The sequence below is a fragment of the Microtus pennsylvanicus genome, chromosome 8, assembly GCF_037038515.1.
Source record: "Microtus pennsylvanicus isolate mMicPen1 chromosome 8, mMicPen1.hap1, whole genome shotgun sequence".
Lineage (NCBI taxonomy): Eukaryota > Metazoa > Chordata > Mammalia > Rodentia > Cricetidae > Microtus > Microtus pennsylvanicus.
The window spans coordinates 79492425-79564513 of record NC_134586.1 but is presented as its reverse complement, the minus strand read 5'-3'; the positions used below and the strand labels follow the sequence as shown (position 1 = coordinate 79564513).

At 40.6% G+C, this 72089-nt stretch overlaps 1 protein-coding gene across 1 annotated transcript; it reads left to right on the top strand.

The window, feature by feature from the left end:
- Positions 1 to 12872: 12872 nt before the first annotated feature.
- Qrfpr (pyroglutamylated RFamide peptide receptor) lies at positions 12873 to 69985 on the top strand. Its single transcript, XM_075982069.1, has 6 exons — positions 12873 to 13358; positions 48152 to 48310; positions 52603 to 52664; positions 65418 to 65653; positions 66960 to 67057; positions 67759 to 69985. The coding sequence occupies exons 1-6, from the start codon at positions 13022 to 13024 to the stop codon at positions 68112 to 68114; spliced, it is 1248 nt and encodes a 415-aa protein (XP_075838184.1). The 5' UTR covers positions 12873 to 13021; the 3' UTR covers positions 68115 to 69985.
- Positions 69986 to 72089: the final 2104 nt, after the last annotated feature.

Below are 72089 nucleotides of genomic sequence, written 5' to 3'. Positions count from 1 at the left end.
GGAGAGAATGTGGAGTAAGGGGAACACTCATCCATTGTTGGTGGGAATGCAAACATGTACAACCATTTTGGAAATCAGTGTGATGGTTTCTCATGAAATTGGGAGTCAGCCTACCTCAGGATACAGCAATTCCACTCTTGGGAATATACCCAAGAGATGCTCAATCATACTACAAAAGTATTTGTTCAACTATGTTCATAGCAGCACTATTTGTAATAGCCAGGACCTGGAAATAATCTAGGTGCCCCTCAATAGAAGAATGGATAATAAGGTGTGGCATATATCCACTTTATATTTGTACTCAGTGGTAAAAAAACAATGACATCTTGAATTTTGCATGCAAATGGATGGAAATAGAAAACACTTTCCTGAGTGAGATAACCCAGAACCAAAAAGAGGAATATGGTATATACTCACTCATAAGTGAATTCTAGCCATAAACAAAGGACATTGAGCCTATAGTTCATGATCCTAGAGAAGCTACATAAGAATGTGAACCCAAAGAAAAACATATATTTATACTCCTGGATATTAGAAGTAGACAAGATTGCTAGGCAAAAGTTGGGAGCATGGGGTGGGGGTTTAGGGGAAAGGGTAGATTGGGAGAGAGAATGGAGAAGGGAGAATTGGGGAGAACTTGGGGGAATGGGATGGTTGAGATGGAGAAAGTGTCAATATGGGAACAGGAAAGAAGATATCTTAACTAATGGAGCCATTTTAGGGTTGCCAAGAGACTTGGCTCTAGAGAGTTTCCCAGGTGTCCAAGGGGATTTCCCTACCTAGGTCCTTAGGCAGCAGAGGAGATGGTACTTGAACTGGCCTTCTCCCATAGCCACACTGATGAATATCTTGCATATCACGATTGAACCTTCATCTGGTGATGGATGGAGATAGAGACAGAGGCCCACATTGGAGCACTGGACTGAGTCCCAAGCACCAGATGAAGAGCAGAAAGAGGGAGAACATGAACAAGGAAGTCAGGATCACAAGGGGTGCATCCACCCACGGAGACGGTGGGACTGATCTATTGGGAGCTCACCAAGGCCAGGTGAACTGGGCTGAACGAGCTTGTGATGAAACTGGACTATCTGAATGTAGGTGATAATGAGGGCAGACTGAGAAGCCAATGATAATGACACCAGGTTTTGATCCTATTACATGTATTGGCTTTTTGGGAGCCTAGTTTGCTTGGATCCTCACCTTCCTAGACCTGGATGGAGGGGGGAGGGCCTTGGACTTCCACAAGGCAGGGCACCCTGACTGCTCTTAGGACTGGAGAGGGAGAAGGAGCAGGAGTGGAGGAGTGGGGGGAGTGAAAGAGAAGTGGGGGGATGGGAGGAGGCAGCAATTTTTAATAAATAAAAAAAGAGAGAAACCGTCTGACACAAGCCAGCTCTGATTACAAACTGCTTGATCTGATGCCACTTGTAAATTGTTCCTCCCTGTGTATAAAACCTCTTTATATCTCACCTACAGCCTAGGGGTCACAGACATTTGATGTAGGAGTTTCCTCTGTGTATTGCTTATATCATTTAATGAATAAAGAAACAGCCTTGGCCTGGTAGGGCAGAACTTAAGTAGGAAGAGAAGATAGAATTGAATTCTGGAAAGAAGAAAACAGAGTGTGGAGAGATGCAATGGCTCTGCCACCAGAGTCAGACATGCTGAATCTTTGCTGGTAAGCCACTGTGGAGATATATAGATTAATAGAAATGGGTTAAATCAAGATGTAAGAGTTAACCAATAAGAGGCTAGAGCTAATGGGTCAAACAATTATTTAATTAATACAATTTCTGTGTGGTTATTTCTGGGCTAAGCTATTCAGGTGGCTGGGATGAACAAGCAGGTCTCTCTCCCCCCATGCAACAATTGGCTCTCCAAAGTGTGCTTGTAAATCCACGTAAAACCTGAAAAAGCTTTAAAAAAAATTCTAAAATAATTGCAGAGTTTAAAACAGCCTTTGCTGTTTGCTGGCAGCATGCCTCAGCTCTTTTAGGAGAGATTTTCCTGATCAGCAGCAGTAGCAGGAAAAACAGCTGTGCCATTTTGAGATGCAGGCTTTCTAGGCTATGCTGCCAGTGTGATCTCTGGCTCCCTCTGGGGGAGAGCATTTGAGTGGGGTTTGTGAGCAAATTGCTGCAGCTTGCTTGATGGCAACTTGGGCAGGTTGTTTGCTTGAAACTTGGTCATTATACATGGCTCAAAGATGCAAGTGGCTCCACTATGCATTACTCGGCAGAGCAAGCAGGCAGTACCATATTTGACCTTTAGTAATGTCACAGCTTAGATTATTAAGCACTTAGAATTTTAAAAGTGCTAAGCAAAATGTTCCTGGACAGTAAAGAATTACAGATTTTACAATAGTAAAAATTCAGATATAAATGACCTCTAAATGGGTCACAGTGTTGGACAAATGTATGTAGGCTGGAGACAGAAGAAATAGAGTAATGGAATATTCACAGATAGTCTGGATTGTGTATATTATTTTGTTTTCTTTAAATTTTTGACTGTGAAGGAGCTAAGTACAAAGAGATATTTCATTGTATGGGCTGCTAAGCTAAACAGCATTTATATTGTAAAGGTATCTTTTAAAAAATATGTATTTATTTATTATGGATACAATATTCTGTTTTGCATATATGCCTGCAGGATAGAAGAGGACACCAGACCTCATTACAGATGGTTGTGAGCCTCCATGTGGTTGCTGGGAACCGAACTCGGGTCCTTTGGAAGAGCATGCAATGCTCTTAACCACTGAGCCATCTCTCCAGCCCCCTGTAAGGGTATCTTGACTTCAGAATTTGGGTTTAAGGACATGTTACTTGGGATAAGAGGTTCTTCTTTTGTTTTCACAGAAGATGAGAACCTATGTATTGCTTCCAGAAAATATGGTTTCATACAGCAAGACCCCCTGAAAGGTTGCCCAGAACACCCCCCAAAAATTACTTTGCCCCACTGCTGACTGAAAGAAACCTAGAACACAGGATACACCATGAAAGACCTGATTAACAGTGCCTCCAAACAGCAGAAAGTAGTATGGACAAAACTACTCCATATTCCCAAATATTGTTTATAAATGTTCTTTTACATTTAAAGGGGGATATGCTATAAAGATTTGCATTGATATGGATCTTGGTTTATTGATACAAACTTAAGGTCCATTTTGTTATATGTATATGTAGTTCTGATCTTGATTAGGGTATTGTGATTGTGAAGCTCATTTAAAAATGTAATGTATAGTTAATAAATACAGGTTAATAGATAATCGTCTTTAATAGTTAAGTTTATAGTCATGTTAGATTTTCTAGATGTATAGAGATGTATTTCAGATAGATAGGCATTCTTCATACCTTTCAAAGACTACAGAATATGGCTATTAAAATTTTAAGAATTTAGGACTTTTCATGACAAAATGCTGCTCCTGGCAACACAAATATACTTCAAGAGGAAGATGGGTATTGAAGAGGCTCCTTAGCCATTTGGACAAGAAACTGCTCTTGCCTGAACTGCTGAACTAGACATGCAGTACCCACAGAAAAATGACTGTTGAACTTGTCTAAAGGTGAGATGACCCTTTGGTTTCTGCTTCATGAAAGAGTCTTGGAGGCATTCTGCAGGATACAAAAGAAATTGACTGAACTGTCTTTGAAATTTCCCGCTTCATGGAAAAGTCTGCTGGATACTATGGGTCTGTAGGCTGAAAATGGATGGCCAGCAGTACAGAAGAACTTTGAATGACTGTCCAGGCAGCGAGATGTCTCTGTCAATTCTAGAGTTCTGGAAGTTGCTTACAATGTACTTCCTATTTATTTAGGTAATATTATATCCTCTGGAGTCTTTGATGGAATTGAAGAATAGATAGATAGTTATAGTTTTTCTTAGTTATGATAAAAGATAAATAGAAATATTGTAACTGTAATTCTTGCTTGATACCTATTATATGTAATTTTACTATGTTAAAGTTAAAACCTTCCTTTTTATTTAAACAGAAAAGGGGACATGATGTGGGAGTCCCCTCTGTGTGTTGCTTATATTGGTTAATGAATAAAGAAACTGTCTTGGCCTGATAGGGCAGAACTTAGGTAGGCAGAGAAGAAAGAATTGAATTCTGGGAGGAAGAAAAGAAGAGTGAGGAGAGATGTTATGGATCTGCCGCCACAGTCAGACATGCTGAATCTTTGCTGGTAAGCAACTGCTACATGGTAATATACAGATTAATAGAAATGGGTTAAATCAAGATGTGAGAGATAGCCAATAAGAGACTAGAGCTAGTGGGCCAAGCAGTGATTTAATTAATACAATTTCTGTGTGGTTATTTCAGGGCTAAGCTGGCTTGGCAGTAGGGACAAACAAGTGGGCCTCTCTTCCTCCCGTACAACAGGTGTTGAAAGTCACTTCCTAGAAAACTCTTCTACACTACTAGCTTCTTTATCATACACTAATTAAAAATTACCTCTCCAACATTCTTCACGGGCCTCCCATTTGTTTCTTTGACCACAGGGCCTTTAAACACTGAGAAGAGAACTGTCTTTTTAAAACCTGATGGGTGGAATGGAGAAGAAAAGGGCTTTCCTAGCTGCAGATATCAGAAGTGAGGGCTCTGGCTGCCCTTTCTGTTTGGCATCTACAGAATTCTTCATTGCACGAAGATGCTATTAGGTTCCTCTAAGCCCATTGTAAGTTCACAACATTGCATTTAGCTTCCCTGCTAGATGTTAATGGTTAGCAGAGCAGGAGACTGCAGAGACGCAGCTGTTAACCTTTTAGATGATGAAATTGCTGAGCCTTGCTTGCTGTACTGCCTGAGGTTCTGGGAAGACAGCACCATATGCAGCCAGCCTGGGAGCTCAAAGTGCTGCCTCATTGAAACAGTCTTGCTTTCTCACCCATGTAAAGTCAAAACATCAGGGCAACCCTGCACAAGGACCGGCATAGTTATACCCACCTCTGGCATATATATCCACAGCACCTTGTAAGTGACTGGCTGGCTTCCTGATGTGAGATCCCCTGTGAAGTCCCTCAGCTGATGCTATTGACCTGAAGCTAAGTGGATATCCAGCAGAGCCCAGATGTGATGCCTGGAGTCAGCTTTCTGTGAGGTGCACAGAACAGTTCTCACTGTAGCTGAATGTGCACTATGTCATTATTGATCATTGGTATCCTTTGGCCTACTCTAAACTGGCATTTTAACTTGTTCCTTGCTATACTTTGTATCTCATATTTAGGAACTGGGCTTCTCTTTCCGTTTTCTTTAAGTTTACCTTCATAGCTAAGAGTCTCCTGTAGCCCTAACCCAAGTCCTTCCCTAGTCTCTTAAGTCTCTGAGGAGTCACAATACAGGCTCATTACTAACTTTACCCTGTGACTCTCCTCTTTGTGGCCTTGTCAAAGTCATCTCTTAACCAATATTCAAGACCATGGACAAGAACTAGAGTTTCACCTTGTTCATTCTAAATTAAGTCCAAATGTAGCAGGAGACATCGGACACTGACAGAATGATTCTAATGCGCCTTTAAGCTTGGCAACCTTGAACTGAGGATATTCAGGCTTCCTTATTTCATAAGAAAGTGAAAAGGGCTCTGCCACACAGAATTATCACTCTGTCCTCTTATTTCTAATATATAATATTCTGTGTGCCATATTTTGAGAATACCCATAGAGTACAAGAAATTACTAATGGTCCATGGGGAGTGGCTTAACAGGACCAGAGATTGAATGCACTAACACACAGTGAACATTGCCTGAACAAATTGTACACATCAGGGACTTCTACCTTACCTGGGAACATTTGTTCAGTAACTTAAAAAAGAGATAAAAAATATCAACCTTTCAGATCAGTTAACCAATTTTTCTTTTAAAATTGGCAATTAAAATTAGAAATCAAAATAAATCCTCACTATGGAGGATGGTTAAGAATGGTAAATCAATGGGCATCAAAGGGAATGTTGTGATCTAGGAGAGAAAGAAACAATGCAACATGCTCATGGAGACGGCTTCCACCTGATTCTTATAAAAAATACAAATGGGGCCTGGAGAGATAACTCAGATATAAAAAAATGAAATAGTCCTCTGTATCAGATCACTAAGGCTTAAAAATAGAATTCAACACAACACTAATTTAAGAAAGTCCATTAACTCATGGAAATTGAGCAATGCTCAACTGAATCATCACTTGGTCAAGGAAGAAATAAGGAAAGAAATTAAAGACTTCCTAGAATTCAAGGAAAATTACAGCACAGCATACCCAGACCTATGGGACTCAACAAAAGCAGTGATGAAGAAAGTTCATAGTACTAAATGCCTACATGAAGGAGCCTGAAAAATACCACACCAGTGGATTAGCAGAACAACTGGAAGCTCTAGAACAAAAAGAAGAAAACTCCCCCAGGAGGAGTACAGGGCAGGAAATACTGACAGTTGAAATTAGTAAAATAGATACAAAGATAGAAATACAAAGAATCAATGAGACAAAGAGTTGGTTCTTTGATAAAAATCAACAAGATAGACGAATGTTTATCCAAACCAATCAAAAGGCAGAGATAGAATATCCACGTTAACAAAATTAGAAATTAAAAGGGGACTATAACAACAGACATAGAGGAAATCCACAAGATCATACTTTAAAAAATGCACTCAGCAAAATTGGAAGATATAAAGAAAATGGACAATTTTCTGGATGACTACAACATTCCAAAATTAAATCAAGCCCAGATAAACAATCTAAATAGACCTATAACCTCTATGGAAATAGAAACAGTCATCAAAAGTCTCCCAACAACAACAAAAAAAGGCCCAGGGCCAGATGATTTCAGCACAGAAGTATTCTATCAGAACTTCAAAGAAGAGCTAATACCAATATTCCTCAAATTGTTTTACACAATAGAAACAAAAGGAACATTGGCAAATTGTTTTTTTTTAATGCTATAATTATTCTGATACCCAAACCACACAGAGACACAACTAATATAGAAAATTACAGACTAATCTCCATCATATTCATTTATGTAAAAATACTTAATAACATTAGCAAATGAATGCAAGAACATATCAGAAAAAAAATCATTCCAGAGATGCATGGATAGTTCAAAATACAAAAACCCATTAGTATAATCCACCATATAAACAAACTGAAAAAAAAAACCCACATGGTCATGCCGTTAGATACTGAAAACGTCTTTGACAAAATTCAGCACCCTTTCATGATAAAGGTCTTGGAGAGATCAGAAATACAACAAACATACCTAAACATAATAAAGGCAATATACAGCAAGCTGACAGTCAATATCAAATTAAATGGAGATAAACTCAAAGTGATCCCACAGAAATCAGGAACAAGACAAGGTTGTTCACTCCCTTCATATTTATTCAATATAGTACTTGAAGTCCTATCTAGAGCAATAAGAAAACAAGAGGAGATCAAGGGAATTCAAATTGGAAAAGTAGAAGAGAAACTTTTGCTCTTTGCTGATGATATGATAGTGTACATAAGTGACCCCAAATATTCTACCAAGGAACTACTACAACTGATAAACACCTTCAATAATGTAGTAGGATACAAGATTAACTCAAAAAATTCAGTAGCCTTCTATACACAGATGATAAATGGGCTGATAATGAAACGAGAGAAACATCACTCTTTAGGGATAACTATAACCAAAGAAGAGAAAGACCTGTATAACAAGAACTTTAAGTCTTTGAAGAAAGAAATTGAAGTAGACATCAGAAAATGGAAAGATCTCCCATGCTCTTGGACAGGTAGGATTAATGTAGTAAAAATGACAGTCCTACCAAAAGCAATCTACAGATTCAATCAATACCCATCAAAATCCCAGCAAAATTCTTCACAGACTTCAAAAGAATAATAGTCAACTTCATATGGAAAAACAATCCCAGAATAGCCAAAACAATTCTGTACAATAAAGGAACTTCTGGATGTGTCACCATACCTAACTTTGAACTATATTATAGAGCTATGATAATGAAAACAGCTTGGTAGTGGCATAAAAGCAGACAGATAGACAAATGGAATTAAATTGAAGACCCTTATATTAATCCATACACCTATGAACACCTGATTTTTTACAAAGAAGCTAAAACTATGAAATAAAAAAAGAAAGCATCTTCAACAAATGGTCTTGCGTAACTGGATATTGGCATGTAGAGGAATGCAAATAAATCCATACCTATTGCCATGTACAAAACTCAAGTTCAAATGGATCAAAGACCTCAAAATAAACCAAACCACACTGAATCTTATAGAAGAAAAAGCAGGAAATAACCTTGACTGCATTGGCACAGGAGAATACTTCCTAAACATAACACCAGTAGCATAGACACAGTAGCCTACAGAATGGGGAAAATCCAAAATCTACCAACCACACATTTGACAGAGAACTCATCTCCAAATTACACAAAGAATTAAAAAAAATAGACATCAAAAGACCTAATAATCCCATAAAAATGGGGTACAGAACTAAAGAGATAACTCTCAATAGAGTAATCTTAAATGGTAAAAAGAGACTTAAAGAAATGCTCAACATCCTCAGTCATCAGGGAAATGCAAATCAAAACAATTTACATATTACCATCTTACACCTGTCAGAATTGCCAAGATCAAAAACTCTGATAACAGCTTATGCTGGAGAGAATGTGGGGAAGGAGAACACTCCTTCATTGCTGGTAGGAGTGCAAACTGGCACAGCCAGTTTGGAAATCAATATGGCAGCTTTTCAGAAAATTACCAATTTACCTCAAGACCCAGCAAACTACTTTTGAGCATATACCCAAAGGATGCACACTCACACAACAATGATATTTGCTCAGTTATGTGCATAGCAGCACTATTGTTAATAGCCAGAACCTGGAAAGAATCTAGATGCCCTTTAGTCAAAGAATGGATAAGGATAGTATAATACATTTACACAGTGGAGTACTACTCAGCTGTATAAAACAAAGACGTCTTGAAATTTGCAGGTAAATGGACAGAACTAGAAAAAGTCATCTTGAGTGAGGTAACCCAAACTCAGAAATACAATTATAATATGTACCCACTCATAAGTCGATATTAGACATAAAGCAAAGGATAACCAGCCTACAAGCCACAACCCCAGAGAACCTATACAACAATGAGAACCCTAAGAGTGTAACATGAAGGGCCAGTTTGTTGGGGTTTCTGTCCTGCCCAATACCCCACAGCCGGCAAGCCCCAAGAAAATCACACAGAGATCTCCATAAGTTATAAAACTGATTGGCCCATTAGTTCAGGCTACTTATTAGCTCTGATAGCTTATATTAACCCATTATTCTGATCTATGTTAGCCATGTGGCTCAGTACCTTTCACAGCGGGGCAGATCACATGTTGCTTCTTCAAAGTCTGGGCAGGAGTGCGAACGGAGCTTCCTGCTTCCCAGAATACTCCTGTTCTCATGGCCCCACCTCTACTTTCTGTCTGGTTGACCCACCTATACTTCCTGCCTGGCCAATCAGCGTTTATTTAAAACATGATTGACAGAATACAGACAATTCTCCCGCACCATAAGAGAGACACACATGGATCTGCCTTAAGAAGGGGAGAAAAGACATAATCTCCTGAGTAAATTGGGAACATTGGGGAAAGGGGAAGGGTGGGAAAGGAGAGGGGAGGAGGGAAGGGGAGTGGGAAAAATGTATAGCACATAAAAACCTTTAAAAGTAATACAGAGAAAAAAAAGTAATACAGAGGACTGGAGCGATGGTCCACAATTAAGAAAACTCATTGCTTTTGCAGAGGACCAGGGTTTGGCTGACAGCACTCACATGGTAGCTCACAACCATCTATAACTCCAATGTCAAGGAATCCTACTCCTTCTCACCTCCATAGGCACCAGACACTCACATGGCTCAAATACACACATGCAGGCAAAACGTTGTAACATTTAATGTAAAGTCAAGAAATTAAAAAAAATTAAAGAATACAAAGAAATAAAGGCTAAAATTCCCAATATATAGGACCTTCCAAATTCAAGAGGCTCAGAAAATCCCAAATAAGATAAGCCAAAGAAGCAAGCATGAAGATACATGTCCTGTAACTAACTGACATGGCAGGGATGGAGGTATTTTGGAGAGATATTTGTCTCTAACTCTGGTTATCAGACTGCTGAGACAATGGAGACCTCTTGCTGGGCGAGGAATGCCAAAATCCTGCCTAGCCAGAGTTTGACAACTGGATGACGACAAAAGGGTGAGTGGTGGGCAGGATCATGCGTGGACTAGGGGGTCACTTATTGTATGTACTACTCTGTCTTTAACACCATGCGAGGACCTCGGGCACAGGCTTGGATCTCATTTCCTTCTTTCTAATTGGATCCCATTAAATAAATATCCTTTTTCTTCTTTTCACTATTATTTGCCTCACTTACTTGTTTTACTTAGGACTGGTGGTTGAACCTGGCTTGTTGGGACACAGCCTATGACCCGAAATCTGATAATACCAGCAAAACTTCTAGAAATCAAAAGCAGTAAAGTCTTAAAATAATAGTAAGAGATATCAAACCTGCAGGAAGAAACAACCCAGGTGGTAATAAGTTTGACTTTAGAGATAACAGGAACCAGAAAGAATTAAGAAAGTTTTTCAAAGGCTGGGGAGAAAAAATTAAATACCTTCTAATCCAGACATATTCCACAGAAAATGTCCTTCAGAAACAGGGGAAACTGGGGCATACCTTAGTAAAGAGAAATGGAGTGACTTTGCATCCAGCATTCTTAAAATAGACCGCAAAAGAATGTCTTGTAAAGACAAACAAAATAATAAGAAAGGAAATTAATTATCCAGGGCCAAGGGCATGGCTCATTCAATAGAAGCAAAGGTCTAATGACCTGAGTCTGATTCTCAGCCTGATCCCACAGGAGAGAACTGACTCTTGAAAGTTGTCCTTCCTGTGAGTATTTCTGTGCATGTGTGTCTGTGTGTGTATGTATGATGTGTGTTTGCATGTGTGGTTGTGCATGTGTACATTGTGTGTGCATTGTGTGTGTGTGCATGTGTGTGTGTGTTTAAAAGGAAAGGAATTATCCAGAAGGAAATCCTGGCATAACAAGAAGGAACAGTAGAAATTATGAGTGGGGATAAAGTCAATACATTTTTTCATTTTCTCTTAAAGGTCTTGATTTTTTTTTAACATGTGAAGATTCAATTTCTACAACAGGTCATTCATTCTAAATGGCTTTAGAAGAATAGTTCAGACAGTTATATTTGGAGAAGGTTAAAGCTAAGGTTTTTACGCTTGGCTCGAATTGGTACACCGGCACTAGCATACTGTGGGAAGTAGTGAATAACTAATGTAATAGATACAACTACCGTTGTGCTTTTGGGTCCTCTATGTAGTCATACTGCAGTGGACCTCGGCTTCAACACCCAGCTACCCAACTCAGCTTTGGAAAGCTAGATAAATCAACACTTAAATTTTTTTCGATGGCAGTTAAGTTCAGAGTGGAGAGGGATGAGAATAGGACGTGCGAGCCAGACAGGCAGGTTAGTAGAGGGACCCACAAGTAGCATGGTCACAAATGTTCTTGGTTTTCTAGTCAGCAATGCCCTCTGGGAGATCCCAGCAGGAGCATCAAGTCAGGAGACTTTGTATAAGGGTAGGGATTAGAACACCAGACCAGACACCAAGTCTTCTACTGAAAAGCTTTAGAACTAGATCTCTAGGTTTTCACAGCCAAAATAATTTTCATCTTCTTTGGATCATGACTTAAATGATTTTAGGGGTGATTGAGGGGTGTGTGTTACAGTAGCATTAAAGTTTCTCTTATAAACTACAGGAGTAACTGAGGCTCCTTTAGAGACTCTTTTTAAATTCCTTTCATAAGGCTAAGAACTCCCACCTCAACATAAATTACCACCATGACCAGAAGCAGCTTGGGAAGGGGTTTGTTTTAGCTTACAGCTCTCGGGTCTCACTCGATCACGGAGGGAAGCCAGGACAGGAATCCCAGGGCAGGAACTGATGCAAAGATATGGAGAAGTACGGCTTACTGGCTCGCTCTCTAATGGCTTGCTCTGCTTGCTTTCATTTACCATCCAGAATCATCTGCCCATGATGGCACTGCCCACAGAGAGCGTCCTCCCACATCCATCATTAATCAAGACAATACTCCCCAGACAAACCGATAGCCACCTGACAGAAGCATTTTCTTAACCTCTCCTCTGATAACGCTACCTAGTGTTAAGATGATAAAAAACAAAACAAAACAAAAAAAACCCCAGCAACAACAACAAACAGCTCAGGACAACATGACAGACCCATCAAACTTCTCGGTGCTTCCCATAATAGAAGAGCAAACTAGATTCCTACAAAAACTTGTTTTTTTGTTTTTTTGTTTTTTTCAAAGCAGTTTCATCAGTAAACCAATGCTGGAGACAACCCAACTGTTTTACAATATGTTTCTGAGTTTTTACCATAAACGCAAAATTTCTTGCTTTGTACTATATTATATATAATTAAGACACAACAGAGAAAACTGAGTGTATGCATAAAACCCTTTTGTATGACTGCAACCTCTCTTCCGTAACTATTATTTCAAGGCAGAAAATACTTAACCCTGTTTTGCCATGGGTAGTTATGTCCCATCCATGATTGCACAAAAGGAGAACCAAGAGACTTTTGAAAACCTCAACAACAGGACGCTGTTTGGCTCTTGACAAGGAAAGATGCTTGATGCTAGGTGCTTTGTGCAGGAGACAGCCCACTAGGAGATGGGGAGTATGCGGAGAGGCGGGGTTCAACTCCACTAGGGTCCAGAAAACTGGTGGCGGGAGGCAAGAGGCACTTAGCCTCACGTGCCTCTGTGAGGTTTCTGAGAACCTCAGCGCCTGGCTAGGAACTTTCTTAGAACTGCAAACAGTTTGACCGGCAGCGCTGACTTTACCTTGGTCACCGCCAGCTTCTCTCGCGGGGCTCGCACCGCGGCGCCACTTCTCTCCCACCTCCCCGGCCTCGGTCAGCCCCACGGACGATCGTCCAGGCTTTGGAGCCCATCATGCCCTGGAACCTGACAGCGGAGCAGCTCTCGGCGTTGCTGCGACTGCACAACCTGACGCGCTCGCAGTTTATCGCGCGCTATCGGCTAAGACCACTGGTGCTCACCCCGCAGCTGCCCGCCCGGGTCAGGCTGGCCCTTCTGCTTGCCGGCCTGATCATCTTTGCCCTGGCACTCTTTGGAAACGCCCTGGTGGTCTATGTGGTGACCCGCAGCAAGGCCATGCGCACCGTCACCAACATCTTCATCTGCTCCCTGGCGCTCAGCGACCTGCTCATCGTCTTCTTCTGCATGCCGGTCACCATGCTCCAGAACGTCTCCGACACCTGGCTGGGGGGTAAGGAGGTCCCTGCCCACCCCCTTTCTGATGGCCTTTTGTTTCTTCCTTGAGAGAATCCCTGAATTCCCGGAACTTCCCTGCAGGGTTTACTTGCTGAGGAGGTATTTGTTTTTTTGTTTTATTTTCTTTGTGGCTTGTGGCATCTTCTTGTCCCAAAGATATTTAAGTACAGTCCAGGACAGGGGTGATTCTTCACTAATTTCAGTTCCTCCCCATAATTACAAGATTACACACGCACACTGATTAAAATAAACCACTAAAATTTTAGAATAATTTCTCAAATAATAATAATAAAATAATCCAAAGGTATTTTTTCCCTCTCTTTTTCCCCAACTTCCAGGCTTCCTTCTCAGTTGCTTATGTGATTTCCAGACAGGTTCTTGCATGTATTTGCTAATACAGACTTAAAAATCTTTCACAACAACTATACACTGCAAACAAAAGTCTTGGATTAGTTCTTTCTGGTGCTTGTATTCATGGACTTATAAAAGGAGAATTAACAATAAATAAGTTCCCTCAACTTCTAAAGGACTGGTGAACTTGCCCTTCATTAGGATAAGAGGTAGAAAAGGTCCAGAAACCCCCAAGACAGGAGTCAGTGAGAGAGGAGAAGTGGGTGGGATGGAAAGACAAGAGGACACTGGGTTCCCGCGCCTCAGAAGACCTTCAGCAATCTTCTCCCCACTGCTTCCAGGGCACCTTAGACAGGAAGTTCTGATTCTACCTTGCTTGCTTACATAGCGACTGAATCCTGTGGGTGAGTTAAAATTCTTAGAAGTGGTTGTAAATGCATGAGAAATGGATCATTGCCTTCTCATTCTGCCATTTCCTCCCCAAGACTTGTTTCTTTAAACACAGGGAGGCTGTTTTTATCTCACCTTATCCTCTAGGAGATGGATCACCAGCAAATACCTTCAGCAGTGCTGTTTTTCATTTGTGTTGCATTTATTGTTGGTGATAAGAATGCTAAATTGCTGGCTGTCATTTCACCTTAGAAGTGTTTTCTAAAAAGCATCAAAAAATGAGTACATAGAATTGACTTGAAAGTATTCCAGGGTATGGAAACAACCAAAATGCCCCTCGAGCAAAGAATGGATAAGAAAATTGTGGTACATTTACACAATGGAGTACTACACAGCAGGAAAAAACAACGACAACTTGAATTTTGCAGGAAAATGGATGGAGCTAGAAAACATCATATTGAGTGAGGTAACCCAGACCCAGAAAGACAAATATCATATGTACTCACTCATGAGTGGCTTTTAGACACAAAACAAGAAAACTAGCCTACAATTCATAATCCCAGAGAACCTAGACAACAATGAGGATCCTAAGAGAGACATACATGGATCTAATTTATATGGGAAGTAGAGAAAGAGAAGATCTTCTGAGTAAATTGGGAGCATGGGGACCATGGGAGAGGGTAGATGGGGAGGGGAGAGGAAGGGAGGAGAGTGGAGAATATATAGTTCAATAAAAACAGTTTAAAAAAGATCCGAAAAAAGAAAGTATTCCAGGGTATAGATCTTTGTAAATTGATTACAGATTAGAAACTTTTTGTATTCTTTGTTAAAATAATTGCATTTGGGAATCTTAGAGTTACCCACTACAGCTAATTCCATCAAATTAAGGGAGAAATTTGGACTATCAAATAGAATGTGCTTTAGGAGGATAAGTTATAATATTACTACTTTTCCTGCTCATATTTAGGAAAATATTTGTTCTACTGGGTAGTTATATTGTCACTGTGAGGGCAAGCAGCATGGATCTTTGCTAACTCTGGAAGCTCCAGACTTTGCCTCTAACACGGGCTAATTGAGCAGGTCTGGGTCCCAGTTTTTAAATAATATGTTAAAGTTTGGAGAAGTTAGTAAGTAAAATGAGACAGATCTTTTACTCCAAGTCCTGCTGAGAGATGATGCTCAGGAAGGTCACAGATCTCCCCTAAAAGGTCATAGGTAGGTATAGCTGAGGGTTCTTTTAAGCTTTCTGCTTTTGTTTCTTCCTACTCTGTGGAGGATATATCACTTTAGCATCTAAATATTAACCAAAGGTCATATGTAGCTCTTAGATCGTATAGGGATGGTGTAAGAATAAAGTGTGTTAGCAAAAGTGGTTTGGAAAGGATGATTGTCCCAGCCATGGTGTCACATACCTCTAATCCCAGGACTGAGGGAGGTAGAGAGGCAGAAGACTTCATGTTTCTGGCAAGTCTGATGACATGGTGAAACTCTGTCTCAAAAAGCAGAAACAAAACCATTAAGTGGCCATGTCATGGAAGTACAAGTTATTAAGAAGTGTTTAATTAGAAATTCCTCTCCTTATTTATCTAGGACAAGCTTTATGGAATAAATAATATTCCTCATATTGAGTGACCAAAACCAAAACAGAGAGCAGAAGAAATGGCCTATAGAGGGACTGATCAAGGATATGGAAGGAAGTAATTTGCACATTATAGGTTAGCGTAGTATTGAAAAATTTCTTTGAAATATTAGCAAAAGACAATTAAATATAGTTAGAGTCAAAACTTAGTTTCAATTTATTCATTTGATAAAATGGTTGAGAATCTGCTATATGGCAAACTATTTTCCCTTAAGAACATGAAAGCTTATCTAGACCATTGTGGAGGCTCAGAGAATAAAATATACCAAAAGTGAGCAAAGACAGTCTTTACTATCCAGAAGAAGATCCAGTCTGCCGTTGGACCAGGGGAGAGATGGGATGGCTTTCCTTGGCTATGTTGGTTGGGCCGCGTCTTGAAGAATGATTTGGATTGTTTTCCACAGAGGAGGATGGGCTGTGCTGGAGGAACATGGTCAGCTCACAGTTTGGGGAGAGAAAGGTCTGATGTTACATTGTGTAAGGCACTTCAGGCATACACAGCTGATATGTGGGGAACTGTAGAAAATAAGAAAAGAAGGCTACCATAACTGGGGAGGAAAATGAGTAATGTAAAAGTCTAGGATATAAATACTTCTCAATGCCTCTGGGGATAAGGTGATACAGACAGTGGCGGGGGGAGGGGGTGGCTGTCTCCTGGAAGGGCAAAACAGCCTCCTCCAGAGCTGTGAAAAGGCTATCACACTTTCTAGTATAATCGCTGTTTCCATTTCTCTCTCCCTCCCCTTCCTCAACATGAACATAGATTTTCATGATACTGACATCTAACTCAAATTTAAGTCAAAAGCATTTTTGTAAAGTAAAGCACTTGGACAACTTTGGTCATACATAACCCATACGCTTTAAGTTATGAGTTTTCTAAGACTCTCTTCTAAACTCTTGGGACAGTAGTCTCTGAATGACTGCCTGTCCTCGTTTAGTTCTCGCCTGTCCTAGCTTGTTGTCCATTGCTGGGATAAAACAGCATAAATAAAAGCAACTTGGAAAAGAAAGGGTTTATTTATCTTCCCCGTCTTTCACAATCCACCATTAAGGGAAGTCAAGATAAGAACTCAAGGCAAGAGTTTGGAGGAAGCAACTGGATGAAGCAGAAGACATAGAGGAATACTGTTTGTTTACTAGTAGGCTTGTTCTCTACTTGCCTGTAGGTCTAAGAACTCTTCCCAGGGGTGGCACTGCCCCAATGGGTGATCCCTCATACCAGTCTAATCAAGAGGATGCCTCACAGACCTGCCTGCAGACAATCTGAAGGAAGCATTCCCTTAATCAAGGTTTCTTCCTCCCAGATAGCTTTCACTTGTGTCAAGCTGACAGAGAACTAAGGAACACATCTCCATTCCTAGAGACCGCAGCACTTACTAAGTGTTCTACCAAGATCCTCGGGTGAGGCACGTGCCCATGGAAGTTAGTAAGCACCCCTGTCAGCAGTTGTTCTCAGACCTGCTTGCATAGAAATTCTCTGAAGTGCTTCTAGAAACTGCCTCTGACAGATCAAGTCCAGAGAGTAACTCTCAATTCAGATGCAGCTTGGTTTGACCTCTGGAACATGTGGTACCCAACAGCTCTACCCAGGGATTGTGTCAGAATGTCTTGTTGTGGGACTAAAATTATCTCTATTGGGAGTATTTACACCATAGAAATCAACTGCTACATATTAGGCCCACAAAGCAAAGAGTCAAAGAAATGAAAACACTAGGCTTGCCTCTTCTATCACATCACCAAGCAAAGACATTGTGTGTCTCTTGGTACCACTGTTGACAGCTGAGTCATTATATCTGTAAACATGTTTATTTGCCTGAATTTCATTCCTTAGGTAATGCACCTCATTTGCAGAAGTTACTTAAAGCAATTAAAAAAGAGAGAGGGAGAGATTCCAAAAATATCCTAAATGATGGTGACAAGCTCAAGGGAGTGCCCATTACAGATGGTCTCTGTTTGAACGGTGCTCATAAAGAAAGGAGAGGTAGGAAATTAAACTTCCCTGTGGCCAATCTGAGAATTCCCCCACAAGGAATGCTTCTTAATCTTGCCTACGCATGGAACTCCTTGAGTTTTACAAGGTAAAGATACCTAGTCCCCACTCCTAAAGATACTGAATTAATTGGTTTGATTGTAAATACTGCTACCACGCTTTCAAAATTTCTAGAGATCAGGAAGCATTATAATTCACAGCTGAGGTTGAGAACTGTGGAAGCACTGCAAATACCGACAGCACCAGTGTGGTTAAAATAAAGAAATAGTGGATACAGCGTCTTTCGATAGCATAGTCTGGTCCGCATGTATCAGCGAGGTTTTATTTTTAATTTATTTAAGAAATAGAACTTAAAACTGCTTGTAAAATTCAGAAAGTTCTATATAAAAGGAGTTCAGCAAAAAATTCACGACAATAGCATTGCATGCAGTCTGTTATAACCTTATTGAAGCCCTTAACCTTTCCAGAGTCTTTCAAGATGACTTTGGGATGCTCAGCTCAGTCTCTGGCCTCTACGAATACATATATTAGTGAGCATATTCCTGTATACACTTGCACACACATATCACGTACACCACATGTCTATCATATGCATATACCACATGTCATATATATATGTATATGTGTGTGTGTATATATATATATATATATATATATTCCCTCCACACACACACATGCAAGTGTGTTCACATAGACAGGTTGGAATTCTAAGCACATAGAACAGAGAATAATTATTTTCCTTTCTAGAGGATGTAACTTCATTATAATTAGCATAACTTATGTCAAAGGATTCCAATCTTTTATCCACAGCCACAGCTACTGCTGTAGGTGAATGATGTAGAAGCTTCATCAGAACAGCAGCTGCCTCTCTTGTTAACAATCAGAGCCATACATGTGACTTTATGCATGCTACAGACAGGGGCTTCACTGAAAGGGAGGGAGGGAGGGGAGAGGAAAAGAGTGAGCTCATGCACAGCGGACTGCATCAGGTTGGTATGCAGAAGATGCATGACAATGAATGTCGAAATTCAGTGAAGAGATTGATATATGAATGGAGGACCCGTTCAGAGTGAAACTGATACGTTCCCAGCTTTCCGACTGAGTGAGGAATTACATCAGAAGTTCCTCTAAATAGGAAGGGAAGATTGTGTCATCTGGCTAGTATCAGTTTGATACACATTTGGAAAGAAAATGACACTGTCAGTCAAGAGAGTCACTAAAGTTTCCCAAGAGATGAAAAGGCAGTGGCAGCAGCCATGGGTTTTTATTCAGGAGAGCCTCTGTACCTGGGTCAATAGTATTTATTGTTACTTCATAGGAAAAGATAGCAGTGATAAAGCCTGGAAGTTTTCCTTGTACCCTTAATTTGTGGCCCAAACTTTGGAACCTTCTTTTCAGAGTTTACTCCTATATCCTGTAATGATGATGAGGTGGAGGAGAGGTGGTGGGGAGGACTGGGCTTACTCCTCCCTGAATAAGTTGGGTAGACTAGGTAGAGTAGGCAGGGTGTCTTTGCCATGGCACTCGGGCTGACTTACATGAATTTATTCACCCAGACTACACAGGCTTCACCATCCAACCTGACTTCACAGAATTCCAAGAGCTACCTCCTGGAGTAAGATGCTACTAAAGACAGTTTCCTATCCCTTTCTTGTGGGAAAGGTTTCCAGCCATCTCCTACTTTTGATTAAGTAGGTCTAAGAACTTCTCCCTTCTATACAGGCTGTACAATGGTATGGAACACTTGGGTCAGAGTGCTTGGCTCTAACAGAGTGAATCATTGACTATGTGACTGGTCACCTTGACCTTCAGGTTTGCTGACTTTCTCTGGGACTAGGAATGCAAAGTACTGATACCATGTAGATCTTATTTGTTCTTTTTGTGTAAGTAATAAATGCTGGGAATCTAGTGTTGTACTAGGGTGGCGGGGCTGCGTCCTGGCTAGCTTATGCTTCGAAATAACAACACACAAACTGTATTCTTTTAAACACTGCTTGGCCCATTTCTATCTAGCCTCTTCTAGGCTAACTCTCACACCTGGACTAGCCCATTTCTAATAATCTGCTGTAGCCCACGAGGTGGCTTACCAGGGAGATTCTAGCCTACGTCCATCCTGGGTCGGAACTTCATCGTGTGTGTCCGGGAGCTGAGCTATGGCATCTCTCTGAGGCGTCTGCCCCAGAGAGGAGAGCTGTTGAGTCTACCCAGGAGAGGGGAGCATGGCGTCTCTGCTCCAGAGAGCAGCTGTCGAGTCTGAGCTCACTTCCTCTTCCTCCCAGCATTCTGTTCTGTTTACTCCTCCCACCTATGTTTTAACCTATGAGGGCCAAGCAGTTTCTTTATTGCTTAACCAATGAAATCAACAGATTGATATATGACACTCCCACATCACTCTAGGTGAATTTATATGGCTTTATGAATGTGGGTTCATCACGTTAGTCAAGCTAACAGCCACAGGGGAGACATGTGTGACCCCATTAACCACCAACCTGCTGGGGAATGCTTGACTGCTGGATAAGAAGTTGTTCTGGGGGAGAGAGATGTGTGGAGCAATCAATGTGTTTCATACAATTGATCTCATGCAATTGTGGGGCTGAATTCAAATGATCCAGCTCTAAGCTCCTCAAACATGATTACCCTGTCTTTGATTTTTTTGTTATGTTCTTCTGTATAGCCTAAGTCTGAAAGTAGTCTATTTGAAATGAAGATGAACCTCTGCCAAGCTCTCCTGGTCTGGGATGGACACCACTCTTTGCCACTCCTTTTATGCTTATGTCCTCTGTGGTAGACGTTTTTTTTTGACTGCCTACTCTGTTCAGGTATCATGGTAGGTCATTGGGTGGAGTTAGGCACCTTCTCCTGCCAGTTCCCTTTCAGCCCACGGGGCCAAGAAAGATTCAGCAGGAGCTGTGCTCACATCTGCAGACTGCCGGTCCCCAATGATTAGCACTGAAGTGCACAGGTACAAGCTTCCTGATTTATGTGATTTCTCAAAACTAAAATCAAAGCAGGAATTGTTCATTCTTCCCGTGACTGAGTTTCTAAGACATTTCTGCTCATATCAACAAGACTGTATGCCATTTGTGTACTGGAGATCTGAAAAGACTGTGTGTCTGTGCCTCTCCTGGGAGAGAGACAAAGACAGTGTGGTGCAGGAGACACACTCTGGAAGCACACAGCCTCAGCTGACAGTTCTGTTTCCCCTTTTTTCAGTTGCCGTATCAACTAGACTCTACAATAAATGTCTGGGTTAAATCATCCGTATTAGAGGACAAAGCAGAAGAGAGTCGTAATTATTATATGCCTGGTCCTGCCTCCTGCAGTGTGAGATGAAACTGCAGAGTTATATGACAAAAATGAATTTTAGCAAAACATATTAATAGCTATCCAGTTCTTAGGATTTGCTGCTTGATTTTTAACATGTCTGAAATAGTTATATCTCAGAGCTGGAGAGATATGAGAGAGTTATGAGGCTCCATTTGTTTTTACAGAGGGCAGGAATTGGGCTCAAATCAGGCATGTCAGGTAGCTCACAATCACCTGTAACTCTTGCTTCAGAGTATCCCAAATCCTCTTCTGGCCTCTGAGTACCCACACACATGTGGCACACACACACACATGTGCAAACACACACGCACACACACAATTGTAGTACAACTCTAATTGGTCTTAATAATAAAAACTTGGAGTCAGATATTAGAGGGTGAAAGATGAAAGATCAGAATTACAGAGCAACCAGCCCCTAGTTCTTACCTCTACCAAATCCTCAGACTGAGGCGGGTATTCTGTCTCTCCAGTTCCTCAGAGCGACTGCTGAGCGCCTGTCTCTTCACACCTTATATTCCTCTCTCCACCCTGTCATATCACTTGCCATCTCCACCTCGCTATTACTGGGATTAAAAGTGTGAGCCACCACTGTTTGACTCTGTTTCTACTTTAGACTGATTCAATCTCCTGTAGCTCAGGGTGGCCGTGAGCTCACAGAGATCCATCTGCCTCTGCCTTCTGAGTGCTGGGATTAAAGGTGTGTGCCACCTCTGCCTGGCCTCTATGACTAACTAGTGGCTAGCTCTGCACTCTGATCTTCAGGCAAGCTTTATTTGTTAAATCACAAACAAAATATTGCCACACACAGTTAACAAAATATAAATTGAAGGGTTATTTGTATTTTTCACCTTTATATCTCTTTCAAAGCCAGGTATTTTGGCTCATGTTTTCAATTTAAGTACTTGGGAGACCGAGGCAGCAAGATTGATGCAAGTTTGAGTCCATCCCGAGTTATTGGGTGAGACATTGTCTGAACAAGTAAATAAATGAATAATTTTTAGCATATGCATGAAAAGAGACCAATATTTTTTTAAAAAAATCCTTGTGGAATTGAAATGTGCTTTGAGTATGCTAATGATGTAAGTTGGCAAAGCAGTATTTGGCATTGAGGAAAATTATTTAAATTTTTAAAATAGCGTTTCTTCATCTGTACCCTTGGGAAACATGTGCTTGGAAGGACTGAATTGACAATAGAGGACAGCGTGCACTGAAAGGACTGGGCACTTATTGTAACAATTGTAACTAATTGTTACCAATTCAGTCTTATTTTTTTAAGTGTTTGGTATATTTGTATGTAGAATAAATTTTTATTCAAAAAGGAATGATTTAAAAAACTGGACGAGAGGATATAGCTCAGTTGGTAGAATGTTTGCCCAGCCTCTGTGTTTGAGCCACAGCACCATATAAACCAAATACAGTGGTATGCAACCATAAGCCCAGCACTCAGGGGGTAGCGCAGGAGGACCAGAAGTCTAAGGTTGTTCTCAGCAATACAGTGAGTTCAAGGTTAGCCTGAGATACATGAGTCCCTGTCTCAGAACACAAACAAAGGGGCTGAAGAAAGACCACTGATTTCTAGAATAACCAAAGTCAATTGCCAGCACCCATACAGTGGCTAACTTCAGTAGCTCCAGTTCTATGGGATTCAATACCCCTTTTTGACTTTCCTGGGTACCATACAATTGTATTGTCCAGAAAAACTTGCAGGCGAAACACTCATACACATAAAAATAAAAAATGCAATAAGACAGCAAGAAGTTTAAGAACTGTCATGCTGTTGGTAATATCTTAAATATATTTATTATGTATTTGTACAAAACAATTGCTTTATTCATATCAATTTACAGATAACTTATGCTAATTTATTGATTAGTTATCAAACAATCATTATTTCTATTCTGAAAATATCAGGATCTAGACTTATTGTTTGCACTGAGAAAATGGAGCGCAGTCATGCTTCCATTTGCTGCAGAGGCAGTGGAGGCAGATCCCTAGGGAAGGGTACTGGATCGGCTGCGAAGGCTTTCCTGGGGTTGAGGCCACTTTGGTAATTAAGGCTCACATGACTTTCCAAGTCACCCCTGACTGTAGGGATAATGTAGATACAGCAGATCAGCATAAAGTGATCCTGTTGACTTGTTACCCTGCCTTTTAATCAACAAGTCACTGTGACAACACTGCCCTCTGAACACACACTAAATCTCCTTTCATTATGAGCACACACACACAACCGTTTTTCTGTGCTCGTTCTTGCTGTCTGATTCACGGCCTGGAAAGGAGAGTAAGGTCTTCTCACTTTGACTACCAGGTCCAGGGGCACTGTAACATAATGATGTTGGCCCCTTGGTGTTGACTGCTTTTTGCCACAACGCATGGATTTTCTCTATCTGGACAGTCGCGGGCAATACAGTGCACTTTAGAGCTGAGGGAATAAGAGTGACAAGAATAGCCAGCTATGCAGAGAGCCCACCAAGTATTCGGTACATTATCCTCACTCCACAGGTGAGAGATAGAGATGCTTAAATGTTCTTTTATCAATCATATGTTCTGTGGAATAAGCCCCTCCAAGGTAGGGTGATTAAAAAAAACCATTGCTTCCATTCTGCAGGGCAGAACTTTCATCTTGGCTCAGATGAGGGGTTCTTTTTTCTTTGAATTTTTAAAACTTCAATCTATACACAAATGAAGTTTTATTCACAATAGCCTAAAAGTTGAAAAAAAAAAAGAATATCCAACAACTGAAAATGGGTAAAGAAAATGTCATATATCCATTTAGAGAATATATAATATTTGGAATATATTCAGTTGTATAAAAGAACAAATTATTGTTATATTCTATAACATGGATGAAACTCAGAAATAATTTCTCTTTCTTTTCTTTTTTAACCATTTCTTAAATAATTTATTCTTTTTTCAGGTCTTATATTTTGTTTTTTAATTGTTTTTATTGAGCTATATATTTTTCTCTACTCTCCTTCCTTCCTCTCCCCTCCCCGCCTATCCTCTCCCAAAGTCCCCATGCTCCCAATTTACTTAGGAGATCTTGTTTTTTTTCTACTTCCCATGTAAATTAGATCCATGTATGTCTCTCTTAGGGTCCTTATTGTTGTCTAGGTTTTCTGAGATTGTGAATTGTAGGTTAGTTTTTCTTTGCTTTATAACTAAATGCTATGCATGAGTGAGTGTGATATTTGTCTTTCTGGGTCTGGGTTACGTCACTCAATATGATGTTTTCTAGATCCATCCATTTGCCTGCAAATTTCAAGATATCATTATTTTTTTCTGCTGTGTAGTACTCCATTGTGTAAATGTACCACATTTTCCTTATCCTTTCTTTGGTTGAGGGGCATTTAGGTTGCTTCCATGTTCTGGCTATAACAAACAATGCTGCTATGAACATAGTTATCCACAAGTCCTTGTGATACGATTGAGCATCCTTTGGGTATATACCCAAAAGTGTTATTTCTGGGTCTTGAGGAAGGTTGTTTCTTAATTTTCTGAGAAATTGCCATACTGATATCCAAAAGGGCTGTACCAGTTTGCACTTTCACCAGCAATGGAAGAGTGTCCCCCTCACCCTACAACCTTTCCAGCATGAGTTGTCATCAGTGTTTTTGATCTTACGGGTGTAAGATGAAATCTCAGAGTTGTTTTGATTTGCATTTCTTTGATGGCTAAGGAAGTTGAGCATTTCCTTAAATATCTTTCAACCATTTTAAATTCCAGATGAGGGGTTCTTAAGCTGGTCTCTCTGGTATCACTCATGAGACTACATTCAATTAATGACCTATTAGGCTCTTATTATATTAGATGTCCTAAACAAGAGACACAACATCTCTGATGCAGGTGACTGCATTAGAAGAGCCCAGAATTCTTTCTATGGAGCTGTGTAGTAGGAGGCAGCTTGTTCGTTACCAGCTGCCCAGAACCAAAATAATCACTCAGAAACTGTATTAATTAAATCATTGTTTGGGAAATCACTTAAGCACATTGCTAGCTAGCTCTTATATTGAGAATTAACTCATTACCATCATTTCATATTTTACTATGAGGCTCGTGGACTACTGTCAAGGTTTCAGCTGAGAGCTCACATTTTCTTCTCGGGTGTGGGAGTATCGAATATCGGTATGATCCTGATTCAAGCAGTGACTTCCCCAGTAGGTTCTAAATAAGAAAGATGAGTAGTGTCTGAGACTTTCTTAACGGCAAAATAACAAAGCCTTGAAAGCTAGCAATGGCCACTGTTTTTAAAAAAGTATTTAATGAAGTAAAATAAAACTCCAGTTAAATTTATATTACAGTACAATTACAAATTGTAATAAGTTTCAAGATGTTCCAAGAATCTGGTTGAAATGGTGAACACATTCAAAATTAAAATTAAATTTACATTTTTAGTATTGAGGAAATACCACATCTGGGTAATTTTATGACCTTGTGATCATTTGCTTCTCTGGTTTGCATCCCACCCTCAGTGTTTAAATCCCATAAAGTCAGAAGCAGTTCTGTTTAATCTAATCAGTCCACTAAACAGATCAGCATAGATTCTCTGTTCAAAGGGATTAATGAGTATTTTCCATTATAGTCATAATTGAAGCTTTTGTGGGATCCCTGTTCATTTCTGTGATGGCATATGAAATTGCACCTACTTTTCCTGTATTTTGGACAGGTATTATTTACTTGTGAGGAACAAAGACTCGATTTACTTCAAGTAATTGGTGTTATAGGATGACTTATTTTGTGGCAGTCATGAAGGAAGCTAGCGTCTTTTGAAGACAAGGTGAGAAGCAGGTAGCTGTCATGGAAACTGAAGCAGAACTCAGAGCAACAGCTCTGTGAAGCTCAACAGAAGGAATTCACCATCTCTAGGTGCAGCTATCAATCTCTAGAAAGAATAAAGGACCACTTATTAAAGTTGATTGCTTTTTACCACAAATTTCTACTATTTTGATTTATTTTGTTCTGTTAAATTTCCTAGGTGCTTTTTCTTGGCAAGTCAATGTAGCTGCATAATTCTGCTTCAACACTGTACCTCAGGGTGGTTACTGTAGTAATTAGGTCTTTTGCTGTTAGTATCTACTGTTCACAGCTTAATACGTAACATATCTCTCTGTTTCACTTGTCCATGACTGGCATTAAGATGACCAAAATTAAGTAGGTATATCAGTTAACGTTCAGATTACTGTAACAAATCAGCAAATTAAGAGTCAAAAGGCTTGGTTGGATCCACAGTTTCAGTCTATCACATCAGGGGAGGATGGTGATTGGTGCTAGTGTTGGAATATACAGAGTAGCTGGTTCACATCTATGCATGTGATGAAGTAGAGAGTCAGCTTTCTAGGCATACTCTAGGAGGCTTTGTCTACCAGTTAGGCCAAAATTCCAAAGCTCCCACAATTTCCTAGAATAGTGTCAGCAACTTCAGACCACATGACCAGAAACACGAGTCTCTGGAGAATTTTTCACATTTAAACCCTAACAAGGGATAAAAATGTCTTCAAAGTAAGAGTGGTCTTTATGGAACTCTATGTTGGTACACCTTTCCACTGTTCGTTGCTATAATTAAATGCCTGTGACAGAGTGGTGTTTCATAGAAAAAAGTGCTTTATTTAACTTGGCATCCTGGATATCCAAGTACCTACATTTGGAAATGGTGTTCTTCCTCATAAATTCTCCAGGTGAGGTAGGGTAGGACATTACAAGGGCCAGGGAATGTTTGTGTATGTGTGAGTTCTGCGTGCATGCATATATGTCTGTGTCTCTGTGTGTATTCTGTGATCTCTTTCTCTCCCTCAAGCTATCTCTAGTCATGGAGGCTTCATCCTGATGGCTTTATAAAATTGTACCCATCTTGGAAGGCCCCACTGCTATATGTGATAATCAGATTTGATCCACCTCTTCATTATTTCATGATCAACATAAACTTGACCCTGAAGTTCAAAGGGGACAAATTACAGCTTGTTTTTTTAAAAGAATTATCATTTCTCATTATTATAATTAAAGAAGTAGAGTAGTTTTTTTCCACTCTCTAGCTTTCATGTCGGTGTTCAGGTTAGTGTTCAAGAGATACTATCTGAGTGCATTCTTCTGAAGACCTTCTGATAGAGGCAACAGTAATCTGTATCAAGGAATTTAGAGCTAGGGGTTATAATCTGCTAATGAGTTAGGAAGTTTTGGGAGGGCATTAGCCATTTTAAAAACTCAAGTATCTAAAAACAGAAAACATCAAAGAGCATAGTCATGTAAACATTGCTACATATTTGCTGCTATTTAAACTTCAAATATCCCCCCCAAAACTTTGGTCATGTGTTAAAGGCTTCATCAGGTTGTCACTGTTGGGAGATATTAGAACCTTTCAGAGGTGGGAGCTAGAGGGAGGTCTTAGGCCACTGAGAGCATGACTTAGAAGAAATAGTGAGTGTTCAGCCCCTTCCTACTCTACAGTTTATTTCTTGGCATGAGGTAAGTAATTTGTTCTGTAATATATTCCCACTATAATGGGTTGCCTTGCTCCAAGGTCAAGGAGAGGCAATTCTTCATAGGCTGGAAGCTTCCAAATGAGCCCAAACAGCCTTTAATCTTTATCTGTTAATTGCCACAGGCATCTGTTAGACTCTAACCGTTTGAGGGATGTAAAGCTGACAAGCACTCTCATTTGTGCATATATCATGGTCATAACCAAACGCCTAATGAGAATTAGCAAATGCAGTTGACTATAGCAAATTCAATGTGTCTGTCGGTGGTGGTCCAGTAGGAGACACAGCCGAGAACAGCGGCCAGCAGCTGCAGGAGCTCTCTTAGCCTTTATGGCCCTCCTCTCAGTAAAAGCTGCTTCTTCACTTGACCAGGAAAGGAAATTTCAGGACAAGTCAATATGAAGCAGATTTGGCGTTTATTAAAAATAAAGTTTAACATGGATTTAAGCATGGGTGGTAATCGAAAGAGAGCTCCCAGAGAAAAAACAGGATATCCTCGAGAGAATGATTGTGGGCTTCTCAAAGGGCAGTGGTAATTAGGTGTCTTAACAGTGGTTATTTATGGGCTTTGGGATTATCTTGTTCAAAGGGTCTCTGAAGGACTCCACCCCATATCTTTCCCCCCTTTTTAATAAGTAAAATTATAGGTTGACTCTAGAGATGCCTTAGATAGGATTATAACCATGGATCATAAAAGTTAAACAGGGGGCTTAAGACTTGTCTCTTACTATAAATAGAATTTTTGTGAGATACCAAGAATATTGGAGGCTCCTAGCTAGAAAAGAAGGAAGAGAAGCCATATAAGTTTAATATTTAGGCATAACTTGTTATTTTAATAATAATGTCACAGGTTCCCTCTTATGTTGCTGTCAGTATATCAGGGCATTTTGGTCTTGTAGTACAGCTGTCCTTAACATTTAAATTTTGGTATGGCATCCCTTGAGCTATAAATAAACATATAATGGTTGTGTATTGGGAATGTGCCAAGCTTAAAAGAATAATTCTAAGGAAGAGCTCAAGGGTGGAATAGATAATAAGAAATACAGTATGAGATTTTAATTTTTGGATATATACTATGCTGATAGTACTTAAAAGGAAAATAATAAAGCAAGCAGAAACAAAAATCAAGAATCAGGTATACTACTGATACATTTATGGAATGAGGCTTTTGAGGTCCTACAAATATTATAGACATTGACCCTGGTGTTGGTTGCCCAGCAGAACTATGTAGTAAGACTCCATTGCTGAGGTTAGCATGTACTCGTGTTGTAGGACATGGAGGGGTCAAACTGGAACTGAACTGGAATTTTCCTCCTTTCTGATTTGTACTCATATTGCCAGAAAGTGCTATATAGGATAGCTATAATCAACAGTCTTACTCAGCTGTGGTCCCTGCACACTACACTGGTATCTGGTCAAGCATGATGTGTCCGCTGGGCAACACTGACAAACCTTAAAGGAAAATAAAACACTTTCTAATTGGAAGCAAGGCTGATCCAAAGGAGAGTCTTCATGTCTGGTGCTAGAAACCTGGTCAAAATCCCATAGCTAAGAGGTCACAGCCCATGCTGTGGAAGCCATTGCTGCTAATTTGCAAAAATGGTCGTGATAGGTCTGTCAAGTTGCCTTCTAAATAACTAGCTTTATGCTTATAGATTAGGGCTGGTGCCAGCTTTGTTCAGAGAAGCTTCCTATTGCAGTGGGCAGTGATACCTGAGGAGATTCCTAACTTGCCAAAGTGCTGAGAATAAGTGGTTGTTACATATTTATTCATGAGTGAGACAGCGCTGTCACTCTCTGTAAGGACATCATGGAAGAGGAGACAGGATGAATGTAAGCACGAATGAAGGGGTAGAGTATGGTCAAGTCTTCAGGTCAAGTGTCTCAAGAGTTTCTGGCTACTACCAGGAAACCAGGAATCTCAATATCTAGACATGAAGGCAAGCCGCAACACCGAAAGTTACTAAAAGCTACAAACTCGATTTCTAGTTCCAAATAAGAGCTGTTACTTTTTGGACTCAGGTCTTAATATCCCATGCTTGGACATCAACTGTAACACTAGAGGACATCATGTGTAACCGCTCTCTCCAGCCTTGAAGAGTATCAATTTGTACCTGTGTACACTCAGATGATTAACAATTGCAAACTCCACATACTTCTTTGCTCTCATTAGAAAAAAAAAAACAAAAAACTAAAAGCAAAACAAAACAAAACAGGCATCTAACATAACAATAAGAAAGAAAAAAAAGTTGCCTAAATAAAGCATTATGAAACAAGAAGGCCACAAAGATATCATTAAGTTTGTTCTGTGTTGGCCTTAGGAGGCTGGGACCTGGTTTGTATAGTGAGACACTACAAAACCCAGGTAGACTCCATTGGAGAAAGCTAATTTTTAATTTGTGAGTGGTTATCAATTGAAGACAGTTTATGAGTTAGGGATGTGGGCTTGTATCCATTTCCACTCTCAGGGCTGGGACCTCATCTGGTGCAGATCCATGCAGGCTCTGTGCAGGCTACAACAGACTCCGTGAGCTTACACGTGCATCAGTCCTGATGTGTTTAGAAAGCTTTGTTCGCTGTTCGCTTGGTGTTCTCCATCCCTATGGTGCTTACAATTTTTCTGTCTCATCTTTCACATGGTTCTCTGACCTATAACGTGAGGGAAATTAATGACATATCCCATTTACATTCCAACATCTCTTAGTCTCTGCTTCTTGTCCAGCTGTGTGTTCCTGTTTTTGTATACTAAAGAAAGACACATCCTGATGATGGCTGAGCAAGACACTGATCTATGAGTACAGCAGAGAGGCATTAGGGATTGTTTGCTGCTACATTTGTTTAGCAGAACAGTATTATTTAGTTTTCTTCCAAGTCCCTTGCTTATCTAGTTTCAGGCTCTTGGTCAGCCAAGCAGTGTTGGCTATGCATTCTATAGTGAGCCTTAAAACCAATCAGATACTGGTTTGTTAGTCCCCCAAACTTTGGGCCACACTAGTGCGCCAGTGCATCTTGCAGGCAGGTCACCATTATAGATCAAAGTTTGTATCTGGGTTGGCGTTTACCTTTCTCCTTTGGTAACATGCAAATTACCTTCCACTACCATGAAAACAAGTCAGTAGCAATAAAGGTTCTAGGTATGTGTGCTAGTTTGAAAGAAAATGACCCCCACAGGCTTAAAGGGAGTGGCTCTTAGGCATGTATGTAGACGTAGGCAATGTGGTTTCCTGTTTTTAATCCGTAAGCGGGAGAATAGGGCACCTTTACGGGGGAAATTGCCTTCCTTTTCTCATTTCAGGCCAAAGGTTTTCACTTTCTACTTGGTAATGAGGGTAAACTATATTCTCTGTGCATGCCTGTGTATCTCAAAGTAAAGAGCAGGGAGAGGAGAAGAATGAGACAGAGCTGCAGTTCAAACCTGGGATGCTCACTGTAGTCAGACATCACATATTTAAACCTGAGATACTAGTTCTGCTTGGCCTGTGCAGTGTAGACATTTGCTGCACATTAGATGTCCAGAGCACAGGTGGCTAATTTTCATCCAGGAATGCTTGGGGACCTTTACTACATATGCCTTTGGTGTCTCTTTAGAGGAGCCCAATTGTGCAGATGTACATTAAAAGTTGGAAGATTCAAGCAACCATGTTTTTAACATTCATCTCTCATTAAGGTTTTGTCTCTCTTCCCTATATGAATAGTAATTTCTACATTGTCCCCAACTCAACTATACTTAAAAATAATACTTCTTATTATTAGAAATTTAGAAAATAATCCAGAAATGACCATCAGTTAGCATTCTTATAAAGAAAAATCACTCAATAGCATGCAGTGCAGTCTCTAAGAGATTGATATTAGACATTGTAGAGTAACTTCATTTTACTGAGTATGCTGGTACTTCAGAACTTTTTAAATTGTGTATTAAATGATATATTAAATGCCCACAGGTCTTTGAAATATTTAAATTATGTACATAAACATCTAATAAAGAAGATAATATGAGGGGGCTGGAGAGATGGCTCAGTGGTTAAGAGCATTGCCTGCTCTTCCAGAGGTCCTGAGTTCAATTCCCAGCAACCACATGGTGGCTCACAACCATCTGCAATGAGGTCTGGTGCCCTCTTCTGGCCTGCAGACATACACACAGACAGAATATTGTAAGCATAATAAATAAATAAATATTAAAAAAAAATTAAAAAAAAAAGAAGATAATATGAGATAGTCATTCAGTGCTATAATTCATGATGGCCAAATAGCACATTGATTTCCTTAATTCAGACACATTAGATTCCCATCCCCATGTTATTGCTTAAGGCCTCATGTGTGTTAGGTTCCTTCTAATTAAAGAAGTGGCTGTTCTCTCTGTATAGATCCAAAGCAGTCATTTGTGTGGTGTGGATTTTGCTGGTATTGAGGAATAAAGACCTTCAGTACCATAAGTGAGGGTGCAGTGAAGTCACAGAACCAGATCTCTCCATGAACACATGGAAACAATAGGTTTATGGAAAATATGGAACTGTCACATGGCTATCTGCTGACTTGTAGAGAGAGAACAGCCAGAGGATTTAGGGAGTCAAAAACTGTCATGGTTACCTCTTGAGGACTGATAGAGGAGCAAAACTGGGGAAGAGCCTTGCCAATTTTAAAGAGCTGAAAGGTGGGGGAGGAAGCTATAAGCTGACCAGCCTGAAGTAGCATGGGGGGGAGCCTGGATACTAGTGTGGAGGGGCTTTGATGTATGTTGCCGGTACTTGTTAAAAGGATCCTGGAGGTTAGTGTGGGGCTTTATATGTAACCAGATGCCCCATTAGTGTGAGGTAGGAAGAGATAAGGGATGTAGTTTTTGGCAGACAGAAACCCATTTCACAGGTGCCTGAGGAATGCTGAGTATAGGCTTTTAACTGTGTCAGCCTGAGATGAGCCCAGACTGTCATCTTGAGACCTAGTCATTGGCACTGACTTTTGGAGTTTTGGACCTAGCACTTACTATTTCTGTCATGGACAAGTTTCTGTTGGTTGGAGTACAAAGTTGCATCTCCAGAGGAAAATCCCATTGTGTGCAGACTAGTGAAGATAAATACTTTGTGCACAGGAACAAATTAGACTCATTAACACTTTAGTTTTCTTGGCCATTCTTTTACTTTTGACATTAATTCTGTCGACACAAAACCACAGCTCCCATCTTAAAGAGAATATGAAACAGTTTCTTCTGGACCCATGAGTGATCATGGCCCAGAAACACAGATTCAGGTTACCCCATGTTTTGTTGTGGAAGCAGTTTTGTGAAGTTGTATAGTTTTATAGAATAAAGATTACCTGAGCTCACCAACTCCAGTTGGACAGGGAAGGAACCAGTATAGGTTCAAACTAGTCCCTCTGAATGTGGGTGACAGTTGTATGGCTCGGGCAGACTGCAGGGCCACTGGCAGTGGCACCAGGACTTATCCCCGTTGCTTACATGTAACATGCAGGGCCTGTTTGTTGGGGTTTCTGTCCAGCCCAGTACCCCACAGCCAGCAAGCCCCAAAGAAAATCACACAGAGATCTCCATAAGTTATAAAACTGATTGGCCCATTAGCTCAGTCTTCTTATTAGCTCTTGTAGCTTATATTAACTCATTATTCTTATCTATGTCAGCTACATGGCTTGGTACCTTTCTCAGCTGGGTAGCTCACATCTTGCTTCTTCAGTGGTCTGGGCAGAATAGCGGAGGGAGGGAGCTTCCTGCTTCCCAGAATACTGTTTTTATCGCCCCACCTCTACTTCCTATCTGGTTGGCCTGCCTATACTTCCTGCCTGGCCAATCAGCATTTATTCAAAACATGATTGACAGAATACAGACAATTCTCCTGCACCACTTACTGGCTTTTAGGGAACCTATTTTCTTTGGATGGACACCTTGCTCAGCCTAGATATGGTAGGGAGAGCATTGGATTTTACCCAAAGTAATGTGCCTTATCCTCTCTGAGGAATTGATTGGGGGTGGGGTAAAGGGAAAGGTGAAGGGAATGGGAGAAGAGGAGGGAGAGAGAACTGGGATTGGTATGTGAAATGAAAAAAGATAATTTGTTTTCTTTTCAAAAAATAAAAAGAAAAATAAAACAGAAACTATACAGGGAAAGGGTGTTCTGGAGGGCTAGAACTAGCCCAGGATATGGTAAGTAGTCTCTGGACCTTGCAACCAGGGCACCACACTTCTAACCAGTCAATCAGTCTCTGCAAGACAGGGAGTTGTGTATTTATTAAATGTAAATAATGGGCTGCGTAAAATTCCTATATAACCCTGTTTTTAAAGGCATTATTGGTGGTCACAATATAATACAAATTCTTTCTAATGCCTGCTCTGAGTATTTCTGTTCATTTCTTGGTATACAAAAAGTTAATCTCCCTACCCCTGTTACTTCACAATGGGTTACTTTAAAATTCTGAACATAATGAAGCCATTATTTCTGAATTTTGTATTATTGTCCCAATGTTTAACCTGAGCTTATTTTAGTCCATTATTTTAATAGTCTAATTTTTGGTCACTAGTGGGAACTAGAAAGCCAATTTAGTCTAAATAGCATTTTTTCTAAAATAGCATTTTCAGCTATTGGAATAATAAAAAATAGAGGCTACTATTATAGATAGTTTTATTCTGGTGAATTAGTCTTTCGGTACTAATCCACCAGAGACTTTTTTTTTTTTTGTAATTGAAGGAACACCCTAAGGAGAAATACACAATTCCTGTCTGCTGCAGGCTCGCAAGCCAAAAATCTCCAAGTCTGGAATCCATGAGGTCCTCAGTGTGAGTCCATCTGCCTAGACCTTGTTTCTCAAGTTGGTTCCCACAGAGAAACACTTCTTTGCCCTGCTCTTAGATGATGAGGGTTGCAGGTGACTCTGAGGTTGGAGGACAGGATCCAAGAGGGTAAAGTGAGGGTCTCAGAGTAATGAGTCAAGATTTGCACTGATCTGTTATGGGTCATTAATGTAGGACTCACTTTTCCCAGGCTCATATAATGTGAGTTTTTCTGAACATGTTCCTTCAGTTGAATGAAACCTAGGTAAGAAGGGCTGGGAGACTTTTCACTGGTACAGGCCTTCATATTTCCTCTTCTGCTGTCTCATGAGGACAACCTGGGATTGCTGGACATAGAAAAAACCATTTCAGAGTAAAAGAGAACAAGACAGACAAAGGAAGACTGGAAAGAAGGGTTTTTGTTTGGTTGGTTTTTTTATAGAAGGAAATTTAGAAGCAATCATTAATTTGTAGTTTTACTTTAGTGAGATAGTTTAATAGATACCTCTCCACTTGGTGTCTTCTGAGATGAATGTGTCACCCAGTGTTGATGAGTCTATAGGAATAAAATGGGGTCATCAAGATGGCTCAACAGTTAAAGGCTCTTACTGCCATGCTTGATGGCTGCCATCCTCGATGACTCTAGCTGGATCCCTGGAAGCCCACAGAATTAAAGGAGAGAATGGACTTCCTCAATTGTTTTATGGTTTCCACATATATACCCACAAATGCAATTAATAAATAAAAACATAATAAATAGAAAAAGTGCCCTTAAACTTAATAAACAAAATTCTAAACAAAATCACATGTAAGAACATTTTATGATTCACAAACACCCCAAAAACCAGCAAGGAAACTGAGTCCCATATGTAAAAGCAAAGAGCCTTTATTTTATACAAGTTTGCAAACTCAGTCTCTCTGTATGTCCAATGTATTAGAATAATCAGAGAGCCCAAGCTCAGTTAGAGTTGAGTTTTTATGGTAATAAAGGTGAGAGTGAGGGATTTCTAAGGTTCAGAACCCCTGATTGGCTGATTGGTGTCCTGGTGAGTGTGTGCTGGCAGGTGATCAGAGGAATTTTCTTTGGATGGTCTGTTCTTGGATGGTGCTCAGGTAAGCTTAGTCTATGGTTCTTCCTGCAACCAGGTATCGCTTCAGAGTAAACTACTGAGACTCAGGCCTCTTTTAAACTTATTGTGGCTTAGTCCTACCCTGACAGGTGATAATGGTTGGAAGTTAAGAACTTCCTTTGGGTGGTCTGTTTCTATTAGGCTTATCCTGGCGGGCTCCTACAGGAATAGCATCAAGATCAGAAGGAATTGCTTTGGAAAACATGCCTGGTGTTCTCAAAGGGAGGTCTGTGCTTAGGGTTGATGATACAAGAGGAGGATATGCTACCTCATCTGACTCAGTGTGAGATGCTCTCTGCAATTGTTACTTAGAAAAAAAGACCGACTTTAAAGGAACCAGAAAAGACACTAAAGAATGGTTGCGTGTCATTCTAGGAAGTCAGACATTCACCTTCTTTTAGAACATCAGTCTACAAAAGTTAGGCACAGAGATAACCTGGAATGCATCAAACCAACCGACCTCACTTACGGGCTACACAGCTAGAGTGACAAACTTGTCCCTGGACTTAGTGGTCTACAATGGCTTCGTTTTTCTTGTACCACTGTGCAATGAACTTCTATAAACATGAACCTGAGACTAAATGAAGAGTAGTTCTTTAGTTTTTCAGCCTTAAATCACAACTACTTCTCCTGAAAATACATCTAGAGGTCGCAATCATTATGTAAAGAAGATAAGGAATCTGTCAGGTTTTGAGGTTCACTGTTTGGCTGAATTTGCTCCCTTCTACACAGTCACCATTGCTACCCTTCACACCTATTATGAATGAGGATATCTTAGCTTGTTCACACTTCCCCTTTCTTGGGGCTTTCAGTTTGCTCCCTTATGCATGAATTACAGGTCACCTACTGCCCTATTTTCTAGTGCAGATTTTACCTGCCTCTCCTTACACATTTATTAATTGTGGCGTGCTAGCTGCTCTTCCTTTCTGGAAACATGTTACTAATACAGAACAGCTGAACACAAATGATTTTATTTTTTAAAAAAAAAACTTGTAATAATTTTGTAATTAGAGAGAATGTTGGGTCCAAAGGAAACCCCAATTCCCCAAACTCCAAAAGGCAGTCCAAACATCCAAAATTGAGCTTAACTTGGACTACAGGAGGATTTCTGGCAGTTAGATACGTCTTGTAATACTGAGAATTTGTGTAACTTGGTTTCATCTACCATTTCCGTTATATCCAGTTGAAGGGACAAATGACTTCCTGTGGGGCCTATACACAGATCAAATCCCATGCTGGCCTCCAGGTTCCCTCAGTATCACAAGTACCTGTTATACATTTCAAAGCCCATGCTAATATCCTAGCCCTTCTCACCTCCTCCCCTACCCTACACTCCCTCCAGCTTCCTCTCACCCTCAGGTACTCATTCCCCTTTAATCTTACTATTCTGAATATGGCCTCTTTCTCTGTTTCCTTTCTCACTTTCCTCTGCTCTGCCCCCTTCTCTCACTGTTTTTCCTATTCTCTCTCCTCTGCTATTCCCCCCTTCCCCACTGATAGCCCTGGCTAGGTTCAGCTGGCTTCCTTTCTTTCTCTTCTCTGGACTTTTCCAGATGTTTCAGGCTGTTCTTTCTCTTATCTACACTAAAAACCTTCCTTTATGCCATACTATGGAGTGTTCTTGTCATCAATTTACACAGGGAGGTACTTTAAGAATCTCACATATTAAATGTTAGTCTTCCTGTGTTTTTGTTATACTCAGTGGAATCATTCTCTAGGGAATGTGACATTTTAAGGGACCAGAGCACATTTTCACACAGACTATTGCATTTTCAGAGGCAGGTTACTAAGGCGACGGGCCGGTGCCTGCTTTAAGAAGATAGTGACTTTGCAAATCAGAAGCAATCTCCTCCAGAAAGACTTTGAAGGGCAAGAGAAGGGGCTTTACAGTGAAAGTATGGGTGCTGAACATGTACACGAAGGAAGGATCATACGACAAGGACAAAGGTTCTACATAAAGAAATATTCTTTGAACATAGACAGATCTGATAGGAGTGCCACAAAACATGTACAGGAAAGAAGTCTTCAGATTTAAAAGGAGCAGTAGAGTCATGAAGGAGAAACAAACAAACCAAAAAGTAAACCAAATTAAACAGAAAAATGTTTCATTATGCCCTTATTTCACAATTCTAATACTAAAGAACTTGATACAGGCCTTCTAGTAATGAATCAGAATATTTATGAAGAGGCAGACAACAGAGTGGAGTGTTTACACATTAGCACTGGGAGTGCACAGCAAACGGCAGCAAAGCCAGGTCCTCTACATTCTCATCTGAAAGGGAGGCAATACTGAGTGTGCCATTACAACAGCTATTTTCGAAGCTTATTTTGCTCACTTTTCAAAAGTTGCTTGGAAAAGACTTGTTAAAAACAAGAATAAGACATAAGAAACACATCCACTGCTGGTAGGGTTGAAAACTGGTGCAGCCACTCCGGAAATCAGTGTGGAGAAGCCTCCAAAAGCTAGAAATAGGTCTACCATAAGACAGAAGCATACAGGGCAGTCAGCAGGTTGGTAAGGAAAACAACATAATGTTTCAGCTATTTCTCCAGGTCATCCTGTTTCAGGACTCAAGTGAAGTCATGATTAGCAAACAAACAGCACAAGCAGGGCTCTCAGTCAGTCACTAAATACATGAACAAGCCAGTGTCTAATAACTGGTCTTTTCTACACTATTCTACTTCACCAGCTATACCAATCTTCAGCTTATGCCCAAAGGACTTGACATCCTATTCCAGATACATGCTCAATCATGTTCATTGCTGCTCTATTCACAATAGCCAGGAAGTCAGAACAACCTCATGTCCTTCAACAACAGATAGAAGGATATGATTGGATTTAAGGCCCAAAAGATAATATGGAACCTATGTCTGAGACTGCTCATGTGACTATGACCACATAGGCCATGGACCTAGGGAAACACCAAACTCTACAGTTCTATTAAACTAACCTAGCAATGAAATGACTCCTAATACCATTCTGCTATATCTTCGGATTACTGCTTTGCTCCATCATCAGCGAAATTTTGTTCTGCAGGATATGGTAACTAATACAGGGATTACAACAGGACAATATGCAGAGTGAGAGACCGTGAGACATTCAATCTTAAGTGGGCTGTCTTCATCAGCTCCCTCCTCTTGGCACTCAGGGAACTCGGTCAAAGAGGAAGCACAGAGACCGAAAAGAGCCAATAGGGATGGAAGACAACAAGGAAACAGTGCCTTTCAGACATAAAAGGATTGGCACATATATGAATTCACAGAGACTGTGGAAATATGTATGCGGCCTCACTTAACTTGGATTTCTACTGTTGCAATGAAACACCATGACTAAAAATAACTAAGAGATAAAGGCTTTATTTGTCTTATACTTCAATAGCACTTCTAATCATCAAAGGAAGTCCAGACAGGAACCCAAACAGGGCAGGAGCCCAGAGGCAAGAAATGATGCAGAAGCCGTGGAGGAAGACTACATTGCTACTCATGACTTTCTCAGTCTGCTTTCTTATAGAACTGAGGATCATCAGCCTCCGGATGGTACCCCCAGAAGGGGTGAAACCTCCCCCATCAATCACTAATTAAGAAAATGTCTTACAAGCCAGCCTAGCCCATAACCAGATCTTATAGAGGTATTTTCTTAATTGAGGTTTCCTCCTTTCACATGACTTTAGCTCATGTAAAGTTGACATAAAATTAGCCAGTACAGGGTCCCAGTGCTGAGAGGGGAAGTAGACACTTCCTCAGCCCAGAAGCTATCTCTTATTGATAGCCACTCACAAAGGAAAACTCGTTTTCTCCAATAAAGTCTCACAGGGAAGATAAATCATAATTAAGGGTATTGTGTGACATTTACTCTTTCGGGGGTTTTTTTTGGGGGGGTCTGTCACTCAGCTCACAAATAAATTACACACAAGGCTTATTCTTAGTTATAAATGCCTGGCCACAGCTTGGCTTGTTTCTAACTAGGTTTGCTTATCTTAAATTATCCCCACTATCATTTGCCTATGGACCTTTATCTTTCTTACTTCCGTATGTCTTATTTTCCTTCTTCCTCTGTGACTGGTTGAGTGCCTGTGTGTCTGGGTGGCTGGCCCCTAATGTTCTCCTCTTCTTGGTTTCTGACTCCTCTTTGTCTTCATTCTGAGTTTTCTCAATTCTCCTTCTATTTATCCCCTCTGCCTGCCAGCCCTGCCTATCCTTGCTCCTGCCTCACTATTGGCCATTCGTCTCTTAATTAGGACCATCAGGTGTTTTAGACAGGCACAGTAACACAGCTTCACAGAGTTTAACAAATGCAGCGTAACTAAAGTCACATACCTGAAAATATTCTTCAATATAAGGGCATGCCTCATGACCAGCAATAGATGACAGACACAAAACAAACTGAATGGCTTGTTTTGAAATGTTTGTCTCACAATGCTTTGAGATTTTTTTTTTTACCTCTACTTGTCTTTTGCTTGTCTATTATGGTTTCCAATTTTCTGTTTTTTAATTTCTTATGATTTTTCTTTGTTTTTTTTGTTTTGTTTCTGCTTGCTTTGTTTTTTTTTAATTCATCTTTTTGTTTTCTAAAGAGAGAGAAAGAAGGCATGGAGTTTGATGATGTTGAGGTGGGGAGGATCTGAGAGGAGATAAGAAAGGGGAAACCATGATCAGAATGTATATTATATGAAAATCTTATTTTCGATAAAATTATGGGATACTATTCAGCCCTAAAGAAGAAGTATATAACAAAATCTGTACACAATGGATGAAACTAGAAATGATTATATTTAGTGAGATAACTCAGACCCAGAAGGACAAATGTCTCTTGGTCACTTCAATCTAAGGTTCCTAGATACAAATATACAAATTTAAGTACATAATTGGAATAACCACAGAAACAAGGAAAGTGAGAAAGGACCACTGTGCATTTGGGAGGTAAGGATCAATAGAGAAAGAAATAGCATGGTGCAAGTAAGCTGATTTGTGGAAAAAGAGAGGAGGCCCTATTAGGGAGGGGGAGGGAAATAAATACAGAAGAAGGATAAAGAAGGGTAAGAAAACAAGTAAGTCTATCTGAAAAACTCACAAGGAAACATACTATTAACTTTCTAAATAAAATATCTATAATTCACATAATTTGGTCTATAAATATATACATATACATTTTAAATGAAAATTTACCATTTGGGCTGACAGTACTCCCTCTGATAGCTAAAGTCCCTCTAATGAAAGCCCCAATCCAGGCACGAGAGGCCTGCTGTTGAGTTATTGATCATAGCTGTCCAAGAGATTCCCAAGTTACATGGTGCTGCTATTGCCCTTATGTGCTTCCCAGAGTTAGAAGGTAAGTTCCTATTGGTAAGGACTCCATGCTCTCCTAGAGGCCCCTGAGCTGAAATTGAGTTCAAAGCCTCCTTCTTGACAACTATCTGTAATGGTATCACATGCAAGATTCCAAGGGAGGAAAGAGGTCAATAGATGGATATAGCTATATCAACTATGAACAATATCAGTGTCCTGCATGGTACAGCAATCCCACAGGTGCAGTAGTGGCACATATACCTTGGTAGTAACCAGTAGTTCTCTAATTGCACTTAAGACAAGTTCAACAAGAGGGATACCATGCCTGGTACTGAAAACCTGTCTAACAAATCAGAGTTAGGAACATCATGATTATTGAAAGAGAATCAACAACCACAAAATTATTAAAGCAGCACAACTCATAACGATCTATAGACATTTGTACTTATACCCATATGCAAGTGTAGTCTCCACTTTTCATCAAGGAAATTTTTCTTTACAATGCAGGGGGGCTACTACAGAAAACCCCAACCAATCAACATGTGGAGTTGTGGAGCCCAGTCTCAATGGATATATCTAGGAAAAACTTCCACCCCTTAGGCTCATGGAACATTGTGGAAGAGGTGGTGAAAAGATTGTAAGAGTCAGAAGTTCAGGTAGTTTGCTGTGATATTGTCTACCCTCGAAATAACAGATTCTTCACTAATAAAATCTCAACAACATGGCCACTCAAGTGAGAACTGACTAGTACACCAATGAGCATGCCATGTGGATAGGGAGAAGCCCACATGAATCAACCCAAAAGAAAGAACTAAAGGTGTTAGGGTCCGTGGATCATCCCACAAAACAAGGGCCATCCCTCACACATGCAATCAGCAAGAGTGCTGTTTACTCCAGCATGCTGTTGTCTGCCTGCCAGACAACAGAATGGGACCCTGAGTGAAGCTTGCAGGCTGCTTTGAGAGGCATCCAGGAGGGAATTAAATCATCTGATCCTGATTGGCTGGGACTCCTCTTCTAACCGGGGATAGAAACTGAAACTGAAACTAACTGGAGCTCAGGCCTAGTGGAGGCTGGAGCCAGGGCAAGCCTAGCCATAGTGCTACTGTGGCCCTCATAGGCACCCAAGGAAGCTGGGAGCAGGAGAGATGGCTCTAAGGAAAAACATCCCAGTTGGTTGTCCAGTGAATGGTCAGCCCTGAAAACATACATACAAGTAACACTGTATGACTCAACAGGTTATACCTGGGAATATGTATGCTGATACAAATACAAATATGCCTGCAATAACAATCGATGAAGAGAGAGACTACGATCGGAGCAGGGAGGAATGTGTGGGAGGGTTTTGAAGGAGAAAAGAGAAGGGAGAAATGTTGTAATTAAAATACCATCTCAAAAATAAGCCAAGAAATAAACAAAAGAAGGCACAGTGATGTATCCGCCGCGGAAAAGATGCAGCAGTTTTTCTTAAAACCAAACCCACAGTCACTAACAAGGCTGGAAGTAGAATTGGGATATCAATCTTACATAAGTGAAAACTTTTATTCACACCAAAATCTGTGTGTCAATTTCAAAATTTATTTATTTGTATTAAAAACTGGAGTATTCCCTGATCTCCTTCAGTGACTAGTGTTGCATAAACTGTGGCACAGATGCACTCTGGGATACTGCTCAGTAATGCAAAGGAACAATCTATTCAAAATTGAAATGACTTCTGTGAGTCTAGGGGATTTCCTGATGTCACCGTTATTAATGACTCCACTTATGTTATATTTTTATAAGAGCTTTCCATATGTATTTATTTATAACTGCATATGAATACTAGTCTCATTTTTGAGTAATATAGAGAAAATAAAAAATAATCCTAAGACTATCTGTCACAGTAATGGTCACATAGCAAGCAATTATTTTACTGTAGGCGTCATGATATAAATGCAGCCCTCCTCAGTGGCTGTGTGCAGGTGAGTTGAGCACCTCTCCACACAACAGGTGAGACAGGGTTTGAGCCACAAGTAGGGCGACACATCTGGAACTCTGCTCCACACCCCACCTCTGCTTGCCCAGCTTGTGTCTCACTTCTCTTTCCTACAATGACTTACTTCATCTTGCTGTCTTCTCACTCAGCATATGTGGCTCCCCAGCACCAGCAGGACAGCTTCTGCTTCCTTCTGTGAATTTGGGAAACATCCCTACTTCTGTAGCTCATTTTCTATGGTAGCCTGTTTCTCTTTGGGGTTCTTAGAATCTAGAGGATTTTTTTCTGCAGAAGTCCAGGCTCTCTGGCCTCCTCTCATGCCTTTTGCTTTGTCATTCATAAACATTTTCCTTCCTGTCACAAAGCCTTTCTTCACTTCCTCCTACATCAACAGAGTATTAGGAAAAGTTGATAAGTCATGAGATAATTATCTCAAGAAGGTTGAGGTCTAGAAGAGGCAGGCAGCCTATTTGTTTTTTAATTATTTGGTAGTAAGATTGTCTTTGCTGTGACTAATTTAAAATGTTGCTTCTTGTTGCTTCTTAATTTGTGAGTCAAGACCCCCTTGGGGTTTGCACATCTGATATTTACATTATGATTCATAATAGTAGTAAAATTACAGTTATGAAGTAGCAATAAAATAATTTTATGGTAGAGGCTGTCACCATAGGAAGCTGTATTATAAGGTCACAGAATTAGGAATAGAACCCTTGGTTTAAATTGTCCTGATGACCCAATGTCTGTTGTACAAGGTCACCTTGGGGTTCTATAACGTTCTATTTAAACTTGCAGCTCCCATACATAACGAAGCCAGGTCCAGTTAGAACTGTACCAGGTGAGGCAGTGCTAGAGCTTAGGGCTCCTCTCTTTCTCTGCCTTGGTCTTAAGGCCTCTTCCTTCTGGGCGGCAGCCACGACACTCTTGCAGAACACCACACATCTTGGGAAAGTAACTGAAAGCCACCAGAAGGGGCCAGGGCGAAACTCTGTCTCAGAAAGACAAAAGAAAAACTGGATTTACAAATTTAGTGCCTTATTCATGTGTCATTTTGAAACAGGGTTATTAGGTGTCCAAATACAGAAAAATCTAAAACATTGCTAATAAAATTGACATCTTACCTATAATCTTGGAACATCTTACTTATAGTCTGGGCCTTAACTTGGAACAGAGTTTGAATTGTAACAGGAATAGAAGTGAGTAGGGCTAGTTCTAAGGTTCAGAGTTCCAAAAAGAATGAGGGAAGGATTAATATCTAGCATTACCTCTACAGCTCTTTATTTCCTTAACCATCAGAGAAGAGTGAATTAACAAAAGTTTCTACTCAGTGGCCCCAATTTATTTCAATTTGATTTCAGCTTCCTCAGAAGTCAATAATGTAAAAAGTCTAGTACAAATGCTGACATAAACTAATAGCAGATGAGGGTGACCAGGACTGAGATGCAAGAGTCTCCCAGTTTCTGCCCTGACGGCTTCTAACTTGAGTTTACTGGTTTAGAGAGTTGAAATGTCTGAAAAGTGTATCAAATGAAAAACACTTGAACCAATTAGAAAAGTTGGGAATGATAAAAATATTAGGAGACAAATACATGATTTAAGAAAAGATTCTTGTGGGTTTTTTTTGTTTGTTTGTTTTCCTGAGACCCTGAAAGCAAAACTAGAAGTGATCAGAACAACAACAATAAAAATAAATTCTTCAATCAGAACTTCCCACATTGAATTCCAGGATGTCTTTGCACACTGAGAGTTCCTTGTAAGTCATTGTCCTCAGCTGTAATGCTTATTGAGCTGTTATAAATACTAGGAATAATCAGTGGGTAAAATGAACAAATATCCTTCTATTAGGAGTAGAGATTTTTAGTGAATAATAAAACAAGAAAATAAAATATATATGTATCATCCATCTATTCATAGGCATCTATATAACATTAACAGATTTGTGGCAAAAGATTTTTAAAAGAATGTGAAGAGCTGTCACGGCAAAGGAACAGAATTTATTTAAAAATTCTATTGTTAATGATCATCATGACAACATATGTCCATGATTTCAATAGCAGCACAATTATAAGGGAGACAGTGCACTGCTCCTGGTTGGATTTTATTCCTGGTACTGCAAATCTGACCAACAATCGATGGGTGAGGTGTTCAAAAGGGTCATCCTACTACTGCTGTTCTGCTAAATGGATACAGTATCAAACTGTCCTCTAAATTCATAGCTTGACCCACAGATTAGTCCAGTTCTGAGATTTCATCAGAGTAGTTTCTTTGTATATTGAATGCTGGTTGACACAGAAACTCACAGCTGGTCAGTCAAAGGACAAATGATTATCAGAAAAGCGCTCATTCACAGATGAGACATCTATATCACACTCTTCACCCTGAAAGCTTGGGAATCATTGAAAAAAGGGTGAAGAAAGAGGGTAAGAACCAGAGTTTGGAGAGGACTGGGCAGACATCATGACTTTTGGACACAGCAGAACCTCGTTACTCTTGAATGCACAGCAACTGCGATTACCTACACAAGATCTGTACAATATCAAGCCAGTCAACATTCTGGCATGGAGAGAGGAGTTGCTGAATCCCCTCCTACCCCTAGCTGGGGAGCTGTGGACTATTGTTGGTTTCTGAGGAAAAGAGTCAGGTTTTTTAACAGATCAAGCCCCTGGTAGGTAAACCATACTCCAGTTGAAGCTCACATACCTAGGAGTATGGGACAGCAAAAATTGGTTCCAGTGGGTTATTTTTTAAAAAAGACATGAAGTTGGGGGATGTAGGGAAGTACAGTGGATCTGAAGGAGGCATGATTATGGTATACATATAGTCTAAAATATTCTCATCAAGCTATAAAATAAAAAAAATACAAGGAAGGAGGATACCACAGAGGTGTTCTGCATAGTTTGGTAGAGTGTTTGTTAAAGGGAATGAGAAGAACTTGTGAGAAACTTTCAAATAATTATGAAAATGTGTTTAAAATAATGTTGTTAAAGTGGGCTGGTCTCATTGTGAGGTAACTACAGGAATCCAACATTATCTAGAGAAGCAGAATTGGTATGATATGAATTTAGATTACAGAACTTCTCTGATATCCTCCCTGAGCTGCTGGTTCTCTGATAGCAAGAAATAACTAATAGGGAAGGTGTGGGCAGGTCAGATGCTATATTAGTCATGGTTCGCTAGAGTAACAGATCTTATAGGATTAGTAGTTCTCTATATAGAAAGGAGATTTATTAGAATGACTAATTGGCTGCAGTTCAACTAATCCAGCAATAACTGGCTGTGAACAGAAAGTCCAAGAATCTAACAGTTGCTCAGTCCACCAGGCTTGATGTCTCAGCTGGTCTTCAGTACACACCAGAAGAATTAGATTCAACTGCCAGTGAAGGAATGAACTTGCCAGCCAGGTGAGAGCAAGCAGGCAAATAGCAAAAGCTTCCTTTTTCTGTGTCCTCATATAGGCTTCCAGAAAAAGGTGTAGTCTGTAGTAATGAAGAGGCAAGTAGGCCTGCTTTTCATCCTGCCCGGCTCCCACATGGTTAGCTTAGCCCCGGAAATAACAATACACAAACTGTATTCTTTTAAACACTGCCTGGCCCATTATATCTAGCCTCTTCTGGATAACTCGCATATCTTGCTTTAACCCATATCTAGTAATCTGTGTAGCACCACGAGGTGGTGGCTTATCGGGAAGATTCTATTGTACATCCATCTTGGGCTGGAGCTTCATCGCGTCTGACCCAGAGAGGAGAGGCATGGCAATTGCCTCACTTTCTCCCAGCATTCTGTTCTGTCTACTCCACCCACCTAATTTTCTGACCTATCAGACCAAGCAGTTTTCTTTATTGATTAACCAATGAAACAACAGATTGACAAATGACCTTCCCACATCAGTAGTCCACATTAGATCTGGTTTAAAAATGTGTCTTTTCCCAGCTCAAAAGCTCTGGAATAGAAGTAGATCTTGCTAAGCAAAGTTTTTTTATTCCTTAATTTCATATGTAGTTAAGCTGACAACGAAGACTAGTCGTCACAGACGCCAAGAGCAACAGGCATAACAGAACAGGGCTTATGATTTGATTGGTAAAAGGCAAGGAACAGCAGATTAGCATCTAACTGTTAGATTCTCACGTTTAGCAACATATTCAAATATTTAAAATTATCACACAAATGAAATGTGTTTACAGTGAAGCATCTTGTCCAGTCACACTGGAGAAAGCACAGTCAAAAGGATGATGATAGAATACTTATATAAAGCACTAGGCAAAGATCCAAGGGAAAATAAAAAGCGAAAGCTGCACTTTGTGGCTCTGATGGCCATTATTTTCTTCCTATGACTTTACAGAGACGCTAAAGGGGAGAGAACAGATGACCCAGCATCCAGCTAAGACCCTAAGACCAAGTCATACTTTGCCCTCTCTGAGCAAGAGTCATTGTGCTGTTGTGTTTTGTTTTGTTTTATTTTTGAGTCAGGGTTTTGTTGGAGACCATGCTTCGAGAAATATGCCTCTTACCAGGATAGGGGCATGGGGATTAGAAGAATAAGTAAAGAGAACAAAGACCCAAGTGAAAATAATAAACAGAAGCATAGGAGAGTATCAGGAGGGAGTTCCAGTGAATACCGAAATTTGCTGAATTTAATTTTCTATACACTTTTATACCTTCATACAAAAGGAGAAGAAGGCAAAAGACTGCTGTATTATGATACAAAAGACAATTAGAACAATTACTTGGTTCAGTACTTGAGACATCAAGTCATTAATTCCTGAGAAAAGCATTCTGTTCTTTAGGCAGTGAACCTATCCTAGACCAAGTATCCTGAAGGTAGCCACTCTCAAGGTCAAACCCCTTAATTTAAAAGAAGGAGCAGAAGTATGTTTAAATTCTCTGACCTTTGGTCAGGGTGGAGTGGATCTACCTGTATGAGCCATCTTAATGTCCAAAATATCAAGTAACCACACTCTACCTCAGGGTGTGTAGCCAGAGTTGCCAACAACTTTGAACAAGATAAAACTCTCAGTTAAGGTGGAAATAGGCTCACATTTTTGGGCCTCCACAGGATTTAACTATACAATACAGGTGGATTTTGATTTCACTATGTAACCCAGACTGGATTTCAAACTCTCTGAATCTTTTTGCCTTTATCTCCTGAGTGTTAGAATGGCAGGTATGTCCCACCATCTCTACAAACTCACATGGACTTCTTCCTGTTGTCAGTAGTGAGGTATGGATTTGCTCTCTCATTGTTTTAGCATGCATGCTTGCTTTAGAGCATTAAAATTATCCAGAGAAAGAAAGCATAAGCCCCCAACACATTTCTTTAATTATTTTGTGTCTGTAACATACTTACAATTATGAAGCTATGAGTAGAGGCTCAGAGTTAATTAATGTGATAATTAAAAAGAGACAGACTGAATATACACTGTTTTTTACACATAAATTTTTTCTTTCCTTGCCATAGGAGCCTTCATTTGCAAGATGGTGCCCTTTGTCCAGTGCACTGCCATTGTGACAGAAATCCTCACGATGACCTGCATTGCCATGGAGAGACACCAGGGGCTTGTCCATCCTTTTAAGATGAAGCGGCAGTACACCAATCAAAGGGCGTTCACAATGTTGGGTGTGTTTATCACTTAGCGTCACTGTGACAAAGCATCTGAGCTGCAGAGCTCAAACAAACACCTATCTTTGCTCACGGGTTCAGTCCATGGTCTCTAGGCTATGTTGTTTCTGTGTCTTTGTGTGCTGAGTCAGAACACATGATGGAGAACTTGTGCCAGAGTTGGGTGGCTTACCTCATGCCACCCAACACAGACAGGAGGCTCTGGGACAGAGAACAATAGTCTAGGTGTAAGGGTTTAGATAAAAGCTGCACTACCATGACAGTGAAAGAGAGAAACTTTGCTAATAGTCATGAGACAGAAAGAGGCAGATATTTTTGTTATAGGAATGTCTACAGTAGAGGACTGTACTATTCCAGAAAGTAATCCTGAAATCTTTGTGATACCAAATTTATTTTTAAGCAGTTGGAAATGAGCAGACAAATCAATAGGGAAAAGAAGTTGTCAGTTACTATAAAACTTATGTCATATCTTCTCTAAAAAGAGCTAAATATCTTTTTCCAATATAAAAACAAATAGGTATGAAAAGAGTTTAATGTAAGGAGTACATGGAAAATTAAGGCTATTAAAAAGGAGAAATCGTGGTGAATCTCAATGCCATACCATTGTAACAGGCATGACCTTGAGGATGAAAACTTTAAGATGCTGAAGGAAGACACTGACATGGGAAAGTCCCCCTCGCTGTGCTCATTAATTGACAGAGTTAATATTGTGAAAGTGGCTTTTGTTAGCAAAAGCAGTGCACAAATTTGATGCAATTTCCATCAAAATCCCAATGACATTTTTCAGAGAGCTAAAAAAAGCAATGTCAAAATTCACATTTGTGAAAGACACTGAATAGTGAATTTCAACACTGAACAAAAAAGAGCAATGTTATAGGTAACTCAATATCTGACCTCAAAATTATATTACAGAGACACAGAAAAACAACATGGTGCATGCAGAAAAACAGGCATGTAGTTGACATGGAGCAGATGACTCATATGTAACTCACCCAGCTACAGTCAATTAAATTTTAATTGCATTTATTTGTTTCATTACACTTCATTCATTTATTTGTGTATGTATGCTTGTGTGTGCCTGTTACAACAAATGTGTGCAGATCAGAGAATGCTTGCAATTCTCTCCTTCCACTGTGTGGGTTTTGGGGCTCAAACTCAGGTTATCAGGCTCGACAGTAAGCACCTTTACTTGCTGAACCAACTCACTGACCCCAGTCACCTATCAAAAATATGTATTAGAGGCAATATAGCTTCTTTAACAAATGGTGTTGGGAAAAGTGATTTCTCCATGTAACAAGAGTGAGACTAGATATATATCTCTCACATTCCTCAAAAATCAATTAAAATGGATTAAAGAAGTAAGTGTAAATGCTAGAACTTAAGAACTGCTGGAGGAAAACACCGTAAATCACTTTGACATAATGTAGAATATTCCCAAGAACTGATAAATGTGGTTACATAAAATAACAATCACCAGGGTCTGCAGGGCTGTCTATAGGATGGGAAAAATATTTGCCAAGTACACATCAGGTGGGATTAATAACTAGAATATATTAAGAAATGCAAAATTTAAACATTAAAAAAGTAATCCAATCAATTAATGGGCTAAAGAACTCAATATACAGTTCCCAAAAGAAGCAACACTAATGGCTAATAAACACTTGGGAAGGCATTCACTATCCTTAGCCATGAAGAGAATGCAAATTTAAATTGCTTAAGACTCCAATGCACCCCACTCAGAATGGCCACCTTAAAGAAAAATGGCCATCTTAAAGCAACAAATGTTGATGAGGATGTGGGTAAAGGAACACATCACTGCTGTGGGCATGGAACTGTAGCCACTAGGGAAAGCAGTCCAGAACTTTCTCAAGAGGCCTACCATGATGTAGAGCTACTGTTTGTACCAGCTATGATACTTGGCTATAGTATATGTACCTGAAGGGCTCCAAGTCAACATCCCCAAGTATGTATCATAATTATTGCTTTTATTCACAATAAATAGGAAATAGGAATAGTTTAGAAACTCATCAACAAATATAAAGATAAGAGGTATATTTACAAGTCACAAAAAATTAAGTCATGGCATTTGCTTGAAAATGAATGTAAGATTTAATCATTATATTAATTTTCTTCTCCTTTCATGGCCTCCTTTCCAAACTCTCCCTTTCTCTTCCTGTGTGTTTCTGTCTCTCTGTCTTTACATACAGACAATTTTCTAGTTTCTAGAGTCTACATATGAGATATAACATGAGAAACACATCACTGCTGTGGGATGCAAAGCTGTGACCAGCAGGGAAGTCAGTCTAGAACTTTCTCAGGAAAATAGAGTTAACATATGCCCCGACTTGCCACTCAGCTGTATTCATATATTTGAAAGTCTCCAAGTCAATATGGAAGCAGAAGGGAGGATTATTGGAGACGCAAAGGAACCAGTTGGAATGGGCTTAGAATACAGGGGAGAGCAGTCTGGTGTTAGATCTATAATGAAAACTAGGCTCAAATAATGTAAGGGCCATAATGAAACCTACTTCCTTGAATGCTAACTTTAAAGTTAATATAAAACTAAATATTTGGAGGTTTTAAACAGATTGCTCATCAGATACGGGAACATACTACTCTTTGAGAGGACTTGACTTTCATTCCATCTAAGTCAGATAATTAACAACTGCCTTTAACTCCAGCACCAATGAATCTGATACCTCTTCTGGCCTCCATAGGTGCCTGCACAAATGTGACCTCCACTCTCAGAGGCAGACACACACACACACACACACACACACACACACACACACACAAATAAAAATAATAAAAGTAAATCTTTTAAAACCATACATGTATTTTAGACTTGCAGAAAAAAATGATAGAAGATGTTCTGTAATATGTTCAAAAGTTGTTCATTTCAGGGCTGGAGAGATGACTCAGTGGTTAAAAGCACTGGCTACTCTTTCATATGAGTGGGGTTTGATTCACAAGTCCCTCATAGTGTCTCATAACCGACTTCAGTGTCAGTCCCCCAGGATCTGTCATCCTTTCCTGGACTCCCTGGCATCAGACATGTACTCAGTATACAGACATACATGCAGACAAATATACATACCCATAAATGAATTTAAGTCTTTAAGAAGTTATTTATTGGTGCGACAAACATGGATCAGCTTCTACTAAGGGCTGAGAATTTTCCTTAGATTCTCATTTGGGGAAATGAAAAGTAGGTTGTCCTTGTCCTCCAGCATTTCAGGGGAAGTTGAGAAGTCACGAATAAAGGTAGGCACAGACTCGCTAAACAAATAAAGCTCCTTAGACCACCCTGGTCTACAAGAGCTAGTTCCAGAAAGCTCCTTAGACCAGCCTGGTCTACAAGAGCTAGTTCCAGGACAGGCTCCAAAATCACAGAGAAACCCTGTCTCGAAAAAAACAAAAAAAAAAAACAAAAAACAAAAAACAAACAAACAAAAACAAAAACAAATAAAGCTCCTTTTGAAATGACAGCAAACTTCAAGTTATTTAGGGAAGCTGACTTCTGAGCTATTCCAGAACAAAGTCCACAGTGATGACAGAATGGCCCATGCAAGGTACAAATATGATGTTGAGCAGGGCAGGGGTTTCTGGGATGTAAGAATGGACAGGAACAAAATCCTTTCCAGTAGAGTCTAGGTGGGAAGACCTGCACTGGTGAAGGGAGAGAATGAGGATATTATCAGGTTGCTGCTATAGAATTTGGATTTTTACCTTCTAGGCAATTCAGTCATATAAAAGAGTTTTTAACAGTAAAAAAAAAATGTGGGGCCTAGGAATACAGTTCAGTAGATAAAAGTGTTTTCTGTACAAGCATGAAGGCTCAAAACCCATATAAAAAGACAGGTATGACCAGATACATCTGTAAACCCAGGATTACTGGGGTTGCTGTCCAGCCAGTCTAGCTGAAAATGGTGCACTCCAGCTTCAGTGAGAGACTCCATCTCAATGCAATAATGCAGAAAGTGCTAGATCATGAGATCCAATGTTCTTCTCTAGGATCCTCACACACGTGGGTGCTCTCTCTCTCTCTCTCTCTCTCTCTCTCTCTCTCTCTCTCTCTCTCTCTCTCTCTCTCTCTCTCTCTCTCAACTATTGTAGCACTGCTTTCCAAAGCAGTGGAAGGACAGAGATCCTTTAAGGAGATAATTGCTGTACTCGATGACAGAGAAGATGGGAGCAAAGGGGACCAGGCATCTTTATAATTAGAGAGTTAAGCATGCATGTTGCTTACCTAGCTATGTTGCATTTTGATAACTGTCATATTGTTGCAGGTGTGGTATGGCTTGTGGCCATCATCATAGGATCACCCATGTGGCATGTACAGCGACTTGAGGTAGGCTCAGAGCTGAGATATTTTCTCAACCCTCCTTCTTACATTTATTTTCCTTCCCTGGAGAATATTATGGTGAATATATATGACCTCATCCATTTCTGTAAAATCAGATGATGTTTTCAAATTGTCTTCTCTTTTATTTAAGTCTACTGGATGCTGCACCACTAATATTTATTTTTTTTTTATTTTTTTTTCATTTTTACTGTAAACTGACTTATTTTTTTTTGAAGTTTATTTTTTTTTTAATTTATTTATTTATTAAAGATTTCTGTCTCTTCCCCGCCACCGCCTCCCATTTCCCTCCCCCTCCCCCAATTAAGTCTCCCCCCAGCCCGAAAAGCAATCAGGGTTCCCTGTCCTGTGGGAAGTCCAAGGAACCCCCACCTCCATCCAGGTCTAGTAAGTTGAGCATCCAAACTGCCTAGGCTCCCACAAAGCCAGTGCGTGCAGTAGGATCAGAAACCCATTGCCCTTGTTCTTGAGTTGTCAGTAGTCCTCATTGTCCGCTATGTTCAGAGAGTCTGGTTTTATCCCAGGCTTTTCCAGACCCAGGCCAGCTGGCCTTGGTGAGTTCCCCATAGAACATCCCCATTGTCTCAGTGTGTGGGTGCACCCCTCGCGGTCCTGAGTCCCATGCTCGTGCTCTCTCTCCTTCTGCTCCTGATTTGGACCTTGAGATTTCAGTCCTGTGCTCCATTTTGGGTCTCTGTCTCTGTCTCCTTTCATCGCCTGCTGAAGGTTAATATTCAGGAGGATGCCTATATGTTTTTCTTTGGGTTCTCCTTATTTAGCTTCTCTAGGATCACTAATTATAAGCTCAATGTCCTTGGTTTATGGCTAGAAACCAAATATGAGTGAGTACATCCCATGTTCCTCTTTTTGGGTCTGGCTTACCTCACTCAGGATAGTGTTTTCTATTTCCATCCATTTGTATGCAAAATTCATGAAGTCCTTGTTTTTTATTGCTGAGTAGTACTCTAATATGTATAAATTCCATACTTTCTTCATCCATTCTTCCATTGAAGGACATCTAGGTTGTTTCCAGGTTCTGGCTATCACAAACAATGCTGCTATGAACATTGTAGAGCATATACTTTTGTTGTATGATAAGGCCTCTCTTGGGTATATTCCCAAGAGTGGTATTGCTGGGTCCAGGGGTAAGTTGATCCCGAATTTCCTGAGAAACCGCCATACTGCCTTCCAAAGTGGTTGCACAAGTTTGCATTCCCACCAGCAATGGATGAGTGTACCCCTTTCTCCACAACCTCTCCAACAAAGGCTATCATTGGTATTTTTGATTTTAGCCATTCTGACCGGTGTAAGATGGTATCTTAAAGTTGTCTTGATTTGCATTTCCCTGATCGCTAAGGAAGTTGAGCATGACCTTAAGTGTCTTTTGGCCATTTGAAGTTCTTCTGTTGAGAATTCTCTGTTCAGCTCAATGCCCCATTTTATAATTGGGTTGATTAGCCTTTTACGGTCTAGTTTCTTGAGTTCTTTATATATTTTGGAGATCAAACCTTTGTCAGTTGCAGGGTTGGTGAAGATCTTCTCCCAGTTGGTGGGTTGCCTTTGTGTCTTAGTGACAGTGTCCTTTGCTTTACAGAAGCTTCTCAGTCTCAGGAGGTCCCATTTATTCAATGAGGTCCTTAATGTCTGTGCTGCTGGGGTTATACGTAAGAAGTGGTCTCCTGTGCCCATGTGTTGTAGAGTACTTCCCACTTTCTCTTCTATCAGGTTCAGTGTGTTTGGACTGATATTGAGGTCTTTAATCCATTTGGACTTGAGTTTTGTGCATGGTGATAGATATGGATCTATTTTCATTCTTCTACAGGTTGACATCCAGTTTTGCCAGCACAATTTGTTGAAGATGCTCTCCTTTTTCCATTGTACACTTTTAGCTCCTTTATCGAAAATTAGGTGTTCATAGGTTTGTGGGTTAATGTCAGGGTCTTCTATTCGATTCCATTGGTCGACTTCTCTGTTTTTATGCCAATACCAAGCTGTTTTCAATACTGTAGCTCTGTAGTAGAGTTTGAAGTCAGGGATGATAATGCCTCCAGACGATCCTTTGTTGTATAAGATTGTTTTGGCTATCCTGGGTTTTTTGTTTTTCCATATAAAGTTGATTATTGTCTTCTCCAGATCTGTGAAGAATTTTGATGGGATTTTGATGGGGATTGCATTGAATCTATAGATTGCTTTTGGTAGAATTGCCATTTTTACTATGTTGATCCTCCCAATCCAGGAGCAAGGAAGATCTTTCCATTTTCTGGTGTCCTCTTCAATTTCTTTCTTCAAAGACTTAAAGTTCTTGTCAAATAGATCTTTCACATCCTTGGTCAGAGTTACCCCAAGATATTTTATGCTATTTGTGGCTATCGTGAAAGGTGATGCTTCTTTAATTTCCCTCTCTGTTTCCTTATCCTTAGTGTATAGGAAGGCCACTGATTTTTTGGAGTTGATCTTGTATCCTGCCACATTACTAAAGGTGTTTATCAGCTGTAGGAGTTCTTTGGTAGAGTTTTTGGGGTCGCTTATGTATACTATCATATCATCTGCAAATAACGAGAGCTTAACTTCTTCTTTTCCGATACGAATCCCCTTGATCCCTTTATGTTGTCTTATTGCTATTGCTAGAACTTCAAGCACTATATTGAAGAGGTATGGAGAGAGTGGACAGCCTTGTCGTGTTCCTGATTTTAGTGGGATGGCTTTGAGTTTTTCTCCATTTAATTTAATGTTAGCTGACGGCTTGCTGTAAATAGCTTTTATTATATTTAGGTATGACCCTTGTATCCCTAATCTCTCCAAGACTTTTATCATAAAGGGGTGTTGAATTTTGTCAAATGCTTTTTCAGCATCTAATGAAATGATCATATGGTTTTTTTCTTTCATTTTATTTATATGGTGGATTACATTGATAGATTTGCGTATGTTGAACCAGCCCTGCATCTCTGGGATGAAGCCTACTTGATCATAATGGATAATTTTTCTAATGTGTTCTTGGATTCGGTTTGCCAGTATTTTATTGAGAATTTTTGCATCGATATTCATGAGTGAGATCGGCCTGTAATTTTCTTTCTTGGTTGGGTCTTTGTGTGGTTTTGGTATCAGGGTAACTGTAGCTTCATAAAAGGAATTTGGCAATGACTCTTCTGTTTCTATATTGTGAAATACATTAAGGAGTATAGGTATTAGCTCTTCTTGGAAGTTCTGGTAGAATTCTGCATTGAAACCATCTGGTCCAGGGCTTTTTTTGGAAGGTAGATTTTTGATAACGGTTTCTAGCTCTTCGCGACTAACAGGTCTATTTAGATCGTTCACCTGGTCTTGGTTTAGCTTTGGTATGTGGTACTTATCTAAAAAAATGTCCATTTCTTTTGCATTTTCTAGTTTTGTGGCATACAGGCTTTTGTAGTAAGATCTAATGAGTCTCTGAATTTCCTCTGTGTCTGTGGTTATGTCCCCCTTTTCATTTTTGATCTTATTTATTTGCGTGTTCTCTCTCTGTCGTTTAATTAGTTTGGATAGGGGTTTGTCGATCTTGTTGATTTTCTCCAAGAACCAACTTTTTGTTTCATTGATTCTTTGGACTGTTTTCTGCGTTTCTATTTTGTTGATTTCTGCCCTCAGTTTGATTATTTCCAGTCTTCTACTCCTCCTGGGCGCATCTGCTTCTTTTTTTTCTAAAGCTTTCAGGTGTGCTGTTAAGTCTCCGATGTATGCTTTCTCTGTTTTCTTTAAGTGGGCACTTAGTGCTATGAACTTTCCTCTTAGCACTGATTTCATAGTGTCCCATAGGTTTGAGTATGTTGTCCCTTTATTTTCATTAAATTCAAGGAAGACTTTAATTTCTTTCTTGATTTCTTCCTTGACCCAGGTGTGGTTCAGTAGTTGACTGTTCAGTTTCCATGAGTTTGTCAGCTTTCTGGAGGTAGGATTGTTGTTGAATTCTAACTTTAATCCGTGGTGATCTGATAAGACACAGGTGGACACTGATATTTTTTTGTATCTGTGGAGGTTTCCTTTGTTTCCGAGTATGTGGTCAATTTTCGAGAAGGTTCCATGGGCTGCAGAGAAGAAGGTATATTCTTTCCTATTTGGGTGGAATGTTCTATAGATGTCTGTTAAGTCCATTTGCTTCATTACCTCCAGTAGTTCTCTTACTTCTCTATTAGGTTTCTGTCTGATTGACCTGTCCATTGCTGAGAGAGGTGTATTGAAGTCTCCTACTACTAGTGTGTGTGGTTTGATGTCTGCCTTGAGTTTTAGTAATATTTCTTTTACATACGTGGGTGCTTTTATATTAGGGGCGTAAATATTCAGGATTGAGACTTCATCCTGACAAATTGTTCCTGTTATGAGTATAAAGTGTCCATCTCGATCTCTTCGGATTGATTTTAGTTTGAAGTCAGTTTTGTTAGAAATTAATATGGCCACACCTGCTTTTTTCTTAGGACCATTTGCTTGAAAGATCTTTTCCCAGCCCTTTACTCTGAGTAGATGCCTGTCTTTGTGGTTGAGATGTGTTTCTTGCAAACAGCAGAATGTTGGATCCTGTTTTCGTATCCAATCTCTTAGCCTGTGCCTTTTTATAGGTGAATTGAGACCATTAATATTAAGTGATATTAATGACCAGTGGTTGTTTACGCCAGATATTCTTATTGTTTTTGGAAGTAGAATTTGTGTGTCTCCCTTCTTTGAGTTGTGCTAGTGAAGGGTCACTAGATGCCTGAGTTATTGTAAGCAGTGTTGGCAATGTTGGATTCCTTGGGTTGCGATTTTCCTTCTATTACTTTCTGTAGGGCTGGATTCGTGGCTACGTATTGTTTAAATTTGTTTTTATCCTGGAATGTCTTGATTTCTCCATTTATAGTGAACGAAAGCTTGGCTGGGTATAGTAGTCTGGGCTTGCATCCATGGTCTCTTAGCTTCTGCAGTACTTCTATCCAGGACCTTCTGGCTTTCATTGTTTCCATAGAGAAATCAGGTGTAAGTCTGATCGGTTTACCTTTATAAGTTACTTGGCCTTTTTCCTTTGCAGCTCTTAGTATTCTTTCTTTAACCTGTATATTTTGTGTTTTGATTATTATATGGCGAGGGGATGTTTTCCTTTGATCCAGTCTGTTTGGTGTTCTATATGCTTCTTGAATATTCAAAGGAATATCTTTCTTTATGTTGGGAAAGTTTTCTTCCATAATTTTGTTCAAAATATTTTCTGGGCCTTTGAGCTGTGACTCTTCTCCTTCTTCTATTCCTATTATTCTTAGATTTGGTCTTTTTATTGTGTCCCATATTTCCTGAATGTTTTGTGATGAGAATTTGTTGGCTTTGCAGTTTTCTTTGATCAGAGCGTTTATTTTCTCTATGTTGTCCTCAGAATCTGAGATTCTTTCTTCTATTTCTTGTATTCTATTGATTATGCTTGTTTCTGTAGGCTCTGCTCGTTCACCTAGATTTTCCATATCCAGCTGGTCCTCAGTTTGTGTTTTCTTCCTTGCTTCCATTTCAGTTTTCAATTCTTGAACTGTTTCCATTACCTGTTTGATCGTTCTTTCTTGGTTTCCCAGGGTATTATGTACGTATTTACTCATTTCTTCAAATTTTTGGTTATACTTCTCATCCATTTCTATAAGGGCATTTTTCACATGTTGTTTAAGGGACTCTACAGCTTTCATAAAGTCAATTTTTTCCACTTCTTCTGTGTTATGGTGTTGGAGACCTTCTGTTGTAAGATCGTTGGGTTCTGGTGTTTTCATGTTGTTTTTCAGATTATTGGGTGAATTCTTTCCTTGGCGCCTGCCCATCTCCTCCTATCGATGCTATCTAAGGGGTCTTTTAAAACTGGTTCAGGTTCCCCTGCTGGCCAGGGGCTCCTCTTACAAAATGCCCTTGCTCTGTTTCCTGGTTCCTGCCGGGGGCCAAGATCCCTCTCACCCCTCAGAAAGGTCTTCAGGAATAGGACCCGGCTCCTCCTTTGCCAGGGACCTCCCCAACCGAAGGCCTACCTCTTTGGTTTAATTGTAGTGGGGCGATCTGTTCTTGGTGTTGCGCGCGGTCCCTGCAGCCTGCTTCTGCTGCTGGGACGGTTCCTGCTGCCAGCAGCCTGTGTCCTCTGCTGCCGCTCTGGTCCCAGTGGGTCCCCGCCGGCTGTGCTGGGCGTCCTCCGGCCGCGCTCCGCCGCCCGGTGTTCCGGCCGCGCTCCGCCGCCCGGTGTTCCGGCCGCGCTCCGCCGCCCGGTGTTCCGGCCGCGCTCCGCCGCCCGGTGTTCCGGCCGCGCTCCGCCGCCCGGTGTTCCGGCCGCGCTCCGCCGCCCGGTGTTCCGGCCGCGCTCCGCCGCCCGGTGTTCCGGCCGCGCTCCGCCGCCCGGTGTTCCGGCCGCGCTCCGCCGCCCGGTGTTCCGGCCGCGCTCCGCCGCCCGGTGTTCCGGCCGCGCTCCGCCGCCCGGTGTTCCGGCCGCGCTCCGCCGCCCGGTGTTCCGGCCGCGCTCCGCCGCCCGGTGTTCCGGCCGCGCTCCGCCGCCCGGTGTTCCGGCCGCGCTCCGCCGCCCGGTGTTCCGGCCGCGCTCCGCCGCCCGGTGTTCCGGCCGCGCTCCGCCGCCCGGTGTTCCGGCCGCGCTCCGCCGCCCGGTGTTCCGGCCGCGCTCCGCCGCCCGGTGTTCCGGCCGCGCTCCGCCGCCCGGTGTTCCGGCCGCGCTCCGCCGCCCGGTGTTCCGGCCGCGCTCCGCCGCCCGGTGTTCCGGCCGCGCTCCGCCGCCCGGTGTTCCGGCCGCGCTCCGCCGCCCGGTGTTCCGGCCGCGCTCCGCCGCCCGGTGTTCCGGCCGCGCTCCGCCGCCCGGTGTTCCGGCCGCGCTCCGCCGCCCGGTGTTCCGGCCGCGCTCCGCCGCCCGGTGTTCCGGCCGCGCTCCGCCGCCCGGTGTTCCGGCCGCGCTCCGCCGCCCGGTGTTCCGGCCGCGCTCCGCCGCCCGGTGTTCCGGCCGCGCTCCGCCGCCCGGTGTTCCGGCCGCGCTCCGCCGCCCGGTGTTCCGGCCGCGCTCCGCCGCCCGGTGTTCCGGCCGCGCTCCGCCGCCCGGTGTTCCGGCCGCGCTCCGCCGCCCGGTGTTCCGGCCGCGCTCCGCCGCCCGGTGTTCCGGCCGCGCTCCGCCGCCCGGTGTTCCGGCCGCGCTCCGCCGCCCGGTGTTCCGGCCGCGCTCCGCCGCCCGGTGTTCCGGCCGCGCTCCGCCGCCCGGTGTTCCGGCCGCGTTGCGTTCCGCCGCCCGGTGTTCCGGCCGCGTTGCGTTCCGCCGCCCGGTGTTCCGGCCCACCACTAATATTTAAAGTTAAAATTACAAAAAGCAAGTTCCAAAATGACCTTCTTCCCATTTTCTTAGCTTAATATGTTTTTTCTAATATCCCAGTCCTGTTACATGAGATTTCAATGACTGTTTCGACATTGTCATTGTCATTGATGTTGTTGCTGTTGTTTTTGTTATTATTGTTATTATTTTATGAGACAAAGTTTTTCTGTGTAGCCCTGGAAGTCCTGGGACTCACTCTGTAGACCATGCAGAGATCCACCTCCCTCTGCCTCCAGAGTGTTGTGATTAAAGGTGTGCAACATCAATGCCTGGCTGACTTTTTTTTTTTTAATTTTAAGTCAACCAAAGCTGTAACAGATTGTCCTCTTGGTAGCTGATTTTCCTGTTGTCCTAGCCACTAGCAAATGGAAATATGAATTAGAATCATGTCCAGGTCTTGATTTTCTCACGCTTTAGTCTTTTCCCACACCTTTTGTGAGATTCTTCCATCATGTGAAGGAATTTACAGTGAAAGAACAGGTTAGAATAGTGGTTCCGGGCAGCTTAGCCTGTCTCCTGAGGTGTACATTAGCATGACTGGTAGTGTAACACAGGTCTTTGTCTTTAAAGACAATAGGGCATTCATCACACAGCCTGGAATACAATTTATAAAACAGTATGTTCCTTTGTATCCTTAAATACAGACATGCAAATCTGAATCCTTCCAGTATATACCACATTCTTTACCTAGGATTCCAAATGAGACCTGATATGAAAGTACATTGGAGAAAGTAGCTCAAGGACGAGGGGGCTGTTGCAGTGTTAGAGGGCTCGTCCAGCAAGTATGCATCGTAATATTAACACTGCAAGGATAAACAAAATAAGAAGTGTCTCGGTATTCTTTGTGTAACTGATCCACTGAGTGAGCTGGCCTCTATGAAAGCAGGAAGTGGCTTTTTTTCCATTGCCACCTGGGAAAATATCCCCTGAGAATTTCAAAATAAAATATGGATGAAACTTTGTGCAGACCCTAAAACTCTTACAATTAAATTCACTCAGGTAATTAAACTCCTGTGGCTTCTGTCAGTCAGAACAATGGTATCTTCTCTGCTATAAGACACAAAGGTCAGTGTCCCAGTCACACATACTCTGGCAGCACACATACTAAAATTGGAGTTATTTAAAATTTGTCTTCCCCTTAACTTAAAATGCTTTTAGGCTTCTTTCTACACATTTGGCACCTCTCTCAGTACAGTAAAGAAAGGAGCGAAAACTGAGCAGATGTATGGGTACTGACATGGGTGCTGCCCAGGACTGATTCCTTCTGTCTGGGATTTCTGATAACACCTGTGAAGTTCTAGCTGTGCCTCTATTCTCCAACCCATTACTCATCCCTATAGCCGCTATGGCTGTCTCCTTCTGCTGGTGCCACCCCATACCTCCAGCAACATGAAATATAAATGACAAAATCTAGTTCTCAATTCTGGAGCTCATTTCCTGCCCGCAGAAATCAAACAGATTTACCATTTTAATAAAAATGTCTTATCAAACATTCTGAATATATAAATCATTTCACTTGTAGAGAATTTATCTTCCAGATCTAATAGGCAAAGCCATACTCATTGCTAAACTCAGCCAAACCCTATTTGTTTCTTCAGGAAAAAGTCAGGTTTCAGTTTTGAAATAAATATACTAACGTGCATCCCAGGTTCATTTTGAAACTCCATTAGAAAGACTGCAATTGAGTGTAAGAACTAGAGCATGTTCCCAAATGATAGACAACATCAAAGCCAGCCTTTCATGATCTTGTTGTTTTCTCTGGGCTCTCTCATGGTTGAGTTGACTCATAGTCTTTAGGGATGGAAATGGAAGGATTCTATATAAACTGTCCTTATTTCTCCCCAGTGACTAAAAATGTAAATTCGCAGGACCCCAGACCTCATCAGAATACTGTGTCTCCCTAATTCTTGGGGTACCTTGATTAAAAGTTTACTCAGGACAGGGGACAGGGAATTGCAGAATGCTTGCCCAGTGGATTTATGTTTCCTGGATGAGGGTGGCTTTAGTGACATGAGTCTTTTGAGTTGTGCTCAACAGCAAAGTTTGGCTTGGATGGGGGACCTGGCCATCTTGAGTTGGAGTAGGTTGTGATGGAAGTGAAAATATAGATGGATCTCAACCCCAGCCACAATCATGAACCTGAAAAATTAGAGAAATATGTGCCTGGAAATAGCAAAGTCAGAGTAGGGGTGCAGCTTAGTGGTAGGATGAAGATGGACACTGTAAAATAATATCACCTTAGCTCAGAATTGAGTATAATAAAGGATTCTTTATTCAGGGGTAGACTCACAGATCACAGTCCTCTGCATGAATGGAGAATAGAAACCAAATCCAGAGAGAGAGAGAGAGAGAGAGAGAGAGAGAGAGAGAGAGAGAGAGCAAGCTTTATGGCTGCATTTATAGTATGAGAGTAAACACCCAAGTCAGCTGCTATCTTAAAGGCTATTGACTGAAGGAGTTCCCACAGCACCTCCCCTTTTGTATAAATAAGAGAATTCTAAGCCTAATACAAAATTATATACAATTAGAACAAATATCAAGTATAAAAATTAGCATAAACAATATTAAGCAAGAAACATATGCTAAATGTTTCAGTAATTATCCTATCCTAAGGAGCCTAAGTCTTATATTAAAAATGGCTTGGCCAAATCATGAGAGAAAAGTAACTACAACTATCTAGTCTTCAGCCTTATCAAAGACCTTAGAAGGGAAATAATATTACTTGAGTAAATAGAAAGTGCAATCAAGCAACTTCTAAAATGTGCAATAAATGAAAGAGACAGTTGACTACCTGGGTAATCACCCCAAGTCTCATTTGCAACATTGGAGCAACCAACATTGTCTAAGCCTTAGAGTAAATGACTGATTAGTTTCAGAGGCAGAAAATTGTTCAGAACCATCTTACCCTGTCTTGGCAAAGTTTGGCAGTCTATTTTTCTTGTATCCTGCTTGTCCTTTCTGGATACCATGCATTTTATCAGTGGTTGAGAAATGGACAGTCCTTTGCCCAAAGGCCAGTTTTGCCAAGAAGAAAACAAGCTCCAAGTAGAGTGTCTTTGGTGCTCAACATTCTCTTGGGAATGGATAATGGTGACAGATCTAAGAGTTGTCAACAAGGTAATTCAACCTATGGGCCCTTTACAATCTTGCATTCCCGTCTTACTCAATTCTGCCAAAGCAGCTTCTTTTTTCACCAATGGTATTCATAGCATACAGAGAGGAATCCCACATCACCTCCCCTTTTTTGTCTAAATAAAAAAAAGGTTTTAACTTTAATATAGCAAAATTACATACAACAAAATAGTTATCAAGCAGGAATTACAGTAATAATATTTATATTTACTTTATCTTTTATCATAACTAAAAAATACTATTATTATAACTATTCTCCAACTTCATCAAAGACTCCAGAAAGATATAATAGTCCCTAAGTAAATATGAAGTGCATTGTAAGCAATTTCCAAAACTCTAGAATTGACAGAGACATTTTGCTACCTGGACAGTCACCCAAAGTTCTTCTGTAATATTGGCAAACCCATCTTCAGCTTACAGACCCATAGTATCTGGCAGATTTTTCCATAAAGAAGAAAAATTCAAAGACATTTCCACCTATATTGGCAGTTTGCCAGTTACTTCCTTCTGTGACCTGCAGAATGTCTGGCAGACTCTTTCATGTAGCAGAAACCCTGAAGGATTGTCTCACTTTTAGGCAAGTTCAGCAGTCATTTTTCTGTGGGTCCTATGTGTCCAGTTCATACAACATACCATCAAGCATTGCAGGCAAGAGTAGTTTCTTACCCAAATAGCTAACAAACTCTATAAGAGAGCTTCTTTGATGACCATCATCCTCTTGAAGTAGAATGGTGCTGCTAGAAGTAGATGAGTCTCATTGTTATGAAAAGTCCTAAGTCCTTAAAACATTTAAATACCATATTCTGTAAGTCTTTGAAAGGTTTGAAGGATACCTATCTATCTGAAATATATCTCATCTCTGTACATCTAGAAAACATAACTAACACGACTACAAGCTTGACTATTATAGATGACTATCTATTAACCTGTATTCCTTAATTATATATTACATTTTCAAATGAGCTGCACAAACACAAAACCTTAATCAACAGCAGAAATATACATATAACAAAATTGACCTTAAATTTGTATCAATAAACCAAGACCCACACCAATGCAAAGTATTCATTTCTATAGCAGTAGTTCACTTATCTTGCATGTGTGCAAGACTCTCAGTTTGTTCCTTATAGCTATAAAAAAAATCACAAAGTGAATGTAAAACTGGTTTCCATGAATCTATATTCGGATGTATTTGGGATCCTTTGTTTATCTCTGGCATTGCATGAACCCATCACAGTTTACCACTGAGCTTTCAGGGTGTTTAAGTACATGACCGCTATGATCACTGACCCTTGTGGGCTCTGCCCACATGGAGTCAGAAATAATTTCATTTTCATATCTGTTTCCATTAAGTGTTATCATTCATAGTTGTACTCATCAATAAAATCTGAACCACAACTCAAATGATCTTAACCTTTTAATTGATGCTGAAAATTGGTGATGAGACTCGCTAGGACTATAAATATGTCATCGGGAACTCCACAGTGACCGAGATTTGATAAGGTCGCTCCTTTGCATGCCTATCCCAATGATAATACTTGGCATATATTTTAAATGTTCACTTTGTATCTGAAAGGAGCCTTTTAGCATTTAATACTATCTATCATGGCTGCAAACAGTGAATTTAGGACTTGGAAGGTGAGGCCACTGGACTCAGAACAGCAAATTAATTGTTAAACAAATACAATCAAAATACCTATAGTGTGACAATAGTTTAAACCCAGTATCTTGTTCATTTCAGCTTTTGAAAACTACTAGCTGCCTTTACAATCTTACATGAACCGGATAATAATGGTAAAAACATAGCCATGTTCCTTCTGCTTTGAAAAAGATTGATGCTTGTCAAACTCTTTCATCAGAACCTGAGAAAGCAAATGAAACAGTTTAATTAATATTAATCTGACTAGCATATGATACACAGTATTTTCCCATGTGCACTCTCTCAGCTAACTGAAAACTTGTGGTCAGTGAAACGGAAGTTGAGACAGTTTCTTTCTTTATTTTATTTTATTTTTTTGAGACAGGTTTTTTAAAAAGTGACCATTGTAGACATAGTCCTGCATTCCATCTAAAATCACAAAGTACAAAATCAAAGCCTTAGTAATCAAGGGAAAGCCTACAGTTGCAATAAAATAACTGTAAAGGCTGATTCAAATTCTAAAAACTTCATCAGTAACCATGTGGGAGGTCTCTGAGAGGTCACAGTGGGTGACACTTGGCTGCATTCTGCTCTTTGGATGCCACTTATTGCATTTTGTAACTGACTTGTTCTCACTGTAAAGGTTAAATATGACTTCCTATATGAAAAAGAACACATCTGCTGCTTGGAGGAGTGGAGCAGCCCCACGCACCAGAAAATCTACACCACCTTCATCCTCGTCACCCTCTTCCTGCTGCCTCTCTTGCTGCTGCTCGTCCTCTATGGTAAAATCGGTTATGAGCTTTGGATCAAGAAAAGAGTAGGGGACAGCTCAGCGCTCCAAACTCTTCACGGAAGAGAAATGTTCAAAATAGCCAGGTCTGTTTATGAAAGTATTCGCCAGTGTTAAAGTTTGTTTTATTAGTGGTGCTTGAAGGGACAGTTGCCTGGGTAATTCAGTCTGAGCATTATTGATAACTCAGTTTGAGAGCATGGGCTCACTTGAAACCGTGATGCTATGGGGTGGTGTCAAGATCCACTGTGCTCCCCCTCTGCCAACAGTATTAGAAATATGCAGAAATCGTTGCTTCAGAGGACCCTGAGTTCTGCACAAGTACAAGGGCATATGTTTGCATCTACCCTTAGCTCTTCCCACTTGAGAAGAATGTTAAACTACTGAGATGATGTGAAAATCCTTTGAAACCCCAGAATGCAACTTATTATAAATGATTATGATTGAGACTTTGTATTTTAACTCAAAGGCAGTGATATCTCATTTTATTTATTAGCATCAATTTCAAGACAAACGTCACTGCTGTATTTCTCATTCCCATGACATAATAATCTATGTGGAACGACTGTTAAGCAAACAAGCAGAATTTTGCCTAGATTAGTGACTTGACAGGATTGCATGAATTCTTCAAGTATGTAGTGACCTCTAGTGACCAGTTAAGGGAACTTTCCTCTGAGTGCTCGATGAAGCCCAAGGACAGCTGAGCACACCCAGACCTATGGGTACCACGTCCCCAGAGGACAGCTGAGCACCCCCAGATCTAGTGGTACCACTTCCCCAGAAGTAAGGGTTGTCAAACTGAAATGACAGACCGTAAGTCTGGATTTTTGAAATAGAAAGCACCAGGCACATGTGTAAACCTGTGGAGATGTAAATCTAATTTGGGGGAAAGAAGAAAATCAGCTTGAATTTCTGGTTGATCATATTATAAAGTTTAGTTCTATCCTTGAGGCTTTCATAAGTACTGATATTTATCTATCAGAGGTACACTGCTTTAAACACATGCTGAGTGAATGGAATCCACATCCCTGAAGAGACACTCCTAAACTTTAAACCCAGAGGATATCATTTATTAGTCACCCTATTGTGAATTAAATTTCCCCTTTCCCCAGTTTCTGCCTCTGTCCACTGGCTTATTGGGGAAATGAAAGCCGTATGTCTGCAGTCTAGCTGAGTTCCAGACTGAGCACTTATCACAGGGGTGTGTGAGGTACAGAGACTGTAGAGATGAGGAGAAGCAGATAATCTGCCCACGATCAGCCTCAGGAAGTTCACCAACACTTGAAAAAGTGTGGTTACATGAAGTAGGTTCAAACAGTAATGCATTTGATAGCACATTGACGCATTTGCTAAGGCCAATCCAACCAATGCAATGTTTCTTTGTGGGTCTAGGAGGAAGAAGCGAGCTGTGATCATGATGGTGACAGTGGTGGCTCTCTTTGCTGTGTGTTGGGCACCTTTCCATGTCTTTCACATGATGATTGAATACAGTGAGTGCCTGTCACTCTTCTTTGTTTTCCCTTTTCTAGAGAGTTTATAGTTCATTTCCTACTAGAGCATGCATTAAATCATTGATTTTTCATTGACTGCTGTTCATTAGGCTAATCAAATGTCAAATACTAAACATTGCCTTTGTGTATTAAAGAATACCAAATCATCACACAGGTGATGCACAACTAGGATTAAGTCATTATTTGTTACAAAAGATAAAGAAAAGCTTTTCAAGCTTCTCCTATGTTGCCCCTCCTCTCCCTATGCTGTTTAGCATGGAGAAACACCTTAAGAACATTCTCTGTGTAGAACCTTGGCTTGCACTTTGTGAATTTAATGAAGCTAGGAGTCCAATCCAATGCCTACTTGCAGTTTTCCTTCATTTGTTCACTGGTACCTAACACAATTGTGTTCCTGGAGTGCAAAAAAACATGCGAAGGGTAACTGTGTTTATGTGAGGCTTGGTGTTATTGAATTGCAAGTCTATGAATCCTACATATATGCCAGGCACCAGGCAATGGATGTTGAGTGCATATTCCAAAGAGGCTTTGATCCAGGTACTAGATACCATTTTCAAAGTCATCATGAGAATGTTTCATATCCTTAACCACTTGCACAAGAACAAATCTTTATAAATACTTATGGCAAAAATTTATTGTTATTTCTTGATCAAGCATTCTAAATTATTGTTTTATTTCAGGTAATTTTGAAAAGGAATATGATGAAGTCACAATCAAGATGATTTTTGCCATAGTGCAAATAATTGGATTTTTCAATTCCATTTGTAATCCCATTGTCTATGCGCTTATGAATGAAAACTTCAAAAAAAATTTTGTGTCGGCAGTTTGCTATTGCATAGTAAAAGAAACCTCCTCTCTAGCACGGAGGCATGGAAGTTCAGGAGCTATGGCTATGCAGAGGAGAGCAAAGTTAGCTGACGGAGAGAATCCCATAGAGATCAAGGGAGAAGTATTTGAGGACACCAACGTCAATGTCAAGTGGTGTGAACAGCCAAAGAAGAAGAAAACATCACAAGTTGCTTCTTGTCCTCTTTAGTTCTGAATTTCTGAGAACTCTGCTGTAGATGTAGACATTAATTTTAATGGCGTCTTCAGTACCCGTCATACTGTAATTGAAAGAAGATTACGTTGAGAAAATGTTGAGAGCTTTTATATTAGAAATGCTGTCAAGCTCTTGAAAGGTGAAGGCAGCAGAATCAGGAATTTAAAGTAGTCCTCAGCTGCATAATGAGTTTTAGGGTAACTTGGCCTGCAAGAGATCCTGTCTCAAGAAGCCAAATTAATAACAACCATACTTACTAATGACTGTGACAAAATATTTTTCTGTGGAAAATACATATGAACTACAATTTTGAAAAATTATTGAGTCATTCTTGTGATTCCTAGGTGAGGTTTTTTGTTTTTATTTTGCATTTATGACTGGTTTATCTATGTTTATGTCTGTGCACCATATGCATACCTGGGTGCCCACAGAGGCCAGAATAGGGCATTGGATTTCCTGGAAAAGGAGTTACAGAAGGTTGTGAGCTTTTGCTACATGGATCCTGTGAATGAAACCTGGGTTCTCTGGAAGAGCAACCATCTCTTCTGCCCTAAAGTGGAGCTTTAAAAATCTTGTATAAAAAGCAATGTTCTTGCTAGTAATTTTTGTCTATGTGGTCAATGTGATATGACTTTCTATGTATTGCTAAACTGAATGAAAACATTAGAAATGCATCTTCCTCCTAGAATGTTAATTTAGTAGTTGAGCATCACACATGACTGTTGAGGTTATTCTAATTCTTTTGCAAATGAAGCCCTTACCAAAGCCAGTAAGTCTAAGAAGATGGAGAAGCAGCCAAGCATTAAGTAGCTTAGCAATATTGTACATGGGGGTGGAGTTTCTTAGAGCCCCGAGTGACCATTTCTGTGGTGACTGACAAGTCTCTTACCAATTTTGCAGTCTTCATTTGTTCTGGTGTAAACTGCAGTTGATGCATGCTCTATTCCATAAAGTCTCTATGGAAACTGGAGGAGACACAATTAGAAAATTGTTTTGACGAACAAAGCAGTCTTTTCTTCTGAAGCACTGTTCTGCTCATGTCCCCAGCTTCCCCTCTCTTCCTGTTGGGAGTCTTGTCTTGACCCTGTCCAACTTGTCCCTCATAAATACATTTGGTTTCTCTACTCAGAAGAATACCTTGAGGGACCGCATGTATGGACAGGACACACACACACACACCAAGTGACTTAAAATACAAATATTTGTATTTTTCAGCCATTTATTCTCACTAGTGGGATGAACAACCTGCCCTTATATAAGTGTAATAGGTATAACTGAATAGTGCCTGTAAAATCTTGCTGCTCCATGGCTGCCCCCAAGAGGTGGGCTGGGATACTCAATAGATTCATCTACTCTGGTTTCTTCCCTCAAACCTTCTCTTGTTGGTCTTCTAACTCCCCCATGTCACAGACTCAGAGGCCACCCACCATCAGAGCATAGGACCATTTCCCTTCCAATATCTAAAACTTTCAAAGCCAGGTCGTAGCCCTGTAGCCAACATGTTTCTTCTTCCTCCAGTTTCCAGCCTTGAGTCCTCTCAGCTGCTAACAAAAATGCCAGGATCACTGAGGCTACTTTGTGGTTTAAGCTTTAAGACCTGAGAACCAAAAACTGAGGCTACAATCTGCTTGGTAGACTGCCAGTTTGTCATGTAAAAGCATGCACGGAACATATGAAGATAAAATAATGTGTGATATTGGGGAGGGGAAATGCAATATGACAGGGAAATTAGCACATCAAAAGAGAGGGAGGCTGGTTTATGTGTTTGGTAATGGATTGTTTGGGTCATATTGTGAACTGTCTGCCTGTATGCCTAGCTATCCTGTTAGAAACAGCAAATACTAACATGAATTTGAAACACTGCCTTTGGTTGCCTTTACTTCGCCATATCTGTACAATTTCTATTCTAAATATGACAGTGGAAAATATGTTAAGTTATCAGGTATTAGCTTCTCAATTATTAAACATTAAAAAATTCCCAGAGCAGACCAGAGCCTAACAAACTTAGGTACTAGGAAATAGTGAATATTTAAAATTATTGCCATCCTATGAAAGTGTCTGATGCCTCAGAATACCAAGTGCTTTTTAATATGTACACTGGCCAGTATCTGATTTCCTTCCTCAACAATCATCTATTCAACCATTAACTCCACTTATTAATTGGCTTATTGGGAATGTTTAATTTGGGAAGATTATCACAGATTCTGGATATTAATGTCATTTTATCAAGTGGCAGAAAACTTACTTAAGATGCTGTGTACCCATTACTCCTACACGTATTCCTTCAAATTTTGTTAATATATAAATTATTTCTTAATTTACATGTTTACTTTAAATCTCTATTAAAATACATCAATTTGCTTGTTCTGGGAGCATAATTTTAAAAAAGAAGTAGACACCTCATTTAATAGAGATTAAGAGTGAAACACAAACATTGTTTTGGCTAAAACACTGGGAATTTAACAAAACTAAATGTTTGCCCTGAAACTGCAATTTTTGTTGTAAGAAAGAGATAAAGGCATTCAGATGCAGCACACAAATTAAAGAAAACAATTGGGGCTGGTGAGAATCGGCCATATTGTTAAGGGAGTGTTGAAGATGATGAGGAATGGGAGCCATGCATAAGGATGAAGATGTAAACAGTTCATCATATTCCATCAATTTAAAAGGCCTGAGATAGGCATGGATGTTTTTTAAAGCACTCAACATCCTTGGCCAGAAGCTGGCTGTGGGATATTAAATTTCTGTGCTGTGAAATTTTTGATAGAGTGAGGATATTTCTGCCTTCTGCCATTTATTTACTATCCTGGTTCAAACTTTGTCTGAAATAATTTTTCCAATTCTCTTTTCCAGTGGCAAAAAGGCCACATAATGCAAACATTCCATTCTTTGAAATGTTTTTTTTTAATTGAGAAAAGGAGAAAAAAAAAACAAGTTTCCACCTCCTCCCAGCCTCCCATTTCCCTCCCCCTCCTCCCACCCTTCTCCCCCTCCTCCCATCCTTCTCCTCCTCCCCCCACTCCTTTCCCCCTCCCTCTCCAGACCAAAGAGCAGTCAGGGTTTTCTGCCCTGTGGTAAGTCCTAGGTCCTCCCCTCTTCGTCCAAATCTAGGAAGGTGAACATCCAAACTGGCTAGGCTCCCACAAAGCCAGAACATGAAGTAGGATCAAAACCCCGTGCCATTGTCCTTTGCGTCTCATCAGCCCTCATTGTTCGCCATGTTCAGAGACTCCAGTTTTATCCCATGCTTTTTCAGTCACAGTCCAGCTGGCCTTGGTGAGCTCCCAATAGATCAGCTCCACTGTCTCAGTGGGTGGGTGCACCCCTAGTGGTTCCGACTTTTTGCTCGTGTTCTCCCTCCTTCTGCTCCTCATTGGGACCTTGGGAGCTCAGTCCAGTGCTCCAGTGTGGGTCTCTGTCTCTATCTCCATCCATCACCAGATGAAGGTTCTATGATGATATGCAAGATATAGTATTGCTATAGGATAGGGTCATTTCAGGTTCCCTATCCTCAGCTGCCCAAGGAACTAACTGGGGACCTCGGCTTGGGCACCTGGGAGCCCCTCTAGGGTCAGGTCTCTTGCCAAACCTAAAGTGGCTCCCTTAACCAAGAATTGTGGTTCCGTGCTCCCCTGTCCAACCTTCCTTTATCCCAATCCTCCTGTTTCCCCAAGGCCCCACCTCCTTCCCTTCTAACTTTTCTCTCCCCATCTCCCCTTACCCCCATCCCACCCCATCCCCAAGATCCCAATTTTCTCCCCGGCAATTTTGTCTACTTCCCTTATCCAAGAGGATAACTCTATGTTTTTCCGTGGGTTCCCCTTCTTACTTAGCTACACCTATTGTAGACTCCGTAACCCTTATTTATGGCTAGAAACCAATTATGAGTGAGTACATCCCATGTTCATCTTTTTGGGTCTGGGATACCTCACTCAGGATAGTGTTTTCTATTTCTATCCATTTGCATGA

What these genes read in the sequence shown, in the direction of transcription:
- Qrfpr (XM_075982069.1), top strand. Translation starts at nt 13,022, where the DNA reads ATGCCCTGGAACCTGACAGCGGAGCAGCTCTCGGCGTTGCTGCGACTG. An exon ending in CTCCGACACCTGGCTGGGGG is followed by an intron (nt 13,359 to 48,151) that starts GTAAGGAGGTCC and finishes TCCTTGCCATAG; the next exon opens with GAGCCTTCATTTGCAAGATG. An exon ending in GAAATGTTCAAAATAGCCAG is followed by an intron (nt 65,654 to 66,959) that starts GTCTGTTTATGA and finishes TTGTGGGTCTAG; the next exon opens with GAGGAAGAAGCGAGCTGTGA.